Source organism: Pogona vitticeps, chromosome 13 (genome assembly GCF_051106095.1).
Source record: "Pogona vitticeps strain Pit_001003342236 chromosome 13, PviZW2.1, whole genome shotgun sequence".
Classification (NCBI taxonomy): domain Eukaryota; kingdom Metazoa; phylum Chordata; class Lepidosauria; order Squamata; family Agamidae; genus Pogona; species Pogona vitticeps.
Window position 1 is genome coordinate 12,049,483 of NC_135795.1, and position 72,089 is coordinate 12,121,571.

The window sequence follows — 72,089 nt, forward strand, 5'->3', positions numbered from 1 at the left end:
CCAAAGATTTTGGCGGGTTCTTCCTTCAGCAACCAGAGGATTTTCAGACTGAAGATGTGCTTGTCATGGCTTCTGGCATCCTGTCCTAGATATCAACAGCAACAAGAATGACAATGATGTCAAAGCACTTTCATTTCTTTAATTAAGACAATTTTATTTTGATAAACTTGCTCAATAACAAAAATACAAGTGAAGAAAATTATGTTCATTTTATACAGTTCGTATTAATATTTTGTTTGGAAATTAATTGGGGGGGGAAACAAGTCCAAATCAGTCAGAAAATAATCCTTAGCAAGAGCTTTAGGGGTGCAGTGGAAGATAGATGGGTTGGATAAAACAGGCCATCACTAAGACCTTGAGCCAAAACTTAAGATCTCTTCAGGTAGGGAAACACTGAGCAATTTTGAGGCAGGAAACCCACTTTGAAAAATGCTATTTCCTTCATCTTTCTCCCCTCCCCACTTCCTTCACAGGCTTATACAGAACATAGTTAATAGCTAGTCACACAGCAATTGAAACACACTTGTGGATGGGGTAGAAGAAAGATTTAATAGAGCTTTAATAGTTTTGAGGCCATTCAAACCAAAAAGGTTTTGAAAAATATGTTTTTAATCCATAATCACTACAATTTTACCTCAGACATGATGTTACCTTTGCAGAATAAGGCTGTAACATTCAGGGACCTTTCCCAGTCAACCTTAAGATGCCATGAGTAATACAAAGTATTCTCCAGAAATCTGCAACCTCCCTTCTTCCTTCAGTTCCCTTCTCCTACATTTAAAAAGCTGTTCTCGAAAGTTAGGAAACTAACTCTCTGGAGCAGGCTTTTGTAGCTATGGAAGGAGAGAGAAAAAAAAACCCAATCCAGTAGTGTTGGACACCAAGCACAATGTTGGATCTTTCCTGGTGTGTTTTCAAAGAAATCACATCGTAGACATTTCAAGGGGGGGAGGAAGCCATCGATGTGAAATTTGTTGGTAACGGAAACATAGATTTCAATTAGCATGTCAAAATGATTGTAGACTGAGACGTTAAAAAGTGTATTACAAGTGGCACAGGAGGACACTGAACCTTCTGGACATGAAGGACATAAAATGCTATGGGCTATGCAAAGGTGCCGAGAGGAATACAAATGAGTTGCCTATAAAACGAAAAACTGTTAGAGGCTTATGTGAACAATCACTATCAAAGTGGATTTCCTTGGGCAAAAAGAAGAAATAAAGAAAAAAATCCAAAACGGCACAAAATATTAAGGGCATAGGCATTCCTTGCAAAGCCTATAGAAAAGGTTTCTCCAGAAGATCCTTTTCCACAAACAGGAACTCAATGATTTTAGATTAAGAGAAATGCACAAAAGCTGAACTCCTCTCTCCCTGCAAATAAACAGACAGAAAGTTGACAAACAATTGCACCATAAAACTGTGTTTTATATACAGTTTACAAGATATGCTCTTTCTGCTATAAATTAATACTGTATTCTTTGCGACTTTTATTAAAAGCAACTGTTGAGTCTCTCCCTCCCACCCCTCTTTGTATAGTTACAAGGATACTTCTTTCTTTCCACCCCAACAAAAGATTCAATTCCATGTTATACAGACCAAAAACACCAAATATTCAATGCATTCTGCTAGAGGCGGCTGTCTTGTTCTCCATAAATGTCTGTGGATAGGCCAGACTCCCATACAGGGTTCAAATGTGCACAGTCAAAAAAACAAAAAAACCACATTTTATTACGTTCACAGGCCGATACAGTCGTGATCACAGTGTTAATAATTGGAAGATGGTTCTCTCCACCTTTAGGTAGGGATAGGAAAATGCCAACAGACAGGAAGTTGTGTATGTGGAAGAGTTGATTTATTCTGCAACAGTGAAACCTTCTGATGAAACAAACCCCTTCCCCTTTGGAACAGTCCCTCATTTAGGTGTATGGCGCAACCTTCCAGGAAGGTAAGCAGGTATTTTGGATCCATCTGACCTTGATCACTTCCCATTTTCTTGGTTCCTCTTTAAGTTTTAAGAACACACCTGTGCAATATTGGGACTTCAGCCTTTTTTTTAACAAGACATATCCGTATGTGCTTTGTTTTATTCTTTCAGGACAGGAATGTGAATGTTCCTGGGGTTCTTCTTGCCCTTAACTGCCTGCTTTAATTAAAACAAGCCCACCGACAATTTATACACGTGTTGTTCATGTCAACAGAGAGGATTTAAGCTGCCAAATGTTATTCTTCTCTTGGGTGATGCAATGGAACAGGGATGTAATAGTGAATGTTGGAAGGAATATGGACACCTGAAATATTCAAGCATAAATGCCTTTCATTGTCTTTGAAATCCATAGATGTGCTATGCCACGGGCATGATTAAAAAAAAAACAAATATGGGGAATGTTTGATAGGTGTAGGGGACTTTTTATCCGTGCAAGGTCTGTCAACAAAGAACAATGCTTCACCTTCCAGTACAACATGGAAGGTGAGGGCAAAGAGAATTCATGGTAGAAGAGTGTGGTTGTTAGTCACTTTTTTCTTTTTTGTTCCCTTAAACAAAGAAAAGACAAAAGTTCTGGTCTCTTCCAACAGGAGTCTGATATGTAAAAATCGATCAAATTATGCTTTCTATCATCATCTCATTTCTGGTAGGATTAAAAAAGTCACACTGGGAATTCCTGCATGGCAGGCTGATGCTGAAAGCAAGGAACCAGTGGTGGTAGTAATGACTCTAGAAAGAAGCCAGTCAAGTAGTGAACTGGGAAGAAGAGCTTCAGGAGAGAACACCCCCCCCCGTACATTATTTTGTGAAACTTATATTCAGTTTTGTAAATCCACCCCCCCTTCATTTTTATCATAAAAACATCTAGCAACTAAAATTAGTGTTTAATATTTTTTTTCCTTCTCATCACAGAAGAGAAAACTGTTTATCAGCACATTCATTCATGATAAATACCAATCCTCAGGTCTGAATGGGACTTCCCGCTTACAAAAAGTTATTTTTCCAGCATGATATGATTTTGTAGAAACAACAATGACAAGAGGATTCCAAAGCTTGCAAGTTCGGACAGCGTTATATTTTAGCAGAGCTACTGGAGTATATTGGTGCTCACAAGCTCTTTCATGGGAACTCCTCAGCCAGCTGAGAGGACCAATCAAGTTCTTAACTTAAAAAGAAAAACACTCCAAGAAAAACAGCAATCACATATTCCAGGAAAAAAAAATTACAGTCACCCATAAACTTGACAATCTGATAACATCACCCAATTAGCTCCTTGTGACAACACTGTGATAAGTCTGCATGGTGTGAAGGTCGTTTGAAACTCTGAGGACAGAGATGCCACATTTTGCAACACATAAACGTTTATACTGGTCCGGATTTCTCTCTCTAAGCCGCAAGCAACATCAGCCTGATTGTAGCATCGCCTGCTGCCAGTCCGGTAATTCAACTTTATTCCATAGAGACAAATGGGAAATTAAAACACACGCATGGCATTCCCGTAGCAGCTAGTTATTTCTTATGTAGACAGAAAAACTTTGCATCAGAATGAAAGCACATAGCAATGATCCTTCTATCAATGATTCTTCTTTCTCATGAACAGGAGAGTGTTAACATGGACTGATTATAGCCAGAATAGTAGGTGGGTAGCATAGTTTGGTAAAAGATCAAGGATTGCCAAATGGTTCTCTCTCTCTCTCTCTCTCTCTCTTTTTCTGGACACTGCAGGCCACCGTTCACATTTGGAGACCCATAAACTCTCAAATAGAGAAACCAGGAGACAGCCCTATTATTGAGCGAGGTACACAGCGCTAGACTCCAAGAGGATACCAGTAGAAGGGAACCATCCTAAGGAACACAGAAGATCTTGAATGTGACAAAACACGTTGTTAAACAAGCTAGCAGATATTAAACACATGTCAAATAGAGCCTGTGGATATCCAGTGATCACCTTGCTTTTTGGTGGTAACAATGGTGTATTCTGCACAAAATGAAGGATTTGTATTTTCAACAAAGATGGGCAAATTATTCTTTCATTTGTGCAGAGCACGAATTGGGAAGAAGAATCTGTCCATCTGCGTTGCTGCTTTTACTGACCAATTACAGCCAACTGGGTATACCGTGTGAAAATTTTCCTGTGTAGAAAAGGTGGGGGAGAGGGAGAGAGATGCCCATGTCTAGAACACAACAGTTGCTCATAATTTAAGGAGTGAAATTTCCCCTCCCTAGGGTGAGATTGTTAGAAAGTATAACATGATTTCAACCTTCTGTCTCCAATATACAAATAAATTATCATATAAAGAAAAAACAAACAAACCCTCTTAGCTTAACTTAAAATTGCACGGAGAAAGGTATGGAGCTGTTTGTAACCTATTACAAAAAAAAAACTATTAAAACCAAGGGCTGCTACAAATAATGAGGTAAACTGAAGACTTCCCCAGCAATGCAGCCTTCAGAAAAATGGCTTTATTGGTTTCTCCCCGCCCGCCCCCTCAAGTTCTGGTTTTGCACACCACAGTGTTTTGCTAGTAAAGCACTCAAGAGAACTTATGTATCTTTGTGTGTGTTTGTGACTGTCTGTATATAATATATATACATACATACATACATATAGATTTCTATCCCCCTCAATGTTCCTTGGTGTTTCTACAGATCACGAGGTGGGGACAGCGGCAGATAGACATTTTATTGTAACAGATTTCCAAGAACACCTTTGATCTATTGGCTTTTGGGTACAGGTAACATAAGATTGATCTGTGTGTTTTTTTTTTTTCATTTTGATTTTGGTGGCATATGCTTCTTGCCCAGCACAGAAGGAAGATGCTAATCTCCTAACAAAAGTGAGGCCAGCCCCACTTCCTATTTCCTTGGCAAACCTCTGGTTGACCAAAGTTCATAAATACTTTGTTGAGATTGCGAAAACTGTCAAGATATTTTTTAAATGGGTACAGTACAGCAACAGGGCGAAGAGATGGGCGGCACAATAATGCTATTCAGTGCAGAAAACAAAAACCAAAATCTTCTACACTAGTTCCTATCACAGTGCACACCTGACCGTATCCGGATGCTCAGGAGATGAGTCAAGGTTGTCTGTATTTGGTTATAGGAAAGGCTCTCCGTTTTAAAAATAAAATAACATTTTTAAAAAATCCAAAGTGCATAGTGAAAACAGAGACCTCCTTGTTCCAGTAAGACAGTAACAGCCCGACACTGACATCCTCCCGAGAATGCGTCAGATGTCCTACTTTCTTTCATGACCGAGTGAAGCAGGTGTCTCTATATTCGTCAGCCGGGTAAACACACTTTGCCGGCAAATAGGAGTCCCACTATTGTAAAGAAAATGGATAAAACAAACAGGACGTAAGATGACCCAACCACTGTGTTGTTTGGCAGTTTATAAGGTTGGCCTCCCACTTCATTGATGTAAAATCCTATGGGGAATATTAGGGCTGCCATGCAGAATAGGATCACTGGAAAACAAAAGAGGAAAAAGACACATTAGTGGATTTTGGAAGGACACAGCAGGGTGACAGTTCATAGCACAGGGAAAGCATACAGCTGGCAAGCTTTAGATGTTTCACCTCACTCTGCGTCGGAAGTACCTAAATACCTTTGCTTTCCTGAAACTTTTGAGAGGCAGAAACAAGCTTCACCTTCAAAACTGTCCTAAACAGGCATATGTTTATTCCTTGATTATTTTCATTGCTCCCTCTTTGTCTTGATTGTTGAACATATTGAACTGTTCTTTTATTCCTTCCTCTTTCATTACCTGTTTCTAAGTGTTCTAAATTGTTTTCCCACCAACTTTGTAATGCGAACTGCATGTAGAATTCAATTCAGTTCAAAGGACAGGACAAAAAAGAAAAAGGAACAGGTGGTCAATCCGAGTCCGCAGAAATTTACAGAGATCATTCCCTGAATCAAGGAAGTCGTCACTGGGCCATCTAGCTGAATAATATCTACAATGCTGGTAGTGGCTCTTTAGGGCTTCATCCAGGAGTCTTTCTGGGGCTTGCCTGGAGACGCCAGAGTAACCTCGGCCTTTTGTGTGTATATTGAAGGTTTTACCGTTGATCTGCAGTTCCTGCTAAGCTGCAACACATGCCAGCCAGAACCATCTGTTTTGATTAATATTTTTCTTTCTGCATTCCGTATCTGAAATCTCTTGAGTTCCCAGACTTCTGAGCCAAGGATGAAAGCAAGAACTGTCAGGCACACAATTCCCATGACCAGTAAGTCATGGAAAGGGAATCTCCTGGCAACCAGGCTTAATCTGGTCTACCAGTGTCCCCAGTCTACCTTGTAGAGGTTGCCTAGTTGCTCTTTCCCAAATCTGATCTCCTTCTCCTTAAGATGGAAAAGGGGTAGGTGCAAGAGAAGGCAGAGATCTCAATGTTGTGGTCAGATTTACAGCAGTATTCCCACAGAGGGTAGACAAGTGGGAAGCAAAACACATTCACCTCACTGTGCCTCCATTTGTTGGGATTCAGCCATCTTCCAAAGGGCCATATTGATGTATCCACCTTTCAATGCTGCTCTGCAAGGTCACTGGATGAATCACAGGTAGGATAAGCTGAAGGTGGAGCTTTGGCCAGGAGGCAGTGACACCAGGATACAAGCCACATCCCATGACATTATCTGGCTTGGGGCTGGCAGAGGGCCAGAGAGCTGTCCCACTATCCATGATGTAAGAAACTACAGATGTATGTACAGCTGGAGAATCGTTTGCTCCTCTGTGCACCAGCTGATTTCTTAAGAACATCAGACCAATAAAAATTATTCAGAGGATAACTAAAGTGAGGGTCTTTGTCCCACTGCCACCATAGTGGCCGAACACCCTCCGTAGGCTCACTTTCCCAGAAACCTACTGGGTTTTGTCTTCACTGAGTTTTAGGAGCTGTGTTAAGATTCTTACTAAGCTTATGGATGAGCAACAAATGGTTACCATGTTACCTGCTCTCCACTTTAGATTTGTGGATTTTCACTGTGTGGCCTTGTCTGCCAGTTTCAGTGGTTTTAGCATTCCTTAGGTGGTTAGATTTTTTTTTTTAATCAAAGGTTATCTCAGTGATAGCAATCAAAGGGCAAGATGAACATGCAATAGATAAATGAAACCAGGGCACGCATTTTAAAAAAATACTAATCATGTGAAGCGAAAATTTGCAGTAAGTGTCCTGCCCACAAGCTGGGTGACTGATGAGTGCTCACAACACCTACCTAAAACATATATGGTCTGTTAATCCAAATTTAAAACAACTCTAAAAGGCTTAATTCAGCCTATCCAGACCTCAGTTAAAGCACCGCTAGAGGGAGCTTAAAGCTTTTCCATTCAACTAACGAAGCCTGCTAGGAGATGGCTTGAAAAACAAGTTATTCCAAGGGCTACTTTAGCAGCAGTCTTCTAATTCAAATGGGTTTCTGGATTTCCCATCAATAAATTGACTGCCGAGGTGTATCTGTCATTGACATTGGGGTTTCAGTAAGCAAAGGCTCTGGAGTATCATTTTAGCTCTACATCTATATGTAGTGCAACTTCAGCACTAGCGCCGGGTGCAAACCTGGATTTCACATTAAAGCAGAGTGAGGTGAGAGTTACAGAATGGACTTCCTACTCCTCAGTAAAGGAGGGCGATGGTACTTTTTGATAAGCCTCCAAGTTAAAAGAAATCCTGTTCCCTGCAGAGGATATCGGAAGAGGAAGGGTCTTCTAGCCCATGCAGAGAACGTGAGCACAAGTACACACTTCCTTTCCAAAAAGGATCACCCAAGAAGATGATCCCCATAACTGTGCAGTCCATTCCATTAGTTTACTCTGCTGCATGTAGACTAATTTAGCCATAACTATATGCTGTCAAGCTGATTCAGATGTATAGCAACCTTTTCCATAAGAGCTCCAAAGTGTACCTAGAGAAGGCTTATCATCCTTATTTTGTGGGAGGCGATCCCCTGACCCCACAGCCACATGTTCCTCCTCACAGAGCTACCTGCATGGCTTTTCTTCAGCTATTAAGGAGGGTTTCCTTTAAGAGTGTGAAACAGCCCAGCCAGGCCTTGCTTTTCAGAAAGGTAACACCTGCTAGGTTGGCCATTTGCTATTCTGCCAGCAAAGCAGTCAAAAGGATGTATGCAGAGGCTTTCTGTGCAGAGAGAAGACGATTCAGCTTCCCACCGGGGGGGGGGGGGGACAGAGGATTCACATGAGACTTTGGGATACCAGGAAGAGCATCAAAACACTGCAGGCTAGGCAGCATTTCAGGTGCTCTTTTGATGACATCCCAAAAGTCAAGGGGACTTGCAAAGGTCTGGCCGGCAGCCAGTATCTACTCCAGAGCTGAAAAAGCACACTTACTTCCAGTGAATGCTATCCAGCGTGCGTATTTAGATGCTTCTCTTCGCCAGTGCGAAGCCACTAGCAAGCCACATGTGACAGTCAGTGAAATGATGCCCATGATGATGAAAAATAAGGTGGTGACCCACTCAGGAGGCAACCGTGGAGGAATACAGGTTCTGTCACGTCCATGAATGGTTTGACATTGTCGCACAAGGCCAACTGTAAGAGCACCTGAAATGATATACACGACAAACCATTAATGGAAGTTTTGGGGAAAGGAGCCCTATACTTGCCTTTCTCTCCTTCCAGAAATCAGAACATTCAGAAGAGCCTGGCTGGATCAGAATTGGAAGTCAATTTCATCTAGAATGCTATCTCCTCATCCAAGCCAACAAGATGTGTTTGAGAAGCCAACAAGGTGGACTATGATCTGTTGTTGATCCTCATACTGCCTCATGTAGCCTTCATGACTACCTGTAGCTTCTAAAGACAAGATAGTACAGGTGATCCAGTAGTATGGTAATATATGGAAGCATAATCCTAGAGCAGTGGTTCCCAACCCCCACCATTAGCTGTGCTGGTCAGGATTTCTGGGAGTTTTAGTCCAAGACTATCTGGTGAATCAAGGTTGAGAACCACTCCTCTAGAGGCTAGAAACCTGTGTCCATTCAGATGGTACTAGACTCCAAAGCCCATCATCCCAAATACCCTGCATTCCAATTGTGAAGGATGAAAGGAGTTACAGTCCAGTAACATCTGATGGATCGCAGATTCCCCACCCCTGCTCTACTCCTTTTACTAAGTAGGTAAAACGTCTACAGCTCCTTCCATTCAAATGAAGAAGGGAAGAGAAGGGAAAGATTAATGCAAACTAGAAACCCAACTAAAATCATCAGGTGATCTCATATTCTGCATTCACATGTAATAGTGAGCCATGTTTTAGCATTACAAGGACAAGCTGCAGTTAGGTAAAGATCACACACTTACTTTCTATCCCAACACAACCACAATATGGAAGGCATCCACTTTAAATTAATAATCATTTAGCATTATCTAAATGCACTAAGTTGTTAATATTAATGATAGTTTGTGGATAGAAGCCATTTTCAAACAACCATCTATTTTCAACAAACCAAACTCGATTCAAATGACATGACAATCTATAGTTTGCAATTAATTTAAATGAAACATTAAAACTTCCCAACGTCTTGCAGTCACACTGGAGAAGCAGTCACACACAGGCTCCCAAACCTGGCTTCAGATAATTCTTGCAATACTAAATCGTACAGTTTGCCATTATGAATAAATACACCCATTGTCGACTTCACAGGGAAACATACACACACAGAGATTTTCATAAGCAACAATCAGAACCTAGATGGCTGTGAGGAACTCAAATAACAATAAGCCCAGGTAATTCAAGAAGGAGTTTCCTAAACAACTCCATCTGTTTCGGGCTGAAGCTCAACAGCATACATGCATGCTATCTTCAGTTTCCTATGGCATGTTTTTGTCTTGCTGGAAGCCAACAGAATTATCCCTTGTCCAATATTGCTAGCTGCACACAGTCTTGCCTATGTTTACAAACTAGCTCCTCCTGCAACCATATGTGGCATAATGATGTTCAAAATCATGAACAATCAATCATTTGGGCAGGGCTAGCCATAAACCACAAACTAGAGCTAAGCTGGCACCATGGTCTCCTATTAAAGGCTTCACCTCCAGGCATGAAATCAGCTGAATTTTCCAAGTTACCTAAAGGTGATGACACACATCTCTGTAATGGCTACACTGCATAGCAATTTCCTTTAAAGAACATATCATTAAAATCAGTTCTCCCACACACAGCCTACGCTGGAGAGCTGCACAGACTGTGGCCACATGAGAAAAGTCACTCTTTACAGCTCTGAAAGCCATACACAGATGCGAACCACTATTCCAATTGTTACAGATGTCCTAATGATTTCCCATTGTGTGCAGCCTTAATTTTCCAGGATAATTAACAGAAGAAGGCTGTGTAATGAATACACTTCATGTGGCAATAGCAGATTCGTTCTAAATCACTTAATTCAGAAAAGGAATAGACCACTGCAACGTGCCTTAGTGTGTACAGTGGTAAAAAAAAAAATTCAAATGTTTTATATGTTTTATATTAGCTAATAGCAAGGAATTCTGGCTTGAACGGAATTAAAGTTTGTGTATTCAAGATGCAAATGATCTGATAACTTGAGACCAATTACAAAACAACTGCCACAAACCTGCAAATATTATTTGAAATTGTGCAACTTTTCTCCCCAATGTCTTTCCCTCCGGTTTACATTCATCCCAAAGGCTCCTTTTGGGGTCAGAAGCAAAGTTCCCGCTAAGATGCACATGAACGCATGCACTCTCAGAGCTGTGCATGAGCAGCTGGCTTGCTTACTTCCTGTTTTGGATGAAACCCCATCCCCTGCATGTGGACGGGCTGTGACCAAAAATTACAAGGGATGTTGGGCAGCAGTTATTGCTCCATGTGGAAAATGAGCCTATGCAGAACTTGAGGTCTGGGAAAGAAACAGGGTTAAGGAAAACAACAGGTTGCTAGGGCATCTAGGCCATCAGACTGAGGGCAAGAGGGCAAGAAATGTACACCACTGTAATGGAAGCTTCCCTTTTGAGGAGTCAGAGTCATACTGAATACAGAGGTTACACTTTGCAGTAGCTGCCTGAATCTGAGAGGGAATGATAACAATACCATTGTAGAACAATTCTAAAGCCTGTTGCAAGCCAAAAGAAAATGATCCTTTTGTCCTGTTAGATAATACCATTAGCCACTCTGAGCTTTGGAGGTTTAACATGGGCAATACGAAATAACTGATGTGGCTAATCAGCTTAAAAGACAGTACACTGAGCAGAACTGTGAATCTTGCCATTTTAATTGCCCTAATTTCCTCTCAACACAAATGAAACAAAGACTTCTGTAACCTAAATGTCATGAATATAGAATAACATATGTCAGTCGTCAGAATCACCAATGCAAGGTGCTATACCTTCCAGAAGGACAAAAATTATATATACACACATATATGCATAAACGGTCTGGAAGGGGAAAAACGAGCTTCCTGGAGTCATTTTGGAAATATAGTTGAGCTTTATCCTCTGTGGTGTTCCATGGAGGAAACTGGTTCATTCCAGAAAACCAAACCACTGACCAAAGTAATGGCTGATGTTTGTATTGCAGGGGCCAGGTGGGATCTCAGCATCTCTCAAAGACTATGTTTCCCTTCGACCAATGAATACATGGCTTTCTAACACATACCACGGCTACGATCAGTAAGTCCGGACTGCAAACTTCTGTTATGTCAATGCAGTTATAAATCAAGAAGAAGGAGAGGAGGAGGAGGGAAAAAAAACTGATTTTGGCAAACATTAGAGCAGCCCTACTTGTTGAATTCAGTGTCCACCTAGTTCTTGGAGGAAAGCTTCCAGGGAGCTTAAAATCGGGACGTGAGGGCAACATGCCTCCTGTAGCCTTAATCACCTTTCCCAACTGGTGTTCAGAGAATGGCAAATGAAGTGAATTATGATACAGAAGGTGGCAGATTCAGACCTCTTCAAACTTGACTCTATAAAGGAAGCCATAGGCTTGAGTTTGTAAGACCTGAACAGGGCAGTTTGAAGACGGGGTTATTCTGGAGACCACTCATTCATAAAGGCACCATAACTCAAAGGCAACTTGACAGCACGTAACAACAACACTTTTCTGGCTCATCCCATCTACACTACGGGAATGATAATGGCTTACTTCAGAGGACGGTTGTAAGAATTACCAGGATGATATATAGACATGTGAACAATGTGAGTGTTACATAAATGCTAAATATTATTATAGACATCATACCAGGGATGATAGCTGTCAACACAGCATGAATTTTACCTGAACTACTTTCCAAGGAGGTGCAAGCCAAACTTGTCACAGTGACTTTCAAATGATACACTGTGTAGTTATGACGTAGTTGCCTTCTCTATTGTTCTATGATGATGATGATAGTAGTGTGCCGTCAATTCAATTCTGTCTTTTCAAGGTTCTGTAGGTAGTGGTTTACCATTCCCTTCTTCTGGGAGCGTCCAGGGCCTGTACAGCTTGCCCAAGGCCATACAGGCTGGCTCTTCTCCTGGGATGCCCCAATGGAAAACAGAACTCCTAACCTCTGGCTCCACAACCAGACAGCTGGCTCACTGAGCTATCCAGCTCGCCTGCATGTCTTAGATCTACCACCAATTTCACTGGGTAATCCACCAGGTTTGGTATTTATTTTTGCCCACTCCATACCACGTGATAGTTTTACAAATCCAAAGATTGTCCCCTATTAGTTTAATTAAATCATCAAATATCATTACTATGTCCATGTGATTTAAATCTTTGCCCCAATACTTGACTTTCTTGCCAAAAAGCTGAACTAAGAATGGAGGGAAAGTGCTCCAAAGTATTGATAATTTTCTTCTCTTCGTCTTTTCCAGCTCTACAATACCCTTCTTGAACACAGATCCCTTCTATGTAAGCTTTACAATCTCCACAGAGCTCACAGTCTACAATACAAAGCATGGAAATAGGTCCCTCCCCACTATACCAATTAAAAATGGAAGAAAAATCATCAACAACTCAATTCTCTTCTCTAGAAGGGCTTGAAGCAAATTAATAAAGCTTAAACAATAAATCAATGCTTAAATCCTAGCCAATTAGAGATCCTTGGGCAGGAAGCAGGAAGTCTGGAATTGCTAGGCTGTAAAGGCACGTGGTGGCGCTGTGGGCTAAACCGCAGAAGCCTGTGCTGCAGGGTCAGAAGACCAAGCATAGTCTTTTTGTCTTTTTTATATTTTCCTTTTTTTTAATGTTTTATGGTTTTTTGTATGTTAGAGATTATTAATTAATAAAATTAAAAAAAAGAAGACGACCAAGCAGTCGTAAGATTGAATCCACGCAACGAAGTGAGCGCCCGTCACATGTCCCAGCTCCCGCCAACCTAGCGGTTCGAAAGCATGCAAATGCAAGTAGATAAATAGGGACCACCTCGGTGGGAAGGTAACAGCGTTCCGTGTCTACGTTGCACTGGCCATGTAACCACGGAAGATTGTCTTCGGACAAAAACGCTGGCTCTATGGCTTGGAAACGGGGATGAGCACCGCCCCCTAGAGTCGAACACGACTGGACAAAAATTGTCAAGGGGAACCTTTACCTTAAAGGCTATGCAGGAGGGGATGTCTAGAAGACTTCTGCTCAACAGGAAATCCTGCATAGTCTCTCTCTCTCTCTCTCTCTCACACACACACACATACACACACACACACACAGACAGAGAGAGAGAGAGAGAGAGAGAGAGACAGACAGACAGACAGAGAGTTCTAGCTTTTACAAAGTAACCAAAACACATACCATGAATTTCAATAAAATTAAAGCAAATGTCATGGCCACTAGGGTTTCACACTGTCCAAATTTGGGGGAAGAATCTACAAAAGGGGAAGAAGAATGTCCGCAACCCACTTATGACAAAGTATTTCCCTATCATTTGTAGAGAACAGAGGGAGGCCTCTTCACTGCCCTGCCCTAGATCTTAGTATGGGAGGCTGAATTCCAACAGTTCTTGTGAGAGGCAGGACCCTGACAATTCAACCTCTGTTCAAGACAACAACTCTCAAAAGCCAACATTGTTCTGGTTACAGTTTAATTGAGAACTGTGCAAGGGTTGCGCTCCTCCTTCCTTGAAAGAGTTGTTTTCTTTGGATGAATTCAAAGTGGCAAAAATGTGTTCTCTGTTTTCCATTCGACAGGGCTGCACCTACCAAGATGTTCTGAATAGGCAGAGCTAAGTTGATGCAAACTCTTGGGTATTAAAGTTGACATTTCTCTTTCTGAATATTCTGAAATCATATGCTGAAAGGAATACAGTTATTTTGGAGAATAATGTAGTTAAAATGAGGTTATATTTCATAAGGAATGTAGCAGGATTAAAGTTACTTTATTGTAATGAGCACTGTTTTCTAACTACTGTCACAAATTGTTTTCGAAAGGCACATTCTGTCATTTTTAGGGGCATTTACAGTTTTTTAAAATTCTCTTATCAAACCTATCCTCTTATAAAAGCAACTAACCCCACGCCCAAACAATGCAGTTGTACAAAAGGCAACATAACAAGTTGTTTCTCCAATTGTGCAACAAGTAACAACAGTAAGAGGTCACTTCTTCAAACTCTGCATCCACAATTATATTGGTGTTCATGTCAAGTCTGCTTAGCTTGCCACAGCAAATTGTTGTAAATAGACTAGGAGCTCAAGTGTGTCTTGGGCACCTGCCTAGTCATAATCAAAATACACACCAGCACCTCATTAATTAGCCATGGCAATTCACACAATCGAATGCCAATAATAACTGAATTCCAGCCTGTAACAAGCAATGAATTGCTCCCTTTTTTTTACCCATTTGAGGGAATGACTTAGCGAATGTGGCTAGAGGAGTCAACCACATGTGGGAAGACCAGGATCTTCTGAAACAGCTTTCCAGTCTCAAATAACTCATTACGCAAAAAGGAGAACTCCTAGTAGAATTTGAAGTTGCATAAAAATAAAGACAGCATAGAGGTGCAAGTACGGTACCCTTCAGATGCTATAAGAACTGGTAAGCCTAACATCTGGGAGAGTGTCTTATGTCACTGTGGGATAAAGCTGGATTCCTCAAGGCTCTAGTTCTGCTGTGATTGACACACATTGACACAGGCTATTTTAAAGCAATGAACGGGAAAGTTACAGTTGACACCCATGAGAACTTGCCACACAGCCTGAGGACAATGAATCATCGTTGAAAGCTTGCTGTTTCTTTTTTTGTTTGTTTGTTTTTGGTGATCCAATAAAGGTATCATCCGTATTGTTTTGGGGACCACAAGGCCTTTTCCTGATTTTTAATGAATGGTGAAAACGGATTCCTTGGCTAATCCTAAAAATGCAAATACTGTGGAAAATACAGCGGAAGTTATACTCTTTCACTTATGTACAAAGACAAACATGAATTATGATTATATGAATGTACGTCGCAGAGCAAGCACAACTTCCTCTGTGACCAAAGCACGTTTTTAATTTATTGTTCATATGAATCTGAATATTGCTGCTCCTAGACTCTGGAACACCCTCTCAGAGGCTGGCCCCATCATTGCTGTCTTTCTGCAAGCAGGCAAAGACCTTTCTCTTCAGGCAGGATTTCCCTTAATAACTGGTGGTCTGAAAATGGTTTTTTAAAAAAATTAATTATTTTGCTCTGTTGTTTTAAATTTATTTCAGTATTGATTTTATTACTTTTTTAAAATGTATACTTGTATAATTATTTTTTTAATATTTTTATAGCTACTGTTTTTGGCTTCTACATATTGTATTTTAAATTATGTAAGCCGCCTTGGGTTCTTTTTAAGGAGAAAGGCGGGATAAAAATATTTTAATTGTGTACACGTACACACACACACACACACACACACACACACACACACACACACACACACACACAAGTTTCATACCAAGTGAAACCTTAAGCGCAGTCAATTATTTCCTTGTGTTTTTAGAAACCCAAATGATTCATGCTACAGGAAATCTTAGCACTTGAATCTATTTCCAACATTTGATGGCTACAATTCAAAACGCTACATATATTTTGACATTACAGTTTTCATGAACAATTTAGAAATGGGTGAACAATGAGAAGCTGCCTGCAATTTGAGATGGTGACCCAATCTTGAGCAATTTAAAGAGATTTGAGTGCAGTGAGAAAACTATTAATGGTCTAATAAATTTTATTAGTGGTCTAATGAAAGTGTCCCATCCTTCTACATTCGTGTAATGTAATGACCACACTGCTTTATTTGTTTTTTTTAATTGAGATTTATTTCATCAAGATGCAAGATAGCTTTGACAGCTAAAACTACTTCTGACTCCATCCCATCATCAACGTGCCATCCGACTGCAGTTTCCTAGGTAACAAGGATGCACATGCAATGAAAAAGAAGAGGACAGATCCTGGCACCTGCTTCTTCCCCCCATTTAACACCTCTGAATTATTCAAAGTGTCACAGGGCTGAGAGTATGGCATTAACGGCCACTCCTCCCTCTCCTACAGACAAATTGTCAGAAATAATGTGCAACACCAGAAGGCAGATGTGCAGGTTGTTCTGAAGAGCACAGAAATAGGAACGAACGCCCCCATCTATGAACAGTAGGTAACAGCGCATGTTTCGATCTAAATGGAGCCTCCTTCTGTCCATGCATCTTAAGACTATAATTTGATTCAAAACATACTAAATGGAGACTTTCTTTCACAAAAGCTTCTGACAGGTGGACTTCATCGATTAAGAGGCAGGCAGGCTCAAATTTGTGCCTCGAATTTCTAAATCTTCCTTCCACAACATTCAAATCTTGTTCAACATACTGAAAACAGTTGCTTAATGTTAAGAAGATTAAGAAAAGGTTTCCTAACGCATAGAGACAATGGAACCAATTGCCTTAGGATGTGGTGAGCTCTCCAACACTGGAGGCATTTAACAGAAAGTTAGACACCCACCTGTCAGGTGTATTTTGACTTGCATTCTTTCACTGAGTAGGAGGTTAGACTTGATGGCCTTATAAGCCCTTTCCAACTCCATTATTCTGTGAGTTTGTATCTTGTATTCAAGCAAGGGAAGACATACTGTTCAGATGCTGGCAGACAACCATCAACAACTCTGGTCAAAACAGTCAATGACAAGAGATGACAGGAACTACAGTCCACCTTCTGGAAGAATGCAACATGTTCACCAATGCTTAAAACAACCAGGCAGCATTTAGATGCTGAACTAAAATCATCTTCTTCAAACTAGCATTTAATCCATGATGGATATTTCTATTTTTTAATCTATTTTTTTTATCATCTTGACCCTATTTGGTTGATTTTTTAAAATTATAAAAATTGCGGTTTTATTAATGGCTTTTGTTTTTAGATTTGGAAATCATTCTGAGGACTTTGCCAGTTGGGTAGCACATAAACATTTCAGGGTGGATAAAAATCAATGATTTAAAAAACAAAAAGGAAAAGACTGATTTGATTTAAATCAAATCTACACTGAAACACTTATACAATAGTACCTCAGTTTATGAAATTAATGCGTTATTACGGGACATTACATAAAGCGAAATTTTTGTAAACCAGAACGCGGATTGCCATAGAAACGGGGGCGGCGCTTTGGCAATGTCTCCTGGGGAAAGTGTCTGCACAAACCGAAAAAAACATAAACCGAGGCATTGTTTTCAATAGATTTCCATTTGTACTCAGAAAATTACATTAACTGAGGTGTTCGTAAATCGAGGTACTACTGTACAGAGAAATGGATAAAACATTCCTACAGACAGTAGATCCCAGCCAAGAGATGAGAAGAAATAGACAAAGACCTGATGGCATGATTCATATTTGTTAAGCTAAATTAATGTAGCTGCAGCTAATCATCACCAAGAACTGACGTCTTAGAAATTAACAAAACATACTAAACCCATTATAAGCCTCCAAGTATAACAACTCAATTCATTCTTTTCTTTCTTTAATCGTACCAGAGCGTTGCATGATTTTAAATTATGGACGCATATGAAATATTAGCAAAATTAAAAACAAACAAAAATGTTAAGATAATTAGACTACTTCAATAGCGTCATCTTGGCCACTTGCTAGGTCTTCTTTTGTACATGTGGTGGGGCATAAACTGCATGAACACAAGTGCTGCACTGACTGAATTTCTCCAGTGTTACCAAAACTTTGTTCTGCTTGCAAGCAGTGCCATTTTATTTCATTATTCTTCTATCTTCCTTCTCCCTTTCAAAGTCTATTAAGTAACTTCCAGAAGGTCTTGCAAGAGTCTTGTCCTTTTGGGAGACACTGTTCGCCCTTCATCCATTCAGCAAGATGCGATGCTCTCACCCTCCACAGGTTTAGCCTGGCCTCTTCTGGTTTCATATTTAGAGCTTGAGATGTGTGCAGAAAACTTTTCCTTGATTTTAGCCATAGAGGGTTGGTGTCCGTGAAATGCATGAGCTTAGTGCTGTATTACCTTAATTCGTTAAATGTAGCAAGTTCATTAAATGACATGCAAAATTACCATTGTTTACCTGCACTGAAACATGCATATTTCTGTATTCCTTTTTCATCTATGAAACATTTCTCAGGAACCCATTTTTCAGTGTTCCACTACAGCTATGTGGCCCCTTTTCTAGAGACAGTCCTAGAAAACTGCAATTTCCGGTGCAGATCTCCTGCCTTCCATGCTATCAATACTTTAAAAAGTAAAACAAAATGCCTATATCCACTCATCATGCACTTCACTACCACAGTGGTGCCTTGCTTAACGACGTTAATTCGTTCCAGCAAAATCGCTGTAGAGCGAAAACATCGTAAAGTGAAAATAAAAAACCCACTGAAACGCATTAAAACCTGGGCTAAAAACTCACAGTCCAGCGAAGATCCTCAATACAGCGGCCATTTTCGGTGCCTGTATAGCGAGGAATCCATCACTATGCACAGCGGGGAGCCATTTTGAGCACCCGGCAGCCATTTTGAAAACCCGACGATCAGCTGCTTTGATCATCGTAATGCGAAGAATTGGTTCCTGAAGCCGGAAAAAATCGGTTTCTTCGCAAAAGAAAAAAAAACATTTAAAACATCGTTTTGCGATCGCAAAAACATCATTGTGAAGTGGATTCGTCATAATGCGGGGTAATCGTTAAGCGGGGCACGACTGTATTATCATTGGTATTAGTGTAAGCAGTAACATTTATATTCCAAGCTGAAGGTAGTCCGTGTGGGTTCCCTCTTCCCATTTTATCCTCATCAGAACCTGTGACATAGGTCAGGTGGAGAGAATATTATTTGCCCACTTACATGCCTCACTGGGAGCTAGAACCCAGATCTCCTAAGTCTGTCCATTATTTTAACCACAACACCACCCATCTCCAGTGTCTTCTAGTTTGTTTCCAGAGAGACAGGAAGGACTTCAAATTTAGACCGTTTGCTGGGAAGCACAACGAAGACTTTGTTGAGCTCTCCCCATCACATAGCAAAGTGAATTGTTTGGCTCAGTGACTACTCTTCTTTAGGACAAAGCATTAATCAACTGCCTGTCCTGCAAATTAATATGATGAATTATCCTGGCCATCAGTTCTTTAGTGTTAAAAGTGCTGCGAGAGTCACAACTGACCTTGAGATCTGGAACTTATTATTTTGGAATAGCAAGAGGCTGCAAAATGGAAAGAAGCACACATACAGATGTCAAGTGACTTCAAGGCACACTTGACAGAGCAGAGGAACTCTTCTGCCTTCAGAGTCTTCTGTCTTCAGCAGCCTGCCCTCTGAGCACCACCTTCCAGTTGGAAGAATCCTGGCCCTTGCTTTAGGGCAGCTGAGCCAGAATCTACAAGAGGCCACGTTAACTGTTCTGCTCCAGCACGAGCAAGCTATATTCACAGAAGTGTAAAATGATTCCAGGCAAGAGCAAGCATCAAAAGAACAAAATCAAACACACAGAGTCACAGTTTACAGAATGAAAGAGATTCCCTGGGATGTCAAAGGCAGGGATAGGAAGGAGCAAAGCTGACTTTAAACCTCATTTGGGTGTCTCTTGTCTTGGCCAGGAAATTAAATGCTCACTCCTTCACTCCTAAGTACAGTTACAGTGGGTGCCCACTTTCTGCATGCAGATGGTAAACATTGTTAGTTTATTGTCCCATTTGCCAATTCAGGTCATTCCAACACAATTCTCAGCAGTCCTTCTTAAGCCTCAAGTACATCTGCCCATTATTTAGATCATTACATTTGTTCGCACTATTCCTATTGATGGCTTCCTCTCCCTGCTGATCTACATTTTAAGTTTTCTGAATTTAAGTTTACAGTGGGGTCTTGACTTGAGAACTTAATCCGTATTGGAAGGCGGTTCTCAAGTCAAAAAGTCTGTAAGTCTCCATTGACCTACAGTGCATTGAAAACCAATTAATCCCGTAACAGGCCGTTTTTGTTCCATTTTGGTTTTTTTCTGGTCTGTAAGTCAAATCTCAGTCTGCAAGTCAAACCTAAATTTTGCAGCCAGAGAAGTCTGTAACTCAAAAAGTCTGTAAATCAAGCCGTCTGTAAGTCAAGGGTCCACTGTACTTAAAGTTTCCCATAAAGTTCTCTTCCATGCTTGTTTCTTCTCTGCCCTCTATGCATTCCATTCTCACTTTAGGCAAAGGTTCCCCTTGACATTTAGTCCAGTCATGTCCAACTCTAGGAAGCGGTGCTCATTCCCATTTCCAAGCCACAGAGTCAGTGTTTCGTCCGTAGACCGTTTCCGTGGTCACGTGGCCAGCATGACTAGACACGGAACACTGTGACCTTCCCACCGAGGTGGTACCTATTTATCTACTCGCATTTTTACATGCTTTCGAACTGCTAGGTTGGCAGGAGCTGGGACGAGCTTACTCCATTGCGTGGATTCGATCTTACGACGGCTGGTCTTCTGACCTTGCAGCACAAAGGCTTCTGCAGTTTAATCTGCAGCGCCACCACGTCCCTTACTCTCACTTTACTGATCTCTAAGTTAAACCTAGAACAGCCACTTTATTCACTGCTTTTATCCCTTTTCCCTTGCACTTCCTTCTGCAGCAAATGCTGTACTTACTACATGGCTGCACTCCTGATATGTCATCTCAAAAGTCATCCCCACTGAATTCAATAGAGTCTACTCTCAGGTAAGTGACTACAGCTTTACAGCTCTAATTAAGATATGCCTGTTCGCCTTTTCTTAATTGAATCTCCTCCTCTGGGGTGGTGCATATGCCAGACGCTACAGCACATAGGAATTTAAAATAAAAATCATAACCAGAAATATTTAATAGTACAGGGAACTAATAAAGTAATACCCTATGCTACTTTAATTTAGCATTACCCGTATTTTTCTGAGTATAAGATGCCTCCCCTTTTCTAATCCAAAATTGAATAAATAAATAAATCTAAGTGGGGCTTAGCAAGGGGGGGGGAAGGGATCAAAGCACTGTAGGATAGCTTTGATCCCTGCTTTCCCCTCCACTTGTTTTTGATCTCTCCTCAGCTTACTTCCGTGTATAAGACGACCCTCAATTTTTAGTCTAAAGATTTTAGACAAAAGTATAGTCTTATACACAGAAAAATATAACTTTTTCTTCCTTTCAGCTATACTATATGGAGTGAATGTAGAGACATACCTGCAGCCCTGATGCATCCACTGGCCATGATTTTGAAAAGCTCACAAAAGCTTATGAAGGCAGCTGTCTTCTCAGCTTCCCCACATGCTGCCCCATAAACACCCGGCTTTCAGTATATTGTCCCTGAAATCAGAAACTAGTTTTGTTACACTCTCTGGTCTTTCCTTACATGTACTCACACTCAGGAAAGAAGCTTTTCTATACTCAAGCGATGAGGGACAGTATGCAAATTTGGATTTACCATGAACTATAATTCTTGTTGGTGATGGTTGCAGCATAAGAAAAGATTAACGCTGCCACTCAGCCACAAAGAAATAGCATCTGTCACCATATATATCTTTCTACATTACCTTCATTCTGACATCACACCATATTATGGTTTATAGAGTGTATTACTCCAACCAGTATGCTCCCTCCAACAAGATGAGGATAATATAAACTACACCTAGCAGAATCTCTTAAGAAAAATGTAAGAAAGATACGGTCCACCAGAAGTTGCTACAACTCCTACCGTCCCCCTCCACCAGCTATACTGACTACGGCTGATGGGAAATGCAGCCCAACATCATGATGTTCCACATGACCTACATGTTTTCAGCACTTTGAGCACTCTCCAGATCACTGAAGAGACAATACAATTTATTCAGATGATGGAAAGGTCACATTTTCTTGCGCGCGCGCACGCACGCACACGCACACACACACACACAAAAACATGTTTGTTAAGCCTATATTGTATATCCATTTCCCTCCTCAATGATACTAAAGCCAAATCTGTTTTGGTGGAAGCAAGAACAGGTGGAAAAATCAATTGTATTATTATGTATTTGTTTGTGTTTTTATTGTCTGATTTTATATTGGAAGCCGCCTAGAGTGGTCCGGTGGTCCAGATAGGCAGGGTATAAATCAATCAATTAAATAATTAAATAATTAAATAATTAAATAAATAAATGCAAGGCAGGCCTGCCCCCATCCCTGTTCACATAGCATAGTTAACAGCGCTGCCTTTATATTAATAATGTTCATGATTCAACCCCTCTGGCAACAAAACACATGTTGGAGGGTGGTCTGGATGGGTTCTTGTTCTCTCAGGTTAGCCCTAACAAGCATTGAGCAGCCTGCAGCAATATGCTTTGGAAAGAACAGATGTTGACTTCATAAATAATGTTCTCCCTCTGGCTCTTTATACACATACCTCCTCCTAAAGTTGGCATACTGTATTCAAGACAACAAGATGAATATGAATACTTTGTTTTCAAAGAGAAGGCTCGTCTACATGGCGAAATTCAACAATGTGAAAAAAAGGTCCCATCTAGAACTAAAAAAAAGATTTTGATCTCATTACAATCAGCAATGCTGGAACTCTACAGGAAACAACAGGAAGAGGAAGAAAAGCATCCAGAACAAAGTAGTGAAGGACTTTACAGGGTTATGCTACTGCTCTGCACGTAAAAGAGAAAGACTGGATACAAAGGGTGTTTTAGCTGTGACTAGCGATCTTTCACACTAGGAACCTCGGGTGATGTAATGGATGGAGTGATGGACTAGGACTCAAGAGGCCTGGGTTCAAATCCCCATTCAGCCATGGGAACTCACCGGGGGAGTGGAACTGGTAAGGTAAAAGGTAAAGGTTCCCCTTGACAATTTTTGTCCAGTCGTGTTCGACTCTAGGGGGCGGTGCTCATCCCCGTTTCCAAGCCATAGAGCCAGCGTTTGTCCAAAGACAATCTTCCGTGGTCACATGGCCAGTGCGACTTAGACACGGAGCGCTGTTACCTTCCCACCAAAGTGGTCCCTATTTACCTACTTGCATTTGCATGCTTTCGAACCGCTAGGTTGGCGGGAGCTGGGACAAGTGACGGGAGCTCAATCCGTCGCGTGGACTCGATCTTACGACTGCTGGTCTTCTGACCCTGCAGCACAGGCCACTTGCCTTGAAAGGTTGCTCTAAGTCAGTTTCGACTTGACGGCACATAACAACAGCGGCGATCTTTCAATGTCCCAAAGTTTAGAGAAACACAATTTAGCAAGTGGGGAGGAAAGGCAAGTATTAAAATTTGTATCCTAAAGATTTCCTGCAGCATCCACACTCCAATGTATATGATTAAAAAGCCACAGTTCAGCATAAGCTCCCACTGTGACAAACCCGGTTAAAACAATCTCCTCCCTGGGGCTAACCTGAGAGAGGAATAGCAACACCCACCCAAGAAGCCAGCTTGAATCACCCAGCTTTGCTCCTGCCTGTGTTTCCCAACAACTGGCATTCAGATGCACATTGCCGCTGATCCTGAACTCAATACGGGGCCATTGTGACCGCCCGCCATTGATAGCTTCTATCCTTCACAGATTTAACACCCTTTCAAAGCCTTCCAAGTTTACAGCAATCACTGCATATTACAGTGACTTCCAGGCTTCCTATTTCACACGGTATTTAGCATTTCTTTTTATCTGTCTTGCACTATTCACCGTTCGCCTTACTGAGCAACCCTAGGTTCTCACATTTATTTTACATGAGCCATAAATGGTCTATATTATGCCCAGTCTTTGTGCCTCCCCCCTCCCCGAGTTCAAAATCCCCAGAAATTGTAATGTTTTCTCACAGGAGAGTTGTGTCAGCACATTATCATTTTGGCTGTCCTTTCGGCCTTCCCCCCCCCCCCAATTTTACAATATCCTTCTTGAGGTGTGTGATGCTCACTACCCATGTGTGCCATTATCTGCAGTGGCTGGGAGTGCCTTTGCACAATTAAAACTAGTGTGCCAGCTGTGCCCATTCCTGAAGTGATCTGATCTGGCCATGGTGACACAGGCCTTAGTCATATCCCAGCTGGATTAAAGCTCTAATGTGTGAGGCTGCCTAGGAAAAGTGTCCAGGAACTTCAGCGGTTCTAAAACACAGCAGCCAGATTGTTGGCTGGGGCTGGTTATAAAGATCATACAAACCCCCTGTCACTGGTTAACCAATCATTTTCTGAGCTAATTTTAAGGCACTGGTTCTAACCCATAAAGCCCTAAATAGCTTGGGTCCAAGCTATCTCATGGAGGGACGTGGTGGAACTGCAGGTTAAACTGCAGAAGCCTGCAAGGTCAGAAGACCTGCAGTCGTAAGATCAAATCCACGCGACGGAGTGAGCTCCCGTCGTTTGTCCCAGCTCCTGCCAACCTAGCGGCTTGAAAGCATGCAAAATGCAAAAATGCAAGTAGATAAATAGGTACCACCTCGATGGGAAGGTCACGGCGTTCCGTGTCTAGTCACGCTGGCCACATGACCATGGAGGATTGTCTGCAGACAAACGCTAGCTCTATGGCATGGAAACAGAGATGAGTACCACCCCCTAGAATCGGACACAACTAGACAAAATTTGTCAAGGGGAACCTTTACCTTTAAGCTATCTCAAGGACCACATCTCCCTTTATGAGCCTGCTCAAGTGTTAAGATAATCAAGAGAGGGCCTTTCTCTCTGTCCTGCCACCTCCACAGGTGCATCTGCTGCCGCCTAGAGTGGTCCTTTCGGACCAGATAGGCGGGGTATAAATCAAATAAATAAATAAATAAAATGCATGGGAGAAGGCCTTCGCCGTCCTGCTCCCAGACTTTGGAACTCCCTTCCACAGGAGACTGGCCCCATCTTTGCTGTTCTTCTGCAAGCAGTTAAAGACCTGACTCTTCAGGCCAGCTTCCCCTGAGTGACTGGCTGCCTGACGGGGGGTGGGTAGATGGGCTTAAATGGATGTACTTCACTGCTTTGAATGTGTTTTGGTGTTTGCTTATGTTTTTAGTATGGTATTTGTTTGATCTTTTTTAGTATTTGTATACTAAATGATTTAAGTTGGGTCCTTATAAGGAAAAAGGTGGGGTAAAAATATTTTAAATAAATGAATACATAACAATCTGTAGGAGAACCACCTTCCAACACTTGCAATAAGTTTCAGGCCAATGTCTGAACCTGTGAATACAGATGTCTTCTCCTGATTATCCCTCTCACCAAACTAGGTGATTATCTTCTCTTTCCACTGCTGCTTAAACAGTGAGACACTTAACTGGTCCAATTCCTGATCCTTTATACTGCTTTTTTATATAGGATGATTGCCTCTGATGAAACATGCCCGTTTGCTTCATGCTGACCAGAGGTATGCATGGGTATAATGTCTTGTGACTGTGATCTTCAAAAATGGCAAACAGGATTTGCAAGCTAAACAAGCTTTATTAAAAAAAACACACACACAAAGGAACAAAAACGTTAAGTTAGCATGTAAAGATAAACTATAAGAACAAGGTTCAAAATGTCAGGTTCTTTGTCATGCAGCTGTAAGTCTTTACTTTCCTTCTTTAAATTTGACGTACACACCCCTATATACAGATGGGCATCTTTGACACAAGTTCCAACAAGACCACACTACAGTATTCTTTACAGTTTCTTCACAAAACAGATGACACTCAACTCTAACTAACAGCATTAACCTTACACACACTCTGCTTCTACTGCATTCAACTCAAACCTCTGTCTATCTCACATGTACACCCCCCTCCTCCCTATATATTAACAGAATCTCTCCGGCTTAAAACTCTACAGGTCCATTCACCAATGTTCTTCTGTATCTTTCAATGGCTTTAAGGCTACATGACAATAGGCAAAATTTCAACCTACAATTGTTAATCAAACCCCGGTCAATTACCATTCATGCCAATAAAAACCAACACATATTTACAGTGCAGAACTGCTGCGTGTGTTACCAGGATTGTGGCCTGTACTCTGAAGGGAGACTATGCCACTAGCTTTCCATACTAACATAGATTTAGGCTGTTTCATAATAGATGCACACGGAGTGAAAGTTTCGCATCATTTTCTGTATGTCCAAAACTAGACACATAAAGAATCAGCTAGATCCAACAATGGTTAAGAAGCTGCTTGTAAATTTTTCCGTAAAATGCAGTCTGATTTTTAAGACTACATAATAAAACTGCCTATAGCGATCTGTTAATATGAATGGAAAAAAAGAAACCCATGATTTGGAAAAATAACAAATGCTATAGAATTCAGTGTTCTCAACACTTTTTAACTGGGACCCAATTTCTATTCCTGAAAACTGTTAAATTATACAATTTTAAAAACACTACTACAAACAAACAGACATATAATGATGAAGGCCACCATTATATTGAGATCAAACTTATTATGTAATTGTGAACTGCAGTGGACTTTTTTCTGAATGTAATTACTTGGCCCTAATACAATCCTTCCATAGCTCTGTTTCATTTATTTGCTCATAAACTAAAGCTTTCATAATGTTATAGAAACATCTGTTGCTAATCTTGCTGCTGAGTGTAAGGTCTTTTCCTCTGTGTTTTAATTTTTGAAGTGCAACAAAACTACTGCATATAGTTTGATTTCACCAAAAATTGTTAAAACAGCTCTGCTAAGCTATTCAAAAAATGGCACTAACAACAAGACCATTCAGAAAGGAGCTGATAAATGGAGAAAGGGGATTGCAGCATTACAACAGCCAGGTCCTTTCATGTCCATGTTGAAAGTGTATTTGACACTTGATGACTCAAGCCAGCACAAGGAAGGAAAGAGAGTCGGTTCAAAATTGAACCCAATCCTTCATTCTCTGGTGGATTTAGATAATCTCAAATGTGAAACTGTTGTGGTCACACTGGTCTGGCATGATGTGAAGGAAAGGGATTTTAGAAAAAAAGTTCAACTGCAGGATGACTGACATGGGTAAAAACCGATGTTAATCCCAGAACAGGCCCAATGAAGCCAATATTAGTGGTGATTAACAAGGCCATTCATTTCACTGCTCTGCTCCATTTCGGATTGAAATTGGATTTATTACCATATATACATGTCCAATGGGGACCTATTTTCTCTCGGTGGAACACACAGTGCATGTAAGCGCAGTAATGTAAGACAGTCTGGAACAAAAGAACTAAAAAGGGGATGCCAGTGTTCCCATCTGGAGATGACAAGAGTGGTAAAGGTAATGGTTCCCCTTGACATTTAGTCCAGTCAGACTCTAGGGCGCGGTGCTCATCCCCGTTTCCAAGCCATAGAGCCAGCGTTTGTCCGAAGACAGTTTCCGTGGTCGCGTGGCCAGCGCAACTAGACACGGAACACCGTTACCTTCCCACCATGGTGGTACCTATTTATCTACTCACATTTACATACTTTTGAACTGCTAGGTTGGCAGGAGTTGGGACAAGTGATGGGAGCTCACTACGTCGTGTGGATTCGATGTTATGACTGCTTGGTCTTCTGACCCTGCAGCACAGAGGCTTTTGTGTTTTAACCCGCAGTGCCACCATGTCCCTGACAAGAGTGCTAGTCCAACACAATTTCAAAATGTAACCAGAATGAAACTGGAGAATCCTGTCACATACCAGGAACAAGCAAGGACTAGTTGTTAGCAGCATTGTTCCAAGAGAAGGGAGAGCCAGCTTCAAATCCCTTACCTATCACATTATTCTTCAGGAGAGTCTCCATCATGTACCATAATTCACCTCACTAGGTTGCTAATAAAAGAAGTAACAGGGGTGAGGAGGGAGACATGAATACCACCTTGAACTCCTTGGAGAAAAAAGATGGGATATAAAAATAATAAAATTAAAGGGGTGGGTGTGGTGAAAGAGACAAAATACAGTGGCTCTTCAAAAGCTAACAAATTGGTTTCAGACACACTGAGTTCTCATACTAATGGTAGTGGAAGTCACAATTCCCCACCACCATGGGGATACATATCAGGGGATATAGTATTTTCACTCTTGGCATCTCAAGGAGTGGATTTTGAGCCATGAAAGCTTAAACTGCAACAAATCTGTTTGTCTTTAAGGGGCAGCAATATTTTATAATTACTCTTTCCCCTTCTCTCTTCTATTTTGCCAACATTCGGAGACAGACTACCAAGGCTACTGTTTTGGAAATATAATAAAACTGCCAGAAGAAAAGTTTTGGAAGAAAGAAATCTGGAAGCAAATTGCCAAGTAAATTTCCCGCAAGAGTTTTTAATTCAGGCAGCTACTTTCACATAATGTAGTTTGCTTAGCAAACGGTTACTTGCACAAGCTAAGGTGCAAATAAACTAGAATACCTATAATGTCGTATTATATCTCGACTGAACTGCCATCCATCTTGCCCCTGAAAATTAGGCCACACGTTACAATTGCCAAAGGTACAGGTTCCCTATGTTCAAGAAAAGGAAGGTCACAATTCTTGCTGCCTCTCTTTAGCCAAAGAAAAAAGTATAAGACACTGACTACTGCCAGGCACATGTTATTTTCTAGTAGAAAGAAATGACCTGCATTCCGCGGGCTGAGAAGGGGTGCGTGTGTGTTAGAACGATGTAGTGTCTGTGTCCTCCACAGACTCTGGCTTTTTTACATTTTCATCTATAGAAGCATAGGGACTAAATAAAGTACAGGAGATTGATAAGTAACTGCCAAACAATTTGTAGGGTAGGTTGCTATGATAAAAATCCAGTAGCATCTTCAGTGTATTCGCGAAGGCTTTCACGGCCGGGATCTAATGGTTGTTGTGGGTTTTTCGGGCTGTTCGGCTGTGTTCTGAAGGTTGTTCTTCCTTTTCAGAAGACACACTAATCATCCATCTCCTGAATAGGACAAAAGCCTATCTCACGGCCATAAATGCTCCACTCCCAAAGCCAACTACACCAGAGCACAGAGTGCTGTCCTTTGAAGATGCTGGCCACGGAGACTGGTGAAACGTTAGGAAGAACAACCTTCAGAACATGGCCAAAGGGCCCGAAAAACCCACAACAAGCATCTTCAGTCTTTTAAATCTTTTAGATTGGAAAGAGCTTTCTTGTGGCACAGGGAAAGCATGCAAGAAAGCAAACACATGTTAGAACTGCCCACTTCTCTGCAGAGAGAAGATTCTGAAAACTTGTGCTATTTCCCAGGACTCAACTACATCAAGCGATTTCTGAGGACACCACGTATGCCAATGGCTCAAATCCCACTCCATCTGCAATGATTTCCACAGTCATTGTTGTGGATTGATACAGACCCAGGAGTTATTTTGCAAAACCTTCCAATGTGGTACGATAGGACACATGTGATGAAAACTCATGCGTGTTGTTTAAGTAGCTCCCCTCAAGCAGCTGTTTGAAAAGGTTCTGACAAATCATTATGGAGATGAAGATCCATTTAAGCTGTCACACCTAGGTCAGGGCTTAGGGAAAAAAACAATATATATATGGCTTCATCACAAAAACGCTTCTAGAGCACAATCGTAAGTAAGCATGAAAGGGAGTAGAAGATTCCAACAAACCACAATTTATGAGAGCATGAACTAGCATTGAGACCCACACATTTCGTTAACAACTGCTTGCTACCTCTTGCCCTGTTCCCAGGGTGGGGTATCCAAGGCCCAGCAAACAGAGGCTTACCAGGCAAGCTTAGATACAGCAGATCCAAAGCCAGAGTCCAAAACAGATGAAGTCAAGCTAGTCCAAGAGTCATCCAAGTAGACAGGGAAAGTCCAAAAGCAGAGTCACTCAGTGCAAATAATCAAACAGGGCCATGAATTAGCAGCAAAGTCGGGGTACAAGACAAGCAAGAGAAATGTCTATCTTGCAAACATAGTCCCAAGCTTAGGTTTATATTGATGGGCTGCCTGAGTCCTACTCTGAGCTCAGCTGACAGCATTTGGCAAGCTCATCCCAAGAGGAAGAGTTTTCTCTCAAGGAGAACCACTACTCCTGAGAAAACCTCCTGAGGAGACTTTCCCTGTAGGTGAAGACTTCATCTTGTACCCACCCTTTGGGTTTATTTTCAACCCATGGTGCTTGCTAAGGCTGGGAGGGGGCCGAGCCTCCTCTGATGCAGTCCTCAGAGTCATCTTTTTGTGGCAGTTCAGGCTTCTGCCCTCTCTAAGGGACTGCTGCCATGTGGAGATTTGGGCTCCCCTGATTTCAGATGGTACAAGCAATCCTTCATCTATGTTGACTTTGAGATGTTCTGACATGCCCTCACTGGACAATGGATCTCCTCCTCTTACTGTGCCCTTTTCTCCTCTTATGCTCCCCTTGTTATGTTTCACACCCACAATTCCCTGTAAAGATTAAACAAAAAACATGGTTTAAGGTGTCCTCACAAACCATGATCCTGGTTTGGAGGCGTAACTTTAAGCCATACAACAACACTATGTGGACATTATGGAAAGCTAATTTAAGAAACTAGGAAAGACTCCTCTAAAGGCAGGTGCATGACAGAAAACAGGTAAAGAAAATGGACTTAGCTCAAGAGTTAATTACAGCAAAGTGATTTGTTGGAGCATCAATTTAAAACTTAAATCACATTATTTTTCCTCAGCATTGAACTGACCAAAAATTATTGTTCTAACCCCCTCAACGCATTTCAAGATCTTGGAGGAGCTCTTTGACTTCTGACACTTGCTTTGGCTACTTGTTTTGACTACCTAAGAACTGGCTCTTTCTTTTCTACCCTCTACTCTTGCCCGACACAGCCTCTTGGTAATGAACCATGTTAGCCTGTCTAAAACCATGGGTACCATTAGAGGATTGATAGAAAGTTTATTTTTTCTTTTCTTGAACCACCCTCTTCAAGAATGCTTAGATGGTTTACTGCATAGATGGTTGATATGGTTGTAGCACAATACAACACAGCAAGTGGAAATGCAACACTGCCTCATATTTTGGTCAGTCTCCCTGAGTTTATCTGGCAGGGTCTTTGAGCTGACGTGCCACATGGCTGGCTAGCCCTCTCCCTCATGCCAGAAATTTTCCCTCAACTAAGGCAACGAAAAAGTCTTCTTAGCCAATTCTCCCAGTGTTGAAACTGGCAATGAGGAATGGAGGATAAAAGGCACCCCAGGATGGATTTGATTTAAATTTTTAAAAATGGATTTTTGACTATTAAAATTTTTAAAAATCATTTTTGAAAATTTAAACCGTGATTTAAATTCATTTATTTTTTAAAAAACATTGATTTATATGCACCCTAAGGGAAGGGAAGCTGTAATGTGTGGAGCAGTCAAACCCGTTCCCTAGTGAGGTCATCAAGTTATCATCTTGACAGCATAAGCCACAGATCCATAAGTTCTGTCTTTCTGTCCTGTCTTTCTTTGCTTATTGGCTCCTAGTAAGCTGATGCTAAAACAGTCATCAAATATTGTATAGATATGTTTTATTTGACATACAATGCACAGCCGAAAACAGACAGAGAGAGAACTGAACAGAGGCAAAATACTCTAATTATTAGCAAACATACTCCCTGTCCCAAACGAACAAGAGCCACTGTGAATCTGCTAGCCATTATGCAAAGAGGGAAGCACACAAACCAGACAAAACCACCAAAGAACAGAAGCTGACAATGCTGTGACACTGAGGAAAAATGGCACAGATGTTGCCACAGCTGTGGAAAAGCTTTCCTTCCAGTGGCAAGCGTCTACGGGAATGTTTAGGGCAGGGCTGGGGAAACTTGTGATTTTCCAGAGGTTGGACTGCAAAGCCCATCAGCCCTGGCCAAACAGCTGATAGTAAAAAATACTGAGAGTTGTAATTCTGTAACATCTGGAGGGCTGCATGTTTCCACCTGTGTTCTAAGTATTCAGCAACAGCAACAATTAGTCATCACCACATTATAGCTGCCTAATTTTGAACTTGAAGAAGTGCAACAGTTACTACATCAGAATGACTGAATGGGCTATAACTTTCCTGTCATCCAGAATTTGTAGAATTCACACCTAATCACTTTTGTAACATAAAAATACAGTGGTGGCTCGCTAGACAGTTACCCCACATGACAGTTTTTTTGGCTAGACATTGGCTTTTTGCGATCGCTATAGCGATTTGCAAAACAGTGATTCCTATGGGGGAATTTCGCTGGACAATGTTTGGTCCCTGCTTCGCAAACCGATTTTCGCTAGACAACGATTTTGACAGCTTCCTCTGCGCTTGCAAACAGGTGTTTTTGGGACTTAAGCTTCGCAAGACAGTGATTTAAACAGCTGATCGGCAGTTCGCAAAGCGGCTTTCCTATGGCCGATCTTCGCTAGACAACGACGATTCTTCCCCACTGGAACACATTAAACAGGTTTCAATGCATTCCAATGGGGAAATGCTTTTCGCTAGACAATGATTTCGCTAAACAGCGATTTCAGTGGAACGAATTATCATCATCTAGCGAGGCACCACTGTACAGCAAAGTGATAAACCCAAGAAAACAAAGATTTCTGTACAAATTGAACCTGCTCTATATCCTATCTTCTTATCTTCTTTGGATCTATAGTCACTACAAAGCCCACAAATTTAAACTCTTATTACAAGTAGACTTGTCAAGACCGACAACTGCTTGCCTGCACAATACTTAAGGAGCACAATGGCTTGCAGTGGGCCTCACCCACTATTTCAGGGTCAAATGCTCCACTGCTAAGGCTGAAGACTATCATTCATGCATGCATAAAAGCAAGGTCAGAAATGAACAAGGGCTTCACCAAACTAGTGGCATCAAGCTTTGAAAGAATCTTAACATGCAGCCGCCTGTAAAATATTAACAAGAAGAGGAACATGGTGGAATCTTTTGAAGAGCTGGCCATCCTTCCTTAAAGATGTCACAATGTAGTGTTATAGTACAGGTCCCAAATTCAATTCCCAACACTGCCACTGAAAAGCATTAAAGGAGAGGTAATTCAAAAAACTTTTGCCTGGGGCCCTGAACAGGCACTTCTTTTCAGAGTGCCCAGTAATGGGCAAGGTGATTCAAGGGTCGAATGGTATAAGTACCTTCATCAGCTCTGTAAGCCCAATATCAATGGCAGGAAAGCATGGAACCACACTTCTGCAAACTCACAAGTTCCTATCAGGTCCAAAAGACATGTCATTAATATCCCATGAGCAACAAGACCGAATGCAAGGGAAAGATCTCAAGTGACAATATTAGTATGCATGGTTGACAAATACTTGGGCTCTTGAACCAGCGAATGCAAAAGTTTCGAAGTTCAGCAGATGGTGAAAGGATGCCCACTGCATATGGCACTTCCTTGTACAGCTTCTCATTCTGCACAAGGCCCACTTAATTTTATAGATGTAATCTACAAATAACTTGGACATAAATATTTATTACTAGAGCTATCATCATCATATAGAACCTGGAATAAAAGATTTTCATATAGAGAGCCAATGATTTCATACAGACTTTTTTTTAGCACAATGTAACAGAAGCTAATGCAGAAAGTATAGTATTTTAGAAAACCTCAAGTCCCTCTCTTGTACAGCTGTTCAGGTCCCAGCAACAAATCTCCTACGCAACTGGCAAATATTGCCTTCCAGTCTCTTGTGAGTAACTTAGTTTGAGACATGCTTCCAGATGTTTGGATTTGAAGCAAATGCTGGCTCTTGAGAATCATTTTTGTAAGATGCAAGATTAACCACCTGATGTTTTGTAGGACTCTGTCCCTAACAATGGCTGTCATTGTAGAACAGCACTGCATGCTGTGTCTGCAGTAACATTTTTGTCTAATAAAAAAGAGGCTCTTAATGGTATTAATGTTATTTAAGCCCTCTTTTCAAGTTGAGACAGATCATTTAATTTTCAATCCATGAAATACAAAGATAAGCAATACAGAGGAGGACAGCTGCTTTTATTGTAATCCATTATATCTATTAACAAAGCTTTGTTTATGAGAGAGCTTATACAAATCATTTCAACTTCATTTTCAATTGATGCAATTTCACATTTGAGTCAAAAGATAATTTTGCTTTGAATACAAACTGTTGAAAGCATTTCTCAACTTAAATTGTTGATGGAAAATGGGTAGCCACTAGTTTTCACTTGTGCGGCCGTCCCATGGAGCCAGAGAGCACTGTTGGAAAGCTGTCAATGTGATCCTGAATGACCTCTAGAATAGGGTTCCACGGATTTCTGTATAATTTAAATTACTCCTGCTGTCTCTGGTAATCCTACTTCAGTGGATAGCAGGAAAAAATGTAGTTCTCAGATGAAGCTTCTGCCTCTAAAGATACACACCTCTTAATAATGGCATATGGGGGAAAAAGCAGATTGGATCAGTCCTACTTTCCAACTTTAACTGGACTTATTCCTGGAGTACAGTGGGGTCTTGACTTGAGAACTTAATCCGTATTGGAAGGCGGTTCTCAAGTCAAAAAGTCTGTAGGTCAAGTCTCCATTGACCTACAGTGCACTGAAAACCGATTAATCCCGTAACAGGCCGTTTTGGTTTTTTTCTGGTCTGTAAGTCAATTCTCAGGCTGCAAGTCAAACCTAAATTTTGCGGCCAGAGAAGTCTGTAACTCAAAAAGTCTGTAAGTCAAGCCGTCTGTAAGTCAAGGGTCCACTGTATTATTTCACAGTGAACATTACATAATATTGGAAAATCTTGGAAGCTCAACTGCTGTCAATAATTTCACTGATTGAAGCTGGGTCCTACAGAATGGCAAACCTAGCTTTTATCTCTTTGCAATTTTGTGTAGACAAAGTCCTTGTCCTAATCCTTACGGCTCTCTCTAAAAGTGCAGTTTGATTTTTCCCCCAAAAGTGCACTCCTGCTTTTACAATCCCCTTGCCAAGATTAAAGTACAGCAAAATGTGCTCCTTATATACTGTCCCGTAGCACTTAAAGCACTTTCTGAGTGGTTTACAATTTTCATTATATAGGCTACACATTCCTCCCCCCACCGCGTGAGCTGGGTCTTCATTTTATCAACCTCAGAAGGATGGAAGGCTGAGTGAACCTTAAGCTGGCTACCTGGGATTGAATCCCAGGTCATGAGCACAGTTTTGGCTGCAGTACACCAGTTTAATCACTGTGTCAAGGCTCTTTAGAAAATTTACCGAGGACCTGACTCACCAAATCCCCCCTGATTCAATGGGCCTACTCTAATGTGACTTACTGTGCTAAGCAACAGGATTTTGGCCAATGTTTTGTATAGACTGGGCTCGCTGTGGAAGAAAATGAAGTGAAGATTGGCACTTTGGAGCTGTAAAGAGATTTTGGCAGTTTGACTTTTCCACTGCTCTGCTCAAAACCACACACCATACAGTAAAGGACATTTAATAAGGGAAACCTCAGATAGATTATGAAACTGATATGGCTGAAGCAAAAGTTAACACTGCTATAAATAGATATTTAGCACAATAGGTAAACGAGCTTACCTCCTCTTGGCATTTCATTTATAAGGCTGGCTTCTGAGCTTTCGATCACTATACACTCATATCTCTTTTGACTGGAATTATCACATCCACGTACTTCAAATTAAATTCTAATTATTACAAATGCATTATGAGCACAACTTGTGTTTTCAAATGTTCCAATGCAGTAAGCCAGTGCCTACCCTGAAATATGGAAGAACTGTGCTTAGTTGCTTTCTAAAATACAGACCAAAGGAATAAAATTGAGTAAAATTCAAGCCGTTCCTTCAGTACTGATTTGAATGGAAGAAAGAAATGAAAAGTAGGTCAACCTTAGAAATGTAGACCCATAGCTCTTCCTTGCTTTGGCAAAAATGCAAGGCAATATTTTATATAATCCTGTTCCTATGCAAGCACTCTTTTTTAAAAGCCAGAAGTCATTTACAGATTGTGCTTTGCTGACTCCCAACAAGAAGCCCGTTGGCACCTCAATGAAAGGTTGTTTCTTTTAAGAAAAGCTGGTACCAGTAATACATTTTGTACACGTTTACCTCCCTTCATCTTTAATGTTTTGAAAAACAAATGCATAGGCTGAGAGTGGCAGAATGTTTCCCAGCCCCATAGCTGTTGAAGACTCCTAGATCTTACACAATGAAGTCAAGATTCTTTAGTTTGAACATCAGGCTAATATTCAATGACCAAAATCCTGCTGTTAGGGTAATAAACTGCACCAGAGTAGGTCCACAGAATCAATGGAGATTTGGTGAATCAACTCCTCCATATGTCCCATTGATTCAAATGGGTCTACTCTGTGATCTACTATGCTAACATAAGTTGCAGTAAGAGTAGGCTCATTTGAATCAATGGTAATTATGGAGATGACTCACCAAATCCCGACTGATTCAGTAAGTCTACTCTATGCAATTTACTACAGCAAGCAACAGGATTCTGGCCACTGGATCTTCACCAAACTATATAATGCGGTTTACAAGAACTAAATGAAAGCACTTGTGAAGAACTGAAACAAACATGCTGTCAGTCAGCCTGCTGAAACTCTAAATCATTCAGACTTGTGTATTCTTTGTGTTTCCTCTTTGCCCTCACTAGGACATAACCATCGAATGGTCTATCCACTGCACAGTTTAATTGGAAAAAAAGACTAATTTGGTTGGAAGGGGAGTCCTACACAATGGCATATGCTGAACCCAGATATAATTAACCCACACATTTTATGTGATAAAAATGGCACCTATTGGGAAATGGCTTGCCATACTCCTGACAAAAATCACATATCTGAAACTGTTTACCTGCATTAAAAGGAAAGGCTCCTCTCACATCAGCAGGTGGGATCTTCACTCGAAAAGTCAACTATACCTTTAAAGAGATAAATTTTGTCCAGGCTTCCACTGTTCCAAAGTGCTCAGCGCCCCCCCCCTACATACGCTACTTACATAACAAAGACTATGAACGTTCATGTCAATCAAACAATGCCAAACCTAACTTGCATTTTAGTTCCCAGAAAGATACAAGCCAATTCTGCAGTGCAACTAAGAGGTGAATTATATCCAGTAGTGCCTCGCAAGATGAAAGTAATGTGTTCCGCAAGTAGCGCTGTCTTGCGAAATTTTGATTTTGCGAAAAGCGGTTTCCCATAGGAATGCGTTGCAATGCATTCCTATGGGAACCTCGCAAGACGAATGAATTATTTTCGTCTTGCGAGGCATCGGTCTTGAGAAAAACATTCGTCTTGTGAAGTATGGCCATAGAAGAAGCCGTCTTGCGAGGCACCACAGCGATTGCAAAAACCATTCGTCTTGTGGGTTTTTCGTCCCGCAAGGTGTTTGTCTTGCGAGGCACCACTGTATACACCTTACATTCTAAAATTCAGACAGATTAACGTACCTGCTATTTGCCTTTGGGACAAATGTTTCTATTTTCCTGTTAGACAAATCTACTTTTATACTAACAATTTGACACAAGGCTGCCGGAGCAGACACCAATCCACAGTTATCCAAGTACTAGCCTCAAATGTTTAGATCAATGGATGACTACGCATCTCTGCAGACCTCACAGTGAGTAAAAAGGAAAAGAGTATTCCAATGTAAGTCAGACACAAACAAATGCCATGTGATTCTGAGCACAGGGGACGGCAGGGCAGACTTTGTAAACAAGCCCACAGCTGCTCTGTTATGGGCTGGAACAGAGAGATGGTCCTTCCTACAGCAAATCCGGCTGCATTTGCATCTGCGTGTAGAGGGATCTTTGACAGGCAGACGTCCAAACCCCTGTCAACCAATCCACTCTTCCTTCTGCATGCAGTTCCTTGCCCCTTGTGACAACACACATACAAAAGGTTTGAGTCCTTGCTAAACGGTAACATATTTTTCGACAGCCTTTTCATCCAGCCCATTCACAATTTTCTGCAGTCACAGGCTACAGCTCACTAAGATTATCATCGCGGTTCAAACCTGTGGTCGGGTATAAAGATGACAAACCAACGAGAAAAGCACATTTTAAACTTAGGTTTGAAAAGCAGCGTTTATTGAAAATAAAACATGAAAATTGCCCAGATTCATTTCAAACAAAGATCTTCCTCAGCAGGCACTAACAAGTTTGTTTTAAAACGGACATTCAGATGAATGCATAATGTTAAAGCAAACGCAGCATTGCATAAACAACCCTGAATGTTTAAAATTAAAATTCACATGGCATTCCTTATTATTGGGGCACAGCATAATCCTCTGAGAGAATTTCTGCTAATCGAGCACAGAGCTCACATATTTCTCCTATTCTGGGCAAATCAAATGCAAGTTTGTAGGGGCTTTCAGGGTTCTTGGTGAGATGTAGTGGTTAGAGTGATGGACTATAACTCTGGCGAACAGGGTTCGAATCCCTGCTTAGGCATGGAAAGTCACTGGGGGAACAGAAGTGGCAAAATCATTCACAGTGAAAACCCTATTAGGGTCGCTATACGTTGGTTCCAACTTGACGGCACAGAATGCACACACATCTGCTTTCAACACAAATCAAGGTATAATCTCTCTATATTTCCCTGGACATTTCCCTTTCCATACCTTTTTCATTTTACAGTGAGGGAGAAAACACACACCAATTTGACCATATTTGGATCCAGGGAACTTTACATCTCAATTCAAAATGGGTTAAAAGTCAGTAGTGAAATTAATTGAGTAAGTCTTCCTGAAATGTATATAAAAACCCAGATTAATTTTAGGATAAATTTCACACATTATCAGCACATCAAAGTTCAGGGAACGTTCACTGCTCCCGTTTCTAAATCTACCCAGTCCTGCATTATGGATTGGCTTTGGGACCACTAGCTGGTTGGATAACTCAGTAGTTTAGGCAAAGCTAGAGGTTAGGAGTTTGATTCCCCCACTGTAGCTCCTGCGAGTACAGCTAGCATGTGTAGCCTTGGGCAAGCTGCACAGTCCCAGGACGTCCCCCAGAAGAAGGGAATAGTAAACGACTTCTGCATATTCTCTACCTGGAAAACCCTGAAAAGGGTCGGCATCAATCAGAATTGATTTGACATGACATGCTTGTTCTATTATTGAAGGCACTATGAAGGCTGTTTTGTTCCAGAGGCGTGTTATGTTTAGAAAGACAGAGGAAATCAAGTTTTATGCCAAATATTGATCCTAACCTGATTAACAGGCAATGTTTTAACCAAACGTTTCATTCAACCACTCTGATCTCAGCTCAGGGATCGAGAAACCTTTATCATCAACATAATGCCTTCTCTTCATTACTCTCATTTATTTGGCCATACCACATAAATGCTGAAGACAGATTTCATTAGAACGGCAATCCCTCAAGGGTGAGACAGCGGTCGTTTACCAGAGTGCAAGCATTTTATGAAGAGGTCACTGAGGAACAAATACTGTCGTTAAATCCAGGGTATGTAGTTTGGTGGGAGTGAGAATATCACACAATTCACCTGTATATGTGCCATCAATTTGCTGGATAGCAAAGATATCTACCCCAGATATTGCTCTGTGGAAGCCTGAGTAACCTGGAAGGGAATACTTCTGGGATTTCATTGTAAGTCTTTGCCAGCAATGCCAAGGAAAACAGTAGGCATGGGATTTTTATTGCCCCCCTCCCCACAGAGGGACATGGTGGCGCTGCGGGCTAAACTGCAGAAGCCTGTGCTGCAGGGTCAGAAGACCAGCAGTCCTAAGATCGAATTCACGCGACGGAGTGAGCGCCCGTCGCTTGTCCCAGCTCCCGCCAACCTAGCAGTTCGAAGGCATGCAAATGCAAGTAGATAAATAGGGACCACCTTGGTGGGAAGGTAACAGCGTTCCGTGTCTAAGTCGCACTGGCCATGTGACCACGGAAGATTGTCTTCGGACAAACGCTGGCTCTATGGCTTGGAAACGGGGATGAGCACTGCCCCCTAGAGTCGAACACGACTGGACAAAAATTGTCAAGGGGAACTTTTACCTTTACCTCCCCACAGAATTCAGCAGAAATTTCCCCATAAGATTTGCAGTTGTTTTAGCTCAAAGAATCAAAGTTCTCAGAGGTGTTTCAGGACCCTCATCTGTTCTTTGCAAGGCTCTCTCTGCAGGTGGCCATAAAAGCAAGGCCATGGGTGCAGCTTTCTAAGCTCCACCTGGAAATGCAAGCATTAGGTGAGTGGTAGCTTTTTTGAGAGGCACCCTCTATGGCAAATGAACAGAGAACAGAGTGCCCAGTTGCTTTTCTTAACCATATAAGTTCAAGGGATCCCAACTGCTTTGTCCACTGAGAACCTAGTACAGTCTATTCTGACTGATGGCAGCTCTCTGTCAAAGAACATCTTTCCTTTGTGTGGCTACTGTTGTTAGGTGCCTTCAAATTGGAAGGGCTTTCAAAGTGAGTGAGATATTTAAGGAGTGGTTTTACCAGTGCCACCCCCTGTGAATTTCTGTGGCTGAACAGGGATTTGAACTCAGGCCTCCTGAATCCTAGTCCATCACTTTATCCACTACACTGCACTGGGCATCCCATCTCTCAACTATGCCTCCTTCTAAGACAACTCACTTATTTCACTCAACTACACTATATTCCTCATGTCTCAAAAGCAACCCCAATAATCAAAATCTAACTCTCAAATTTAAAAGCACGTACTATTGAAGCAAGTCATTTAATTTCTAGATTTCTGCCTGTTCTTTCCGATGGCACACATTTCTTTTTAAATATATATAAACTTAAGGACTTCGATTCCCATCAGTTATGCTGCCTTAAGCAAGTAAGTACAACTGTTTCTTTACATCAAGATGTAAAAGAGTAGAATAGCAAGAACACAAATATGAGAGTGTATAGCCTTTTAAACAGGCTGCATGGCTGAAAGCCCATTTAAAAATTATTCATGTGCTATCAAACCACTTCTGGTGACTCTCCCGGGGGGTTTCCTAGGTATCAAGCAGATAAGTCGTTTACACTTCCTCTTTCTGGTGGCAGCTGGGGCTGTTCAGGATGCCTACGCTCATACTGGTGGCAGGGCTTGTTAAGTCCATCAGCTATAAAAACTCCAGGTGAGCTTGGCTGGCTCCTGTCCGAGAAAGCATCACGGTGATTCAAACTTCTGGCTCTAAAGTCAGGTCCTCTAGCCCATTGAACTATACAGCTCACCATTTACTAGTAGCTCTATATCTACTAGTAGATATAGTACTAGTAGACGTGGTGGCGCTGCGGGCTAAACCGCAGAAGCCTGTGCTGCAGGGTCAGAAGACCAAGCAGTCATAAGATCGAATCCACACGACGGAGTGAGTGCCCATCGCTTGTCCCAGCTCCTGCCAACCTAGCGGTTCAAAAGCATGCAAATACAAGTAGATAAATAGGGACCACTTTGGTGGGAAGGTAGCAGTGTTCCGTGTCTAAGTCGCACTGGCCATGTGACCACGGAAGATTGTCTTTGGACAAAATGCTGGCTCTATGGCTTGGAAACGGGGATGAGCACCGCCCCCTAGAGTCGAACACGACTGGACAAATATTGTCAAGGGGAACCTTTACCTTTACCTATATCTATATGGAAAATGCTTTGGGAAAGACAGATGTGATGAGAGAGTGTACATGTTTTTAAGTACCTGTGAATATATGCTTAAGTAAAGTTGACTGTTATTACAATTCTTAACGTAATACTATTACAATACAGCATCTTACAGGGCTATTTAAATAGGAGAACAAGGTCACCTATGTGCAAAGTATTATACTCCTCAAATATACAGCAAACTGAATTTGTTATTTAGCAGTAGCTGCATACAAATCAACACTAAACAAGCCTGAAACATAAATTGCAAAAAGTATGTCCATATGGAAAAGACATATTCTTTAAGTGATTGTGAGGCACCCACCGGGATTCAGCAGCTAAATTCTAACCAACATCTATGATAATCTTGTAGTGATGGCTATAGTGAAATATTGTGGATTGCCACTGAACAGATGCTCATAAGGCAGCTGTTCGGGTAGCACTTGAGATAATTGAAGCCACAGACATCCATTTCAATTTCATAGATACACAAGCTTTCCCTCCTGGCATGTGAAAAGCAGCTTGTCTCTTACTGGGAGTGCGTGGAGAACCCCCATGCATTTCCAAATTACAAGCAATTAAATTATAGCTGCAATTTAAAGATGCTAAATTTAAACAAGCTGAAGATATTAAATCACCTCTTCTGTCATGCCATCTACCAAATAAATAAACACAGATATACCAATTAAATACTAGCATATTCCAAGGTATACACTCTCACCCACGCACCTACGATTATCTTAATTATCAAAATACATCATCAAATTCAGCTAGAATGAGTAGCTGAAAGTTTACCATGACACTGACGATATCAAGACTTTTAGCTATTGAATTGGGCAATCTATTTATTAAGATACTTTTTCTAGTGGGAACAAAGTATCATGATTAAGCCACTTCTAAGTTAGCAGAATTATCTTTAAAGCAGAGGGGAAAGTTCAATTATTGGCTAATGCACAACACAATTTTGTGAGGGAAGGGAGCTGTGCCTTGGCAGGCAGAAGATCTGAGATGTAATCTCTAGCGAGGTTAAAGAGACCTCACGTAGCAAGTTTTGAGGGCTCCGAAGAATAAACGCTGAGAAGAAACTGGAGAATAAAGAGGTCTTTATTGGTAATAGAAAGAAGGCTACCAGATCAGACTCTATGGAAAATATTCTGGAAACAGGGTATCACCACTGAAAATGTTCCTCTTTGAGTACAAGTTACATTTCCTTTCCTGCTCTGAGTTTGTGATCATACTGTTCATTTATTTTTTTATTCTGAGTTAATATACAGGAATATAGGACAGGAGTATTCACATGGAGAAATCAGTTCCAAGCACACCCACAGATGCCAGAAAGCGCAGATATAGAAACTCTATATAGCATAGTCTCTTGTTCCCTCTAGTGGCCAGCTGTGCTAAAGGAACCTAGAAACGCATATTTCGGGGGCATGCGTTATTTAATATTTTCAGGCAGCAAATAATTGAAATTGTGGGTCCTGATCCAGTGGATATGGCCGTCCTATTGTAATTTATCTTGTATGTTAACTCTCCATGGAACCAACGGATAGGAGGGCGCTGGACAGACAAAACTACATATATAAGTAAAACTACACCACTTCTTAAAAAATTCACTGGATCGCTTTAACAGAAACATACTTTCCAACTGCACAAAGTATTCTAAAAATAACCATCTTCCACCAAGATCAGAGGTCCAACTCAGAGTCAAGGCAAGTGCAGGAAGTGTTCTTTTCACATGCTGTGAATGCTTTTACAGTTAAGACTATTAAATCCTCTCATCTGGAGTGAAGGGGAAAAGCTTTGTTGAGTCAAAATTCTATTTGAATGGCCTAGTGCTTTAGTAACATCCATCAAAGCTTAAAGTTTGCCAGATCTCAGCCTAATTCAAATTAACTATTATTCAACACCTCTTTAAGAAGGTCTAAAATACAAAATGGCAAAGATAATTAAGTGTAACCAAAGCACACACCAACCGACATTTAAAGACTACCCAAGAAAAGCAGTTCAAGACAGATATGTTCAACTGCAGAAAATAGAGGATTAGAACTCATCTTTTTACAGAGCTTTAGAATGAACAGATTTCAGGCTTATGGGATCTATTTTATTTAACTAGAATCCAAAAAGCTTGTTCAAAAAAGGCAGAATTAGGGAATTCTGAATCCAGAAGATGTTTTCAAGTAACACAATTAAATGGAGCTAATAGCTGTTTCACAAAAACAAAGGAAAAAAACACACTTCTGTTTATCGCAAAGGCACAGCAAAGGGAAATCTCAGGATCATCCACTAAAATTGAATGCTGAGAAATTTAGGAGCGATAAAAGGAGCTACGTAAAAGTATTCTTTAAGGGTCACAGACAAATTTTGAGATTCAAAATATGATCGCCACCAACTTGGGATAGCTTTAAAAAAGATAGAGATAAATTCATGGAGAATGAAGTTATCAATGACTACTCATATCATCACAATGGCTACAACAGAAGAATGCAACCTCTCATACCACAGGCAGCATGCTTTACAATACCAATTGTGAGAGAACATGAATGGAAGGATGCTGCTGGCTCTACTCATTTATGCTATTTGCAGGATTCTCAATAGTTATTTGGTTGGCCACAGTGGGAATAGAATGCTACTCCAAACAAGCTTTTGAGTTGATCCTGCAAATTTTTTTCTAATGCTTTTACACCTGTTGCACCTCATCATGCAGTGGTTAAACTGCTGTACTGCAGCCAAAACTGCTCACATCCTGGGGTTCAATCCCAGGTAGCTCAAGGTTGACTCAGCCTTCTATCCTTCCGAGGTCGGTAAAATGAGTACCCAGCTTGCTGGGGGGGGGGGCAATGTGTAGCCTGCATAATTAACTTGTAAACCTCCCAGAGTGTGCTTGAAGTGCTATGGGGCGGTATATAAGCAGCACACTTTGCTTTGTGATTTTCTATTTTCTTACCTGCAACCAGGACATCTTGGTACTCAGGGATACTTAAAACATGTGGCTGCTAACAGCAATCTCAGGATCTTATGACACAGGGGTACAGGGACCAGGAAAAGGAAAGTAGTTATTTCTCCAGTAACCAATTTGAATGTCTCATAAGGCCGCAAGAAAATGGTGGACAGGGCTTAATACATCACTCCTCACATGCATGCCTTCAACAGCCAAGGCTAGAATCGTGGGAGCCTATGATATGTCCTAATCAGACCAATGTTTAGTGGACTGGAGAGGAGACTTTGTTGAACATCTGTCTTTGAGCACCATCAAGGACATCTATTATTCCAAAGAAAGACTGCGGAAAGAGGTGACTCTCTTGGTGCAGATAACATCTGACTAGTAGGACAACAATATTAAGAAATCGGCTGGATACACTTCACAGGACCCATCACTATGATGGAAATATTTCTCTTACCCACACACAATCTGGTTTTGTTATTGTGAACTACTTTCAAACCATGAGCTTTGGATGAAGAGTGGCATATACTCATTCTAGATAAATAAATATCAATATCCGTTGCAAAGCATTCTATTTATCAGTTCTTTGCTGGACAGGTCTGGGGCATCTTTGAGACAGGGTCAGTCCATGTGCCCTCAATTTCACCAGAAACAGATCCATTCAACCTCATAATAAATTAAGTCATGCAGTTGATGGGCAAGTCTCTACTTCCAGTTGCTGAAATACTGTTTTCCCTTCTGACTAAGGAAAAAGCTGTAACAGAAGAAGGCAACAAGAATAAGGAAAAGGCCGTGTGGTCCCCAAGATTACACAAATGTCAGACTGGTGATATCTTTCAATGGACCAATAAAAAAATTCAAACAAATTGCAAGCTTTCGTAGAGGTGTCAGTCCACTTCATCAGGCTGAGCACAACCCCTTCACAGACAGTGCAGAAAAATTGTAGACAAGAGACCAAAAACAGATGTTATATGTCTGTGAGAGGTGATCCCGGTCCTCTTGGGGCTACAGTCTCAAACATCTTTGCAGGATGGTTTTGGATTTTTGCACCCACTCTTAAGACTCAAAGGCTGTCAATTACTCTGTGATTGTCCCCACCACCGCATTGCCTGCTTGTAACATAAAGTTTCTTTTTGACTGTGGAGGTGGATGCAACACCATGCTGCTACACAAACAGGAGCATGAAGATCTGATTTTTACAACAAAAAATTAAGCTATGTAATGATTTTTCCAAAACAACAGCAACAACAGGTGACTGCTCAGTCCTGGCACCATCGCTCCTTACTTTTTAATATGATAATACTCCTGCAAGCAAGCCAAAGTACAGAAACAAACAATAGTATTGACGATAGAAGTGACTACTGAGACGTGACCAAAAAAAGAGTATCTATCATAGGCATAGGCGACATAAAATCTTTAAACTTTATGGAAAACAGAATCTCTGTTTATTAAGAGAAACCCAGGGACATGTTATACCAGCACATCCTTTTCAAGTGACATTCCTGCTGTATTTAAAAGAGGACAATCCAGTTCTTGCAGCAAGTGAATTGATATTCCTGTGGCCATACGTGCCCTGGGCCCTAATGGATGCATCACTGTTTAACTGTCTTTGCAACCCCATAATCAAAAGAGAAGAATACAGCCATGGATGCAAGCATTCCCCCCTCCCATAAGTTCTCTGTACTTTCACAGACTGCCTGTGTCCCTGTTTTTTTCTGATCAATTTAATCAAACTCCTGATGAAACAAACAAACATATCAGATGGCAACAATATATATAAAAAAGAAATCAAACCAAGGATATGGAATGAGGGGATATAACCAGAATCATATTGAAACTCTGAAATGATTACAACAATATATTTTATAGGTCCCCTGCTGTGTTACTTGTGAACAGATTCACGTGCAGAACTTAGCGCAATTCAGCAGCAGAGCTCAAGAGAAATTTTGCAATAGTGGGTTCACCAAGATTAACTCTGGCTCTCAGTATTCCTTATTCACCCCTGCTTCCCCTTCCCTTTCCCACCCGAATGTCCCTCCAGTGCCAAATACAGCATCAGAAATGCAGGATACTCAGAAAAGGGGTTTGTGCTCCAATACTTTGTAAAACACCATGCACAATGGCTTTTTGTCAGAAAGCCATTTCAATTTTTCCCAAATAATTATAATGTGACTGTAGGAAAGCCTAAACATTCAGTGGAAAGCCCAATCAGACTCAATCCAAAAAAGAAGCAAATCAGTTTGCAGACAATCTCAGCATTTCAAACTGAACTGTTTAATTGAAAAAGTAAGTGAGATTAGAATACTATGCTGATCTGATTGTTATGTGGTATTAAGCTCCATCCAACCTACCACAATCTTAATGGTTTTTTCAAAGTATGTGAAGAATTTATGGTGTAGTTTTACTGCCATCCACTTAGTAAGTTTCCATGGCCAGACAGTGATTTGAATCCAGGTCTCCTGAATCCTAGTTCATTACTCTATCCACTACACCAACCAGCTCTCTTAGCTGATTTACACTACCTGATTCTTGAAATGTGAAAGAACCCTCTCAATTTCTTATGGCAATTAACACAGAGTTATAAGCATTTTATCCAATCACGGAGATAATCACCGTAACAGAATTTGGACAGTGCAATGATTCTGTATAGGAAGGACAGGCCGGCTATACACCATCGCCCGGGAGATGCCAGAACATGAGAAGGCAGGACTCAATGATACCTGGACTAAACATTTTGGGCAAAACACAAAGGAATAGTTGTTTTAACTCTTTTATAATTGCTGGACGAGCAAACAAATCCCAAAAGTATGGTGGAAGACGAAAGCAATCACTATACTGAAATCAGGCAAACAGCCATCAGATCCCAAAAGCTAGAGGCCAATAACTGGGACACTGTTTGTTGACCTTACAGCAGCATATGATAGTAAAGGTAAAAGTTCCCCTTGACAATTTTTGTCCAGTCGTGTTCGACTCTAGGGGGCGGTGCTCATCCCCGTTTCCAAGCCATAGAGCCAGCGTTTTTGTCCGAAGACAATCTTCCGTGGTCACATGGCCAGTGTGACTTAGACACGGAACGCTGTTACCTTCCCACCGAGGTGGTCCCTATTTATTTACTTGCATTTGCATGCTTTTGAACTGCTAGGTTGGCAGGAGCTGGGACAAGCGATGGGCGCTCACTCCGTCGCGTGGATTTGATCTTACGACTGCTTGGTCTTCTGACCCTGCAGCACAGGCTTCTGCGGTTTAGCCTGCAGCGCTACCACGTTCCTAGCATATGATAGTACCCACTGTCAATTGCTGCTTATAAAGTTCTACCTCCTTACTAAAGATCATAGACTAAAATAAATAGTTCTACTTCCTTACTCAAGATCACAAGCTAACAGAAACAGAAGATTTTTTTGTTGAATATCAAGGGAGGCACAGTTGATGGAGAAATCAAAGGAAGAGACTTCCACAGGATAGCGTCCTGACACCATTATTTTTTAACATTTACACAAATAATCAGTCAACATTCCCATACTTCTGATCTGTGCTGATGTTCTTGCCAGGGGGAAGATTTTGAGTCCACTGAGTGAGCTCTATCTAACCTCTGCATTATAAGATCTTTCTGTATAATACAAAAACAACTAGCTGAAATCAAACTGTTTAAAATACAAGTTTGTGCCTTCCATTTAAGGAACAGAAAATCACAGAAACCTCTTAGCTGGGAAGGCAAAATGTTCCAACTGTCCTACCACAGGATATTTGGGTGTCGCTCTAGATCAAACCCTGAGCTACAAAAAAACCTGTCTAAACATCAAATAAAAAGTTGCTGCCAGAAATAACTTACTTAGGAAATTGGTTGGGTCAGACTAGGATGCACACCCACAAACAATAAGCACATCAGCTTTGTCTCTGTATTGCTCCACAACAGAATATGCTAGCACTGTATGGTATAAATCAGCACATGTCAAAAAGTGGATGTAGCTCCTAATGGATCTTTAGACTGGCTGTCTAAAACCTATGCACAATGAAAAAGTAGATAATCTGGCTGGCATTGCCCCTCTGGACGCATGCCGAGAGGTGCCAGCAAATAACGAACAAAAAAAGATAATACAGTACCAAACTCATTTACTTCATAAATACCGAGTTTCCAGATGATGGCTAAAACTCTAAGAATTAAACCAGAACAGGCTAGGCTAAACCTATAGAGAGGAAAAACAGCACACCTTGTCAAATGGATAAATGCTGAAGACACGATTCTGGCTGGACTATCTGGAAGTCACTTAATACATTTGAAAAGGAGTAGGAGGATCAAACAATAAATAAATAAAATCAAGGTACTTAGATATAGGATAAATTCTCTATGAATGTAGAGAAATTCAATAAATGCAACACTTACATGTATGTAATTTATGCCCTACCATTTATATAAAAGAAGATCTAGTAGGTGGCCAAGATAATGCTATTGAAGTAACCTGCTTCTGGTAAAAAAAGTAAGCATTTTAATTTATTTTCATTTTATTTAAATTTTACATATATCCAGTCTGTAGTACAAGGAAAATGTCATTGCATGGCAACAGAGTGAACTCTATAGCATCAGTTAAAACTATTCTAGTTGATGTACCCTCTTCCAGTGCAATTTAATCCTTATTTCAGGCAAACGCACCCACACACAAAATGGTTACCAATTACAACTGCATCAGAAAAAACAAAAACATCAGCATCAACCGAACCCATGCTGACATCCCAGCATAGTCTCTCAAAGGGCTGGTGCTCTTTATCACATTTATAAAGCAAACATAATCCAGTTCAGATTCATCATGCCAAGAGGGAAAAAATCAATTCTCCCAATAGCTTTTTCCACTACAGCTACTGTACAGTGAATGAAATAAGCACTGGCAGAATCACTCTTCATTCTTCGGTTTATGTCCAAATACACAAAGACACCTCATGTGTTGACTAACTGAAGGTTACCAATGTTGTTCGATTTCTCTCATTAGCCCATTTACCCTAGCCTTTCAGCCAGTGTTGTAATGGGCCATCAAACAATTCCAATTTGCAATGACTCTCTGAAACAATGACATCCAAAAGGTCCCTCCAAGTATAATATTCCAATTGTCTCTTACCAAGTATTTACTGCCCTTTCATGCTGGTCATCCTAATGACATATACACAGTTCCTAGCCTGACAGCTAATTCAGGGATGTAGAGAGTTCAAATTCCAGATTTCACTGTCCCAGGACTGGGGTGTCTTCAGCCTTTCAGAGACTACAACTCCCACAATTCCTTACCATTGACCATGCTGACTGCGGCTTCTGAAAGTCGAGATCCAAAAATATCTAGAAAGCCAAAGGTTTTCCACCAAAGTTCACCCTCCGCCATTCCCTTTTAGCCCATGCCCAACAGTTTTGGACACCCCCCCCCCAAGTTGACTCTGTAATTGCCACCTTCAGTTCCACTGCCCCCAGGCACACCACACAAAAGATCAAAAAGAAGGGCCTTTGGGAAAGATAAAAGAAGCAGAAATGGGGAGGAAAGGCCAGTGGTTCAAGCAGCTTCAATTTATGTATATCTGGCTCGAAACCCCCCTTTTAAAAAGTTCTGTTACCCCCTCCACCTCCAAAGCAAAAAGTCAGGCCAACACTCTGTGGTCCTACTGTTCAATTACTCCACACATGTATTTGCATGGATACGCCCCAGTACTGTACCATTCTCTGGACTGATTATGCCAAGATTCACACAACCATTTCTCTTTTATTACTCACCATTATATTTAATGTAGAAGTCACCCATCCTTTGCCTTGTCCAACTTATCTGTCCGCCTCTTTATGTGAGGATCATTTTGTTTCCTGATTTGCCTTCAAGAGATGTAATGCTAGCCCTGCATGTGTATTTCTCAAGTACAATATCAGACAATTCTTCCCATTAATATCTAAGAAAAAAAATAGTGGTTTCTCCTCGTACAGAAAACTCACCCAACGCCATCTGCAATGTATACAGTTCTCAGGTGCAGCTGAATAGAGTTGATATACTGCTTGAATGAATTGCCACGGAAAGCGGTAATCAGGATGGCTTCATCTTTAGACAGTGGATTAGACTAGGGAACCCTCTTACCCCTTCTCTCTGAAAGTTTCAGTCAGGGTTTCCAGTGCTCTGAATTCCAAAGATGAAGCAGAAGCCACAATAATGATATCACTTCATACAACAAATACAGATGTTCTTAAGTGAAGATGAGCCCCCTTCTAAAATCCTCCAATACTTCAGCTCCCTTCACCTATGATTACTTTATAGGCTTGCAAGGATATGAGAGTTGGGCCCTAAACAGACTGAAAAGTACTCATAGATCTTTGGGCAATTTGCAGAAAAGATCAACATTTCTAATTCCAAGGATTTCTAATTCCTTAAGATTTAACAATCATAAAGACAAAAGGCTTCTGAAATTGAGAAAATTTGAGGAAGTTTCCCTCTCAGCTTGACTGCTGGTAACCAATACAAATTTCTGAACTAAGCCTATGCTCAGAAGCAACTTGTTCTTTCTATGCATGCCTTCCTGAGCCATTATCTACCATCTAGTTCCACTTGACAGACCTTGCAGTTCTAGTGGGAAACACAGTGGATCCCACAAACTTTAAATCTTGTCCATTGCTGATATTCTTCTGCTACATAGCCTTCCAGTAAACTACTCCAATGTTGTTAGGGAGAACCTGTGGCACTTTAAACTTTGCTGAAATACTACTCCCATTATGCCTGATCAACAATGCTGACTGGAAGCTGGATGTGAACACAATTTGAAGGCCACTGATTTCCCACCAGTTCTGTAAGATGGGGAAAAAGATAAGAGTCTGTAGTTTTTTTCCTCTGTTCTCAAATATTATAAATTTGCATAATCTAACACAGTGCCCTTGAGATATAACTTCCATCATCCCCAGAAAGCAAAGTCAGCAGACATCATCAGAGCTGCATTCCAACACAAGAGCAGCAATTTAGAAAAGGATAAAGGATAACATTGTTCAGTATGCCATTACTTCCTACAGTGGCAAGCCATATATACTTCAGGCGATTCCACAAGCAGCACAGAAAGAATACAGCTCTTCCTAAAGCAGTGGTTGCCAATCTTTGGCTGTCCAGATATTTTACACTTTGATTCCCATAATTCCTTACCACTGGCTATGCTGGTTGGCGTTTGTAGGAGCTAAAATGCAAAATACCTGGTGAGTCAAAGACTGAGCATCACTGCCTTAGCGTTTGCACCATGCACTCAGTATTCAGCAAAATACCACTGCCCGAACTTGGAATTTCCTATTAACTCTTGCACTCAGATTACTACAGGTACTGTTTAAATGCCGATCCTCCAAATTGATTTGTTAGATTCCCATCTCTATTTTCCATGTTTAGTGCATCGAACACAACAACCCTGAAGGAAGTTATCATTACAAGTGCAAGGACTGTCCAACGGGAAAACTATCTTTCACTGAAACTTGGAACAGCTGAGTGTGGAGAGGCCAACCAGATCCACCAACCACTCTGCCGACTGGCCTTCCCTTTCTCGCCCATTCTTCACAGTGGCCACAACTCTAGAAATGCTCCGGACTGTATTTGGCTCCAGTGCCTCCTTTGCTCCCAAACACAGCGTTGGCCCTGCCGGATAAGCCCAAAGGTCTATTGATTCCCAATGAAGCCAAACTGCAACACCTCCACCACCACCTCTTCCTATTGCATGTGGCCTCCACCCCTACAGCATCACGGCCGCCCCGACCTAACCCTCGGGGAAAACAGATTTGCAACCCCATCCCCTTCCTTCCAGCGGATCCCTTGCCTTGCTCCATCCCCAGCCATCACTCTCTCTTCTCCCCCCCCCGCCTTTACTTCGCCCTCTGTACTTCCAGCGGAGCCATGCCGTCCCTCGCGCGACTGACTCCCCTCCAAAGCCTTCGGCCACCGCCTGCGCCCAGCCAGGCTCTCAATCCCCGCCGCCTCCCCTTCTCCCTTTCGCCTCCTTGCCCTTCTCCTCCCTCCTCACTGGCCGTCCCGCCGCTGGCTCTCTTTTCTCCCCCTTCCTGCCTTCTTCAACCCACCCGCGGACTCGCCGGTGTTGATCCAGTCCGGGTTCGCCAGGCTGGCGATGGCGAAGATGTCGGCGGCCAGAAAGAGGCATCCTGAGATGATGGTCAGTTTGTCCATGTCCTCCGGCTCCGGCCTCGGCCCGGCGCTTCCCCACCAGCGACGTGGGGGGAGGGTGAGGTGGTGGAGAGGCGGCCGGGCCGGGGGGCTCCTCACAGCCGCGGCTCCATGGCTCTCGACCTCCTCTCCCAGGCGGGCTCTTTCTTTCCCTCCTCGGCGTGGGTCGCTCGCTCGCTCGGTGGCGCCCCTTCCCTCCCTCACCCTCCGTTTCCCCTCAGGTAGGCGCTGGCACAGGAGCGGGCTTTGCCGGCCCCCCGCCCGCCCCGACTCGGGACGGCGCCGGAAGCAAAACCCGAGCGACAGCTCTCCCCTCCCGACCCGACCCGGAAGCGAAAGCTCACGGCCTCGTCCTCATCTCCCCGCGCGCCTCTCTCGCCCTTTGCCCCAGACGGGGCGGGGCCTAGCGGAGGAGACGACGACGACGACAACAAAAACACGAGGGGGCGGGGCTTCTCGTGCGCCTGGGCGGGGCTTTAAGGGGAAAGGTATTTAAGGAGACGGAGCCGCAGAAAATACATAAATGGTGGGCGGGGGTCGCTGTTGGGGTTGGCTTCGTCTGTAGGGGTGGGTTACTTCATGGAAGTGGACCTAATTAGCATTACGTTCTTCTTTTTTTAAAGAAAGCCTCATTAAGAAATACTGTACAGTGGTTGGACATAGAAATAGACTTGATAGGAGTTGTCGTTTTAAAAAATAAGCCTCTGAATGTGTTTGCCCACCCGAGACTGAAGTGTCTGTGAGGAAAACTCTTGAGGCCTTTAACGTCAGTCTTAAGGCGTCAAGAGCTTCCCTCAAGTGGAGACACCTTTCAATTCGCGCAGTAAACTGGCAGATCTGCAGCGAAAGAGAGAGGCCGACCCGGATACCAAAGAGTGGATTATATTCCCTTAACGTTTAAAAGTAAAATACTGTAGAATCCCTTGCAAATAAGGCGATAAATCACTTTTTAATGGAAATGCATCCTAATCTAGCTCTTAGAAAGTTGAATCGCTACTGCTTTTGTTATCAGGTGTCTACACACACACACCCGCAGCCCTCCTGCAACTATAAAATACAGCTGTCATTTTTTGTCATTTTTTAAAATGCGGTATTAAAGCTAATTTCAAATTGTGGTACACATTAATAGAACTGTGGATTTAAAGTTGTATTGTTAAGCAGCTGCAATCAAAATATGGAAGCCAACTTGTGACCCATTCGTACAAAGACTCTCCTGTAAAGGAATACATTTTTTGGACCCCTGATGCAACCTAAAATGGGTGCAGCCCCTGTCAAAGAGGCACAGTGGGGAATCAAATTCCCAACCTCTGGACTAAAGAAATGAAAAGTGTTTCTCCCCCATCCGGCAGTGACAAATGTACCATTCAGATTCAGATGGACAATTCTCAATAAAGACAGTTGCATAAATGAAACAAGAGCAAGTGCCGTCGCTGGTGAAAGGGAAAGAGAAAAACCCCATAGAGAGAGCCGCTGTTGCTTGGGGGTGTCCTTGGGTGACCTTTACGTTTAAGTCCCAAAAATGGATGTAAAAGCCTTGTTGCCCAGGCCAGAAAGCTGCGCTTCGGGTGTAGGCTCAGCCATCACTGTGGATTTGATGCTTGCCAGTCCTCTTTTTGCTGGATCTTGACCCTGGGTGTTCCTAGTTCCTTGCAAGCCCACTTCTGTCCGCGAGGTTGAGCTGTTCTCAGATGGGACATGTGGATCCAGGATCGCTGTCTTTGTGGGGAGGAACTTGCTTCAGTGGATATGCTTGGGCTCCTGGCAGGAGGGGTGGATGTCTCGCACCAGGGTCTGATCCTCGGGATGTATCTATCTTCAGTGGCAGATCACTGCGTGGGGGCAAGGCACCTGAAATTTAAGAAGTTAAGAAGGACGCAAACCAAGATGTGAAAAGATAAAGGGAAGGTGACACAGATCCCCTCTAGCGTACAGGGGATCGTGGCCTGTAATTTACATGAGAGGAAGTTTAGAGAAAGCAGGGAAGAATGAGGAAAGAGTGCTGGATCTGAGGGTTGCTAGGAACAGGACGCATGGGTGACTGCACCTCCCACACCTTCAATTTGGGGTTGAAAGAGAGTGGACAAGGAACAGACCAGTAGAATTTTTAACCACACTGAAAATAGCTCCCATGTCCACTAAGAATTTTCTGTGCCCCCCCCCATAGATAGCTCCATCAAGAATTCCTGGAGTGCAGTGCAGAAAATCACTTTCAGAGGGGAGGCAAGACTCTCCAGAAAGAGACATGAGAGGTTGTGGGGAGGGGAGAGGTGTGGATTGACCAGGACAAGGATACTGGTCCCTTTGGGAGATGGGGGAGGAGGGGAGAGCCAGTTCCCTTAATGATGATGGGATGGGGTCTGCAGGAGGGGAGGTTTGGATAAATGGGGGCCACATGCTGACCAGTAGCTCTGCGGGGCTGTCGTGAACTGGGAACATACAGAGGCTCAAAACACACACATACCTGCCCCATTTTGGCACATGCCTGTCTCTGAGCTAAGTTTAAAGAAAAGAGAGAGGTATGGAATTTCCTCATCTTTCCAATTTAGGGTCAAATACTGTAGATTTCAATAGGTTAAAGGTAATGCCAATCGTGCCTTCTCTTGGCCATCTGAGGAGGACTTGCTCTAGATGGTAACTCGGCCATGTGTCTCTGCAGAGTTTTACTAGTTTGCGCTTCTTACATCTATCCAGAGGATCAACTAAATTCGCAAAATTATCTAGGGTGCAATAAAAAAACCACTAAACTTTAAAATAAAAACGGGCCTGGCCTTCAGCAGGTTTCCTGGCGTGGCCTGTGACTCTGGGAACAATTGCACGTCAAAGGTGGCCTTGCCCTCCCCGCTAGTCTTCTGGCTCAGGATCCCCCACCTCACTCGCACGGACCCCACTTGGTGAGTCCTCCCGCTGGGTTCGCCGCCCCAGACCTCACTCTCAAACTCATCCTCTCTCTTCAGCTGCACTGAGTTTTTGGACCCTCTCATCAGGGTTGCACACCCCCCCAAATCCTCATTCACACACCTTGACTCTCTCATTCACTTTCACACGCACGGGATCACCAGGCCAAGCTAGCTCACCCTCCTGTCAGACCTCACCCTCACTCCTCTCTTTCAGATTCCGGGGAATTTACCAATTCCTACACTTGCAAGTGCTTGCCTATACTGACCCATTAATTTCCCCCAATTTGGGTGCCATCGTCACACAGGATCCCTCACACTGAAGTCTCTCTTGGCCATTCGTGGCTCCTCGGGGGTCTGCTGGAGGCTAGTTCAGGTCGCCCTCCCGACAAAAAGAGGTCGATGCATACTGAGGGTCACTAGAGCGAGTCCCCAGTTTCTCCCTGGAGCCAGTCGGAAAGGATGCCTGAAACAGTCAGGGTTAAATAAATTTGGAGGTAACCCTAGGATCCTGAGAAAGGGCAAGCCTTTCACAGCCCCACGTTGGGTGCCATATGTATTGAGTCCGGGCTAGCCCCTAGCCCCTTCAAAATGATCTGACTGAGAAACTCTTTGCATTTGGATATAATTGGATGGATGGTCAGAGTGCCCTGATACAGTCATATCAGTGGCCATAGATTTGTATCTTATTAAAAGCTTATTTAGCTTCTTTTCTCTTTAGCTTCTCTTTTTCAAGAACATTATATTCAGATTAGCTTTTTGATAGACTTTAAATATTAAGATGACTCAATTTCTTTCTTCCAGATTTGTATAGTTTTTAATTGTTGATGACTTTTCTGTTGCATTTTTAAAAATATCATTCGCTATTTCAGATGCTGTTTTCTGTGGTGCAAAGGCAGGATGTGAACTACCCTGATGAAATAAATCAGTAATGGTGAGATCAACAATATACACCTCAGCCTGTAGAAAATCATACGTCAAGAAGAAAAGTTATAACAGGATGGGCTACTTTGGCAAGTCTGCAGGACCATTTTGTCACCACCTATGAACTGACTGATAATGCACATACTCATCCTGCTGTGTGTCATTTAAATTGGGCAACAGAGATACAAATAATTGTAACTAAAAGTACTTTGTTGAATTAGCAAGGTATATGGGGACCTTGTGACTTATTTTAAATGAGAATCACATCTAGAACTAGATTTTATTTGTTTTAACAAAAAATGTGTATTTTCTTACTGCTACTATCATCATACTGATAATTTTGCTAATGATAGCAAAGATGGGCTAGCTAGAGAGTTTTTTATTTGTACATGTGGAGGAAACACTATAATTTAAGTCCCCAAAATGCAATATGAATTGTCATAGCCACATACATATACATCAGTACTACTTAAGAGAGTTTAAGATACAATATTCTCAGAAGAGAAATAGATTGTTTTTTAATTTCCAGGGTAAGGGGAAAAGACTAAGGATAACAGTGAATATAAAATATCATTTCTTGTCACGTATTATCTGTATTTACACATATCATTACATTAAGAACTTTTGTATCTGTTTGTTGTTGTTTAGTCGTTTAGTCATGTCCGGGTTAGGGTTAGGGTCTTTGTGACCCCATGGACCAGAGCACGCCAGGCCCTCCTTGTGAGCAAACACGGGTCCAAAAACACGTGTAAGCCTGGACAGAGAGCAATCAGGAGTTTGCACATGCTAAAATGGGCTGAATGAGTCCAAATTCAGCTAGCCATGATACAACACTCCTTCTCACAGGTCTGCCCACATAAGAACACCCTAGTACTCTCGGATATTATTATGAAAAGGTCAAGTGGGCTTTGTAGTCCTTAGACTTAACTTGCACCACTGACAGGACTCTAAGTAAGCTAGGCCGAGGCAGCACTCTCAGATGACCCTATGACAAGTGTACTGTTCAGAAAACCAATTGAGTTTTATAATCTTTATTTTATTAAAGAATAAGCATGTTACTAAGTATCAAAGCCAAATTAAACCAAAACAAATAAACTAGCATTGTGCTGTTTAGTTACAAAGATGTAGTGAGGCAAAGAAAACATGAAAAATAGAAAAGTGTTCGAAAACATTACAAAAACACAAAAAGCCATTAAAAAGAATAAAAACAGTTCCAGTCCAGGAAATCATTAGTAAAAACAAAATAATCCAAGTAGGTTATAAAAAGGCTATAGTCCTCAGTGATACTGTAGAACAAGAATCCCTTAACAAAAGTAAAAATCCATTATATGTCCCATAGTCCTTAGAAAAGAAAAATCCAGTAAATATACTATAGTACTTACAAAATTACAAGAGCATAGTCCATATGGAGTATTCCAAGAAAAGAAGTTCATAAAGAATATTCTATAGAACAGTCCATAGAAAATAGTCCATGCATAGTCCTTAGGGAAAAATCCCATAAGTCCAAGGATAATCCAGTATAGTAAAGGTTAGTCCCATGTGTCACGAATGACTGAAGGATCGGTCTTGAGAGACAATGTCCATAGGCAAAAAGTTCCTTTTTCAAGAGTAACTGGCAAGGGCTCATCGCACCTTCCCACGATGTCATCCAATCAGAGTTCGTTACTAGGCAAACAGTCCTGTTGCACCACATGACTTCTTTCTCATACGCACCAGATGTTATTTGGGTTACGGTGGTTTATCAAAGAGCCACAACAATTCCCATCTATCTAATCACACCGAGTCCTTTCTCAGGCTTTCAGAATAACATTCTCTCTGCTGCCCAGAAAATAACCTGTCAGCATAGTAAAGATACTTTACACAAAGAAACAAGATGGAACCTCTCTGGCTCATTTCTTAATTACAAAACCCATATGCCTTAAAAGATTTTAACTCAAAAACCCATCTCATTCCACTGCCTCCTGGAGTTGGGTCAAATTCATGTTGCCTATATACTTCCAACTAGAGTTGTTTGACTGTTTTGCATTAAAATTATCACATTTGGCTTTCAAGTTATAGAATGGATCCAGTTATATATGGGTTCCCATTTTTCAGTTGCTTCTTGGATGGAATTGTCTTTCAAAGCTTCTGTTAATATGTCCATCTCCATCACTTCCATAATCTTTTCCGTAAATTCTTCATGGTTTGGTATTTCAGTTTTCTTCCATTTCCGTGCATATAATATTCTGGCTGCAGTTATTATATGTATTACCAAATGGGGCTCAATAGAGATATTTTTAAAAGGAGTCTCCTAGCTACGTATACCGTGTACTGCTCTTCTTGTCCATCTTTTCAGCTAAATGCAAGGGGCCAGAAATCGAAACCTACTCAATATGCAACCAGTGGTATAGGATGGTTGACCAACAACTGGTATTTTGGACTGCCAATTCTAGCAACTCCAAAGCCACAGAGTTGTAAGAATTCTGAAAATACATCTAACCATAGCAACACCCCTTCCTTCCAATGGGAGTTTTGAAGTTCCATACCCATAACATGGGTGCATAAAATGTTAATTATCATGTGATATTTTAGTGAGGACTGTGTATGTAGTTTATTTTTAGACCATTCTATACAAATTGTAGGGTACAAGACTGTAACTTTCAAGACATAATCATAGGCCAACTTTCCTATAGTCGAATAATACTGGTGTGCTTTTTTTTAGCAAATAGGACAAAAGGACAGTTAAAAGGAAGAATCTGCAGGAGGAAGGTTTATTTAATCCCCTCTACACCCACTGATTCTTCCTTGAAAATGATTGCTCTCTGAAGCAGTTTCTCCCCCACCGTTAGGTTCACTCCTGATTTTAAAGTGCGACGATGGGGAGGAACTGTTTCAAAGCTTCATTTTGAGAGAGTAACGGGAAGGAACCCCTGTTCAGTATGACAGAGTACAAGCTTTGTTGGCAGGAGGCCTTAGGCTCAGTCCTAGTTTGAAAATAATCAGGTAGCAAGGGAGACTGGCGGCAGTACCAGTGGGGCCACTTCTTTCTATTCCCCTTGTCTTAGCCAAGGCACAACTGTGTGTCCTGTCTGTCTCTGGAGTGAATCCACATAATTATCCAAAGGAATAATCTAAGACAGATAGGAGGCCCATATGCCCACCAACAGAAGGGGGTGGTTTAAATCATTATTTCACCCCCAGAACAATGGTGGATTAAACATTCAAACATTAAAAGGCGTATCTGGGAAGTTTCTCAGTCCTCCAGGTGAGGCTATTTGGAAGCTGAGTCATGGCAACTGGACTTATTTCTTATTAGGTTGAAACGTTTTGCTACTCATCCAAGTAGCTGAAGAAGCTACTTAGATGAGCAGCAAAACCTTTCAACCTAATAAGAAGTCTGGTTTCCATGACGCAACTTACCAAATTAAAAGGGGTAGTGCATCTCTCAGGCCAGGTTCTGCCCTTCACATCGTTGGTGGTTCCATGAGGCTTGGAACTCAACAGCACTGGGATTCTAAACTGTTAAAGGTAAAGGTTCCCCTTGACAATTTTTGTCCAGTCGTGTTCGACTCTAGGGAGGCGGTGCTCAACCCCGTTTCCAAGCCATAGAGCCAGCGTTTTGTCCGAAGACAATCTTCCATGGTCACATGGCCAGTGCGACTTAGACACGGAACGCTGTTACCTTCCCACCAAGGTGGTCCCTATTTATCTACTTGCATTTGCATGCTTTTGAACCGCTAGGTTGGTGGGAGCTGGGACAAGCGACGGGAGCTCACTCCGTCGCGTGGATTTGATCTTACGACTGCTTGGTCTTCTGACCCTGCAGCACAGGCTTCTGCGGTTTAGCCCGCTGTGCCAGTGTTACTAGGTATAATTGTTACCTTGCCTACAAGTTGTTCTCCCCTCACATGATACCCTAGGTTTGAGTACTCACTTCCCAAAAGGTGTGGCAGAGATATTTCTGCATTTACATGTTGTTACACAGAGAATCCTTTGAGGCTTTGTAAGTCATGTTATAGAAGAGAATCAGCTTTTAGATGTTCATCAACCCCAAGGAAGTGGTCTGGCTGAAGGAGGTCATCCACCCCAAGGGGGGCATCTGACCAAAGGTCTTCTGTTCCAAGGAGACCCTCTGACCGAAGGTCTTCCGTCCCAAGGAGTCCGTCTGACCGAAGGAGGTCTTCTGTTCTAAGAAGGCCATCTGACCGAAGGAGGTCGTCCACCCCATGGAGGTCACCCACCAGAGGCAGATCAACAGAGAGGAGACACAAATTATAAATTATGGAGATCTGTGCCACGCGGTGTGGTGGCAGCTACTGTCTTAGCACAGTTTTAAAAGAGCCCTAGCCATAATTCAAGACCTAGGTAGGTCTTGAATCCAAGCCATGGTAGCTAAAAGGAAGTTTGTGATCAGGCACCGGGTAGCAGTTGTTTGGGGATTGGGCAACTGTGGGTCTTGCCTTCTCTCTTGCTCTCGGACTTCCCAGAGGTATCTGATGGTTCACGGTGGGCAGAGCTTGGCAGTGATAAGTTACAAGAAACGTGATTACTGTTGAGAAGTTGCCCTTTTTGTTAATGTGGATGTAGTAGGGTTATACTCCAAAAGTAACACAAGTAGAAATGAAGTAACTGTGCTTATTACTGGCTGATGTAATGAATAACATTTTCTAGAGACTTTTCAAAGTTACCTTTAATAGGGTATGTCAATAATTTTTAGTATTTTTTTTTAGTTTAATGCCATTCTCTTGCCTTACATGTGTTTTTTAAAGTATCGGAAAGGAGTATCATCAATGCAAAAAGTAATTCAATAAGCTGCTTTATAATTAACAGATTTTATTTCGCATACACTTTTCATGGACTTTAGTCCGTTTCTTCACATATGCCAAATAAAACGTTCAATTCTTCACGGCACCACAACTCTTAACTGTTTTTACAACATACCTGCACACACCTACTCTCCTTGAAACGTGTACATATCACAAATAACAGGAACAAATTTTTAAAAAACTATAATAAGGATGAATTACTTCCAGCAAGATAATGGACTTTTTATCTGATCCCTCAATTTTCATGGGTTTGGGTCTGTCCAGGTCATGAATATTCATATGCTATCTGCATAGACCAATAGGAGTGCTGGTGGAGTGGAGTCACAAGATATAAGAGACTCAGCAGGAGGAGGGGGGTTTAGATAGGGAGTTTTAGATTACTTGAGGGAGATTGAGAGTTCAGAGACAGCTGAAGAGTTTTGGAGCTTGGGCAGGAGCGCGGTGGTTGAGAGTGGATGAAGGAGGATGTTTGTTAAGAATTAACAACATTGTTTGAAACTATCATGATCTGCAACAATAAACAATTTTTATTTGGCTCTTTTAAAATGACATATTAAAAGATGGACCTCTGCAATTAATAATAAACAAGGTTGATGTAATCAACTGGTGGCAGCTGAGACACGTAGCGTGAGCAATTAGTTTGGAGAAACAAGCAGGGGCCATGTGGGGATCGTGACAGTTATATATTCACCTTTAAAGGCAGAAATAATGCAGGAGAATGTCTACCTTTATTTGTATCCCCCCTTTCTCCCAAGTGGTACTTAAATGAAAGATTAAAGAGACTGACAGCTAGCGAAACATGATTAAAGGTCAGAGTGGAAGCTGGCACTATTCAGCTCCCGAACCACCCACTCTGAACACTTCTGCAAGTGTCTGACTCTCCCAAGGCAAAAAAAGGTGAACCAATGGTCTCAGAGACCCTGCACACAGGTCCCCCTCAGTTCCAAGTCCAGTCCCTTACGAATAAACAAGAGCATTTCAACTCACCCTAGAAGCATAGTTTCTCATGACTCTGCTCAAGCTACTTGGCCCATGCCAAGCAATATATACTGTCTCAAGGGGGGAGCCATGAAAAATGCTTTAATTGTCTTAAGACTAGGGGAAAAAAAAGATGTCAGGAATCTTCTAAGAGTATGAGATCTGCACTTTATTCTGTTTAAGTAAATCAACAGAGTAAGACAGAGATGCAGAAAATTAGGAACTCATAAATAATGTAGAACAACAGAAGCAGTTAATGCAACTACTAGAGAGCAACCTTCCATTTTAAGCTGTGTCTCCATGTTTTATTTCTTTACAGCTCATCAAGATAAGGGGTATGTATCAAGTTCCCACGGGCTGCCATTGACTTCTTCCCATTAACAAACGTCTTTGCAGCCTGAAAAAGAAAGCAGAAAGACTGGAGATAAGGAGCTACCAATATAATTTGAAGTCCACAGAGCAGAATGACCAGTTTAGAAATATGTCCATTTTAGTGAAGGATCAAATAATGGGTATATTTTAGAGTCTTAACTGTTAAAGAATGGTAACTTTTGTATGGGAAATCATTACTGATATTAATTTTAAAATATTAATTATTTCCTTTTTCTACTACATCTAGGTCTCCAAAGTAGTCTACCAAGGATAAGAACAAACCCAGCAGCCAAGGCTAGCCTCCAGATTTAAAATGCAACCAGCTGTCAGTCAAATGTCACTGAAAATGTGATCAAAGAGAATAGCTTTACTTAGTGCCCAAAGTTAACAGTACACAAATTGGCAGTTGTGGATGAATTCCAGAATCTAGATGCTACTGTAGAAAAGCCCGGTATCTGGGATATACTCATCGCCTCTGTAGGCAGGGTATTGACTGAGCCTCAATATTAAGCTTATGAAGACTGCTACCTAATTTAAGAGATAATAACTTATTTACTTAGTGCTGCAGAATAGCTCCCCTAGTTACCTTCCTATTTTCTAAATGCAAAAAGAGAATGCTATTTAAGACAGCTGCTGATAATGGTGTAACATAATCTATAGGCACATGACTTACATTCACAATGTCAGCAGTAGCCACAGAATCAATCTTGTCAATCACAGCAGCTGGCGATGTGTATGTGCCGGATACTAGTGCCTGGGAGCCGATTTCATGAAGCAAACCTTCCGTGGACTCAAGAGACATAAAGAGAGATGTTTTCAGCTGCTGTCTGTCAAGGGAAGTGGAGGAAGAGAAGGTGAGTAGAGCAGTATGCTCAAGCATCCATAAATAAGATGAACATTTCTAAGTTGTGAAAGGTTAAAACCTAACACATTTGAAGCTCCTTAAAGAAGTAAGTAGGGACGTGGTGGCGCTGCGGGCTAAACCGCAGAAGTCTGTGCTGCAGGGTCAGAAGACCAAGCAGTCGTAAGATCGAATCCACGCAACGGAGTGAGCGCCCGTTGCTTGTCCCAGCTCCCGCCAACCTAGCGGTTCGAAAGCATGCAAATGCAAGTAGATAAATAGGGACCACCTCGGTGGGAAGGTAACAGCGTTCCGTGTCTAAGTCGCACTGGCCATGTGACCACGGAAGATTGTCTTCGGACAAAAACGCTGGCTCTATGGCTTGGAAACGGGGATGAGCACCGCTCCCTAGAGTCGAACACGACTGACAAAAATTGTCAAGGGGAACCTTTACCTAAAGAAGTAAGTAAACTCATGGATTGTTTTTAAACACAACTGTGAGTTGTTTTTAAGTATTGTACTACTTTTCCCCACCCACACATTCAAAACTTGATGCTTCACCTGAAATTTTTTGATCTGAGGTTCAACGTCCCATAAGATTTGTGCTATCAAACACGTTGCCCATTCAGAAGAAGTTATCACTTTATGGCTGACATTATTTCTTAGACCACAATGTAAACCAGAACCACAGGATTAACACTGAAAGGTAACCTACAGTCTGTGCAAACATGGTACTGCGGATTACATTTATTATTGTTGTCTATTTGATATTGACATGTACTTTTTTCTGTAATTCACGCATAACCACAGGTTACACTGAAATAACCATCATTCACACTGTTGGAAAACTATGAAATATTCTCTGGAAAAAGCAATCTGATTAGAAAGTCATGCAGAAAGATCCAATTTTGCTTATATAATACAAATGTCAGCAAAACAGATGCATGAAAAAAATGTTGCAATCATGTATTCTGTAAAATCATGTACAGTCTAACAATTGGCCATTCAACATGGACAATCTAAGAGTAAACAGATTTTAGATACATTAGAGTGCCCAGCTACTTTTCTTAAAAATATAATGTCAAGGGATTATAACTGCTGCTTTGGAAAATTGCCTTTTTGTCCATCCAGTGGCTAGATTCTAGCCCAATATACAGCTCTCTGACAAAGAACTCACTTGGTGGTGGTGGTTAAGTGCCTTCAACTCAGAACTGACCTACAGGAACCCTAGCAGGGCTTTTGAAATAAGTGGGGTCTGCTGAAGCCTCTGTGCTGCAAGGTCAGAAGACCTGCAGTCGTAAGATTGAATTCACGTGACGGAGTGAGCCCCCGTCGCCTATTATGGATTTATGATGATATAAGTGTGAAGGCATCAACTGTGGTGGCAAAATACTGCTATTTAAAGTGTTGCTGTTTGCATTCCGTGCCATAGGCCAAGTCATGTAATTTACATGTGACTAGGAATGGTGGTGCTGCAGGTTAAACCGCAGAAGCCTCTGTACTGCAAGGTCAGAAGACCTGCAGTCGTCAGATCGAATCCACGCGACGGAGTGAGCCCACGTTGCTTGTCCCAGCTCCCGCCAACCTAGCGGTTTGAAAGCATGCAAAATGCAAAAATGCGAGTAGATGAATAGATACCACCTCGGCGGGAAGGTAAACGGCGCTCCGTGTCTAGTCATGCTGGCCACGTGACCACGGAGGATTGTCTGCGGACAAACGCTAGCTCTATGGGTTGGAAATGGAGATGAGCACGGCCGCCTTGAGTCGGACATGACTGGACAAATTGGCAAGGGGAACCTTTACCTTTACCCATTCTATGCCCCCAGTAAGCTTCTATTGCTGAGTCGGGATTTGTACCCAGACCTCCCGAGTCTCAATCCACACTCTATCCACTACATCACACTGAGGATTCATCGCTTGGTTCCTGGTGCTTTTTAATGGAAGATGAGAGGGACTGGATCTGGGTCGTTCTGCAGAACAATATCGGCTCAACTACTGAGCTATACTTCCTTCCTCTGAATATGCCAATGGCATTTAATTTGTCCTAGATGATTACCATGTTTCACAGACATTGGAAATTAAGAACTCTCATTTTAGTCATGTTCAGCTTTTTAAACGCACACCATCCTTTCTAGATATCAGGAACTTTTGCCTGAAGTGAAGAAAAGGGGTAATTATAACAATTTGGCACCTTTAGATTATGAATAAGTCATGGTCCCATTAAGAAAACAACTGTGGCAGGGCAACTTACTTGGCTATTGTGACTTCAGCATCAGTTACTCCACCCTGGGAAATGGCCTTCACTTGATTCAAAGCAGCCTTGATTACCTTGATTCAAATATTACAAAACTGTTTTACTTCTGGAGTCAGAATTGTCCACTATCAGCCACCCCCACATTTATTCAACTAATAAAGATACCTAGAATTTATATTATTAGAGACCATCCCCTCAAGATATGTCACTGAATTATAATGCACGTCCAGTCCATAAGCGCTAAGAGGCTATTGTCTTCATAATTTTAACACATCTTTATTCAGTGATAAACCGATATATTCTTTGAAGTTTTTGTTCTGACATTAACGGTCATCCAGTTTCCCACTAAGAAAATAGCCCAGTCAGCCTCAAGCACTCAACTGCCCCATCTTTTTTTTCCTTTACCTGAAAGGAGAAAGTGTTGTATTTTCACTGTAAACCAAGCACTATTCCACGTGAAATCTAAACTTGAGTAGCTATAGTTTTTAAACCATGCTCGTTCTCATTAACTATAGTTTAACGAAGCACAGTTCCTTAGGTCTTGAATTATGGTTAGTTTAAGATGAAATGCTTCTCTTCCCCTTTATGCCCATAAAAATGGGGCAGGGGAGGACATGGCAGCTTCAGATTTGCCATGGCTTGCATCTCAAATGAACTCGAAATTCAAGTCACAGGCCAAGTGCAGCCTCCACATATAATGCTTCATAAATTCACAGTCACATTTGGTTAATGATGGTTGCTCACTCAGGGTCTGGACTGTTGGAAAGAAAAACACCCAAGCTTTTCCACTCCTTTTAGCAAATCCTATCTGTTTAACAATCCCATGTTTCCAGCTGTAGGGTTTCCAAGCAGCTTAGGATAAAGTACATTCTTGATTTAAGTGATGTCAGAAATACATCATTTCTTTACTAAACCATATAGCGAGAAATCAATGATTCTCAAAACCTCAGAAGAATGTTTCCTGATTTGAGCACATTAATAGTAATCAGTAACGTACCTCTCCAGCAGCTGAATCCTTGCAAATGGTGTAAAAGCCAAATAGTCCAGAATCAGAGTAGTTCACATTAAATGACGCTATCTGTAAAAGAAGTCTAATTTCAATCAGTATTATCTTAACAAACATTTTTCTTCACTATTTTTGGTTACTTAAGATTTTTGAAATGTATGCACACTAGACTCTCCCCCCCAGGAACAACGGCTAGCAAATATTGGTTTGTTTTAGTGCTGTGCTGTTTTTCTCTCTGTAAGAGAATCCAAGGCGGCTCACAAATGAATGAAACAAGTTGGGCTAAAACACTATAAATTGCAAATTTAATAAAGAATTGAACATGAATTAATTAATTAAACAAGAATTAACTAAAATCAAAACAGCTGCAAAAACAGACTTTAACAAACATATGCCCAGCATCCAAAATGGTCTAATTCCTATACAATATGCTTAAAAGCCTGCCTTAAAAGGTAGGTCTTCAACAGTCACTGAAAGTAAGAGGTGGGGCTTTGTTGCGGTGCTGCCAGTAGCTCCAGAGAAGAGCTCTCTCTGGAAAAACTGGAACCGTCTGGTCCGGGATCCCCTTTTTGAAATGGGGATCGAAGGAGAGTCTAGGAGAAGTTTCTCTGAAGCAGATGGTGAGCAGCAGGAGAAGAAAGGGATGCAAACCCGGACTTCTTCCCTCTGAAGATATCACCCAGCACGGATCAGAGCAGGCGCCATATTTGGCATGGAGCCGTGAGTAACCCTTTATCGGGGAGAGGAGAACAACCAATATAAGCTTAAAATATATAACAACTAAGTAAGCTGAAGCCTTTGATGAAACAGCCCCATTAAGCTGAAAATAAGAATGAAAATATTTGGCTGAAAGAAGAAAAGCAGCGGCGAGCCTATCTTATCAGTCTGCCTCAAAAGCGAAACTAACTTTCCTCCCCAAGTGAACAATTAATATAGCAGGCTGATTTCAAAGCCGAGAGAGTGAGACGGAAAAAAAATCTGATGCATCTGGAAAAGAATACCAGACGGTTCTAATGCCATCAGACAGGATTTAAGAGACTTGAGTTTTGTGAATGCAGTTTGGCTGGGACATATTTCTCTTTGCCTTTTCCTGGACTCTGTGAATTATTAATAACAGAATCTGGTTGTTTTCTGGAGAAGAAAGAAGGAGCTGATGTGGTCAACTGGACTGAGGAGCATCAAGGGGTTAATGGAAAGATCATAAGATGGGCTTCAAGGACAACTATTGGACAGTTTGAGACTCTGTGATTGTTGCATTGTTTGCCAGACTGCGTGTGAGACTGATAAGAGAAGCTTGCTAAACTCTGAAGAAGAAATAATTGTGCCATGGTTCTATTTGATTTTGAATTTGCTGGGTTAAAAGCTGATTTTTATATTATGATATTTGGATAAAGATTGGAGGGAGATCTAAGGGGAGGTTTATGACTAGGGGTTTGGATTGTTGATAAAATTGTGGAAATTGTTGAAGGATATATAAGGGGCGATCATTGTGGTTAAGGGCATAGTATTATTTATACAAACCCCATTCATTGGTAAGCCTGAGATGGCCTCCAAAAAATTTAAGACAACGAATGGAGACTTGGTCTGTTCAATCCCAAAGTTTTGGAACAGTGGTACAAGAAATAGAAAAGGAATGGCAGATTACTATGCAAAAGATAATAATAACAGGGTTTCAGCAAGTACATGAAGGTCTTAGTAAAATAGAAGATCTGATGAAAGTGACGAAAGAGGGGACATTAGATGCCAAACAAAACTTAAATGAAGCTGGACAAACTTTAGAACAGTCTTTATTGGGCATGACACCAGGTAACATAGATGGGATAGAGAGTTATCCAGTGACCTATGCAGCTTCTAAAATTAAAAAGCATTATGTTAAAAATCTCAAGAAAGAAACACTGAAACAAGAGAATCTTATTGTGAAAATATGGGAAGTGACAAAAATGGATATTCTGTCAGATGGGCTGAAAGACTGTTCAAATCAAAAGGAAACTGAATGATGGGATGTATTGTATAAATGGCTGCAGTTACCAGATAGTGTTGGAGTAACATAGAATTAAACTAAAATTAAATGATAAGATGAAAGCAGGAGGGTAATCAAACTGTGAAAAAGCAAAAAGTTGATCTGTTATTGTAATATGAATTGATTGGATGATGGTATACTCTGTGTTCTCCTATCCCCCTAACCTTTTTTCCCCTCTTCCCTATTCCCCCCTACTTTTTGTATTCCCTACCCTGTCCTTAAATAAATACTTAAATGATAAAAACAAAAAACAGTCACTGAAGGTATAACAACCTCACCGCCTGAGAGCATCCCATAATCTGGGTGCAGCCGAGAGAAGGCCCCCTCTTGTATCCTCACCATGCTTGTCAAAGCAATGGAACTGAAAGACCTCCTCTGAAGATCTTAAGAGCCAGGAAGGATCATGTGGGAAGATACTGTCTAAGTAATGTCCAGCAATTTGAATTCAGCTTGGAAATTGATTGGTAGCAAGTGCAGCTGTTGTAACAGGGGAATAATATTCTCCCTGTTACTGGCCCCAGTCAGCAGTCTGGCTGCTACATTTAGAACTAGGTGAAGTTTCTTAACCATCTTCAAAGACAGCCTCATGTAGAGCATTTGACAGTAAGACACATGGGAGGTACCTAAGGGTTCAATCACACCTGCCGAAACAACCCTGGTTATACAGATTTGGCCATTTTTTAGGTTGTTTCATAATTTTCTGCTCACATGATACACAGTCAACATTCATTCATTTGCCCTGGCAAGTGGTTTATTTCCCCCTCTCTGGGAGGGTTGATTCAAATTGATGATGAATCACTTTATTCCTTATCATTTCAGCCTATGTCAACATTGCTGTCGATCTGCAAAATGGTTGGGTTTCTGGGCGCTGTGGCTACTTCATGTCCACTACATGCATATTCTTTTTAGTTTCTTTTTTTAACACAGGATATTGGTAAGCTGCTTGTTTCTGCCATCAGCAGCTCCTGCTAGCAAAAACAACATAAAGACGTTGCTCAGTAGAGGGCTAGAAAGTGACAGACATTTCCTGCTTTGAATTGCAAAGAAAAGGGTGTATTGTCAACGTCTACTCTCTGTCTCTTTTAACCCTGCTCTTTATGTTTTCTACTCCTGACAGGAGTAGAAAGGGACAGGGGGAGGCTGATTGCCCCAAGGAACAGAATACAAAATTAAACAGCAGTGTCACCTTTATAATGATTCAAATAGAAAGAAATGAATCAATGCAGTTAAAAACAATATGAATGCTCCTGCCGATACACACGCACACACCATGTGACTCCTGCACAAGGGAAGAGGGAATGCCTCTTCAAAGATTGCACCTACCATTCCTAGTTGCTGGAACTACTAGCACTGAAATAATTTTCAACACTATCTGATCAATTAATAAGAAGCATTTTATAGTCAGTACAACCCATTAAATGATTCATCCTTGGTAGAAACCCATGTCACGATTCACTGGAAGCTCTGACTTCATGTTTTCCCCGTCGTTACATAGTGATTTGTGCAAGAGATCTACCCTGTTCTGCCACATGCCTGTTAAAGAGCACAAGAAAAATCTACATCTCGCGTTCAACTGTCTGAAGAGACACATGGTAGATTCTTTCTGCCTCCCCTGCCATGGCCCAGGATCCGTAGTTTTAAAATACCAAAGGCAAGCTGATGTACTTACATCAAAACGATGGGGAGAGGCCTTTGCTACAGCCTGGCTGAGTTTACTGGTAACATTGCTTCCTCCCTTAATAAGAGGTCCTGCCCCAAGGAGATGCTGAAGGATACGGAAAGCGTTTGCTTCTGCACTTCCTATGGCAGCTCCTTCGGCCACCACAGCGGCGTGGACAAGGCTATCATCATTCTGCTCTCGGATTTCACCTAAATGAAGGGTCAAAAGAGTCATGGTAAACTAGTCAACGTGCATCAACAGTCCTTAGACTGACAGGCCTATGCATTTTCTAAAACTACTGCATCAAACTGTCTGTTGAGGTACCCCCTACATGTATGCTCCAATGGATCTGAAGGAACACTTCACAACACATTCTGTGATTTATGTAAGGCATCTGCTGTCATCCCATGTGAACTGGGGCTCCATTCTGAAAAACACATCCAGGACCCAACCAGAGATACGCAAATCAGTTGTGAAGCACAGGCCCTGTTTCAGAGGAGCCTAACCATGATCACATACCTTCATCACTGCATAATCCTCCACAAGCTGTGAATGAAACTCAGGGCTCATTGAAAAACTGTACCACTTACTGTGGCATACAGCTCTGCTCTCACCTGTCCGTCACAGCTGGGCAGGGGAACCTCAGCCAATGAGAGGATGGAGGGTGGTGCAGAAGTGGGAGGAGCTGGGTTATATAAGGGGTGTGTGATGTGTGAGAGCAGATCAGATGGAGAGATGAGTGATTAGAGAGATTGATAGAGAGTGAGAAAGAGCCTGTCAGTGAGGGAAAAGTCTGTGTGAGCTAGTGTCTGAGAAACAGTGATTGACTAATTAATTTAATACCTGTGATTTATCCTTTTATTTTGTACAAATCAATAAACAGTTTATTTGTTTGAAAGAAACACTGGTCCTTTTTAGTTTTAAGGATAGGTTGGTGGCATCAGTTTTGGTGAAAGGTAGTGAGCACTCTTAGAGGCCTGGATGGGCAGCGGCTTGAGAGTGGCCTGCTACACTTACATCAAGTAACACATGTCTTAGAAGAAGCCAACAACACTTTCCAGCTAATGGCTAATGTCTCTTCTACAAAGTGTGCTTGGGACAGGGTTTGGAACCTACCTAGATCATGATCTCAAGACATCAAGAGGCATTATTATGGGAGTAAAAATGGCTTACTGGCACCGTGAAATGAAACTGAAATGGACTGCCTGGTTGCACAAGGCAACTGAACATGGGCCTTTATAGTACTTGGCATGGTGAAACAGAAGATGGTCAGCCTGAGCTTGAATCCTTGCTCACCCAGGCCAGTCATTCTGAGGCCAGATACGCTATGCTAAACTTATTTCACAGGCTTTATGGCTAGGGCAGAGGGAACACAGATGAAGAGCAGAGAACTTGCTTCTGGAACAAGGCTCCTGAGTCAACCTTTTCCATGTCGAACTAGAACAGGGGTCTCCAAACTTTTCAGTATGAGGGCCACATCATATATCTTACACATTTTCGAGGGC

At 41.7% G+C, this 72,089-nt stretch overlaps 2 protein-coding genes across 2 annotated transcripts in view; both read right to left on the bottom strand.

The window, feature by feature from the left end:
- Nucleotides 1-2,063: 2,063 nt before the first annotated feature.
- MOSMO (modulator of smoothened) lies at nucleotides 2,064-53,164 on the bottom strand. Its single transcript, XM_020799571.3, has 3 exons — nucleotides 52,728-53,164; nucleotides 8,333-8,545; nucleotides 2,064-5,453 (listed from the first exon to the last, which is right to left on the bottom strand). The coding sequence occupies exons 1-3, from the start codon at nucleotides 52,831-52,833 to the stop codon at nucleotides 5,269-5,271; spliced, it is 504 nt and encodes a 167-aa protein (XP_020655230.1). The 5' UTR covers nucleotides 52,834-53,164; the 3' UTR covers nucleotides 2,064-5,268.
- Nucleotides 53,165-62,585: 9,421 nt separating this feature from the next.
- Nucleotides 62,586-72,089, bottom strand: part of UQCRC2 (ubiquinol-cytochrome c reductase core protein 2) — an 18,814-nt gene continuing 9,310 nt past the window's right edge. The window contains exons 10-14 of the mRNA XM_020799547.3: nucleotides 70,594-70,793; nucleotides 66,896-66,976; nucleotides 65,896-65,972; nucleotides 63,477-63,630; nucleotides 62,586-62,828 (exon numbers count right to left, since the gene is read on the bottom strand). Of these exons, the coding sequence (XP_020655206.3) occupies nucleotides 62,745-62,828; nucleotides 63,477-63,630; nucleotides 65,896-65,972; nucleotides 66,896-66,976; nucleotides 70,594-70,793 (596 nt within the window). The 3' untranslated portion in view covers nucleotides 62,586-62,744. The remainder of the gene's footprint in view (nucleotides 62,829-63,476; nucleotides 63,631-65,895; nucleotides 65,973-66,895; nucleotides 66,977-70,593; nucleotides 70,794-72,089) is intronic.

What these genes read in the sequence shown, in the direction of transcription:
- MOSMO (XM_020799571.3), bottom strand. Translation starts at nt 52,833, where the DNA reads ATGGACAAACTGACCATCATCTCAGGATGCCTCTTTCTGGCCGCCGAC. An exon ending in CAACACCGGCGAGTCCGCGG is followed by an intron (nt 8,546 to 52,727) that starts GTGGGTTGAAGA and finishes ATATCATTTCAG; the next exon opens with GTGCTCTTACAGTTGGCCTT. An exon ending in CTGGATAGCATTCACTGGAA is followed by an intron (nt 5,454 to 8,332) that starts GTAAGTGTGCTT and finishes TTTGTTTTCCAG; the next exon opens with TGATCCTATTCTGCATGGCA.